Consider the following 72,089-nt stretch of genomic DNA (forward strand, 5'->3'; position numbering starts at 1 on the left):
AAATGGTTACATATTAAGCAATAAAATTACAAATTTACATCTGACTTAGTGTTTTAGTTTATATATATATATCTCTCTCTCTCCAATGAAAATTAAAACTAATGCCATTTATCATTTAACACAAGTGATTGGACAAGCGTCATTACTTCTGAAATCAACTTTGATAAGAAAAAAAACTAGATACAATCACTAACATTGATACAGCATGTTAACCAATACTAATTATTTGTGTGTAAAATGATGTATCATTCTAAGCATATTTTAAATATACTGTACTTATTTTGCATGGAAACAGTAACACTCGTTATACATCACAGTACTGTATAACAAGTATGCCCAGTCACTTTCCTCATATACGTAATTGAAATTATTTGTCTTTGAAAATTTAGATGCATAACAATTGTTCGTTATTACTCATAAAAAAACAAATGTAAGACAGTTGAGAAATATACTGAAAATACACCCTGGAGTAAAATGAACTGACATTCTTGTGCTCTATCATATGTACTACCACTATTAACCCAAGAATTAATATAAAATGTCATAAAAAGGTTTGAATAACTCCCACTGGCAATAGTCTTGAAATTTCCATACTACTGAGAATAATTCACATGAAACAGATTGTGTCTGAATAGCACTTAAATTCCTCCAATAGTTGTCCTACACTTACTTTAGCAAATGCAATACACATTCCAAATAATGCCTTTATTTTAAAGTAAATACTTGCACATTATTATCTTTACTGAAAAAAATGAAACTTTTCAATTTAATTTGAAGTTATTTTTTAAGTTGGTGGACTGTGAATTATATTCACAATAGTACTGAAAGAGAGCCTATCCTGTTAAAAAAAACAAAAAAAACCTACTATTCTACCAACCATTATTTCTTCTAATATTTCATACATTCATTTATTGAGGAAAAAAAATCACATATCATTAATGAATAGTATATACAAGGGTGTATTTTTTTTTATTAAAAAAACATTATTAAACAAAATAGATCCCAATACAGCAGGAAAACTTAAAGATGACTTCCTTGAGGTTTCTTGATTTTTAAGATACATATAAATAATATTAATAAAGAACAGGTATCGTAAAATATATACCCTGAAGATAAACCTCAGTGAACACTCAAAACTAGCATTGGCACATAAGTCCAATACACTACTAACAGCAAGGATATCTAACCAATGGCCTATGGTAAAGTGGTCTTAGGAGCTTTTTGTTGTTTGCCGTTGTTCATTTTTAAAACTAATTATGGTTAATTGTATCTTTATTGAATAATAACTTTAGTAATTCTACTGGTAGAAGTTATTGCATAAGTTGTGGTTTATGACCAAAACTGAGGTTTAAGTGTAAGATTTCAGGATACAATGTAAAGTACCTGTATTGAACAAATATTTAATCTTTGTAATCTATAATAAGAAAAAGCTGAATATGATATGCTTAGAAATAAAAATCAAATTACTGAGGTAAGACCATCAAAGATGTTTATGACCAATACGTGATAGTTTGTTTTCAAACTTTAGAGCATTGGATTTTTCAAAATTGTAAGAAAACAAACTCAAAGAATTACCTGATACATTTAAATTCTGAGATTTAGTTATGATATCAATTTATTGTTGCACATGCACATTATGAGCATGTGAAGGTTACAATAACTGAAACCAGTTTTGAATCATTTATATCACAAATCTCTTTCAAACTTTCAATCTTCTTCTTCAAAAAAATCTTTTCCTTTCAAGCTATCTTCATTAATTCCACTTTCATCAACAAAATCTTCTGCTTCCATACTGTTAAACTCATTTTTTATACATTCTAACAACACAATGCGGGGAAGCGACATTTGTTCAGGATTTATCCAAGGTTTGTGGTTAGGATTGTTTTTTTGTTTCCAAGAAATGTATCCTACACTAGCTTTTTGCAGCTTCTTTACTAACTGAAAGAAAAAAAGAATGCCTAAATGAAGATGTTTTAAAAATTTTTAATGTGATTGAGTAATGCTTTTTAAGTAAAACTATGGAACACAAACATGTACTGTATAACCTAATTTACATACCAGAAACACAACAGAACAAATTTTAACTTTATCAATAGTATAGTATTTACCTATCTGATGTGTTTACAACATACAAGTTGTCAAATAATTAATAAGAATTAAATTAACCTCAGAAACTACATTTTTGGTTAAACAAAATATTATTAAATGTACAAATCACTAAAACATTTCACATTAAGACACATTAAATGCTATAATTTATGTACCCAATACTTGTGAGTAGCTTCAGAGATTAAAACGTCTACTTACCTTTGGTGCACATATCTGTGTGAACTTGTTTATTACCCAAACAGGTAGAGATCCTACAAGAAAAAAATACCTTTATAATCCAAATAAACACACACATTAATAAATGAAAATATCACGGCTAATGAAATAAAAATAAATAAAATATTAAAGTTCTTGTCCAAAGTTTTTCCACATAAATCAAAACTCCTACATTTCCAAGTAATTCATTTTAAAACTAAATGCATATTTACTTAAATTATTAAACAAATTTGAAACAGTGATAAACATGTTCCAGATGTTTAAGTTTCATAGTCAATGATATTTTCACAGTAAAGAAAACCACACTTTTGCTTAATATGCCAATTAACTGGCCCAAAATAAGTTCAGAAACTTGGGAAGATAAATAGTTTTACATTTTTCCAAATCAATTAAACTTAATCAGGATTAACAACATTTTTATCATTTTACAGCTCTTACTATATTATGTTAGTTTATTATTTTTTATGGTCCATTTTCTCCTCAGTAATCAATATTTGACAACAAAATAACTTGTAAAATAAGTTACTTTACAAATATAGAAATTACATGAAATGTGTACAATGTGGCTTATTACATAACAATGAAAAACTTAAGATATCTTGTATATGTATATGAACAGTTTATTAAACTTGCACATATATATCTAAAGTTAAGCAATTAAGCCCTATATCCTTTATCATGTAAAGGATGACAGTGTGGTGGTAGAGAAAAAAAACTAACTACTTTTTTCAAGTAGTGTATACTCACATATCTAAGTTTGGAGTATCTTAAAACTGAGGGTCTATATAAGAAGATATTTGTTATACTCTATATTGAAGTTGTACACTAATTAACAGCCCTACTATTCAGATGAAATATTACTGCTTGACTTCCTTTGTTGCAAGCTCGTAACAAAACACTGTGAAGCACTACAAGTAACAAAATACTTAATTTATACAAACATACTACATAAGTGAATTACTCAAAGTTTTTTAGAAGATTAATCATAAAATTGTAATGGATTTAATACGATATATTCATTTCAATATCTATGTTACAGTTTAATATGTATTTAGAAATGCATGTAACTTACAGTGTGTAATGTTTGTTGCAAGATTCCTGTCTGTTCTCTAAATTAGAAAATCCTTAAATGCAAGAATTAAAAATACATATTTCACATTGTTGCCAACTGAACTTTTGAGATCCTCACCTAGTTTATAAATTGATGTGCCAAGAGACAGTTTTCTGAACATTGTTAGTTTGCTGCAGTTAGTATATTAAATATCCTGGTAACTATAACTGATAAACACTTATCAATCAGGAAACTTCAGATATCTGACCAGGAACAAAAGTATTTCTAACATTACAAACCATTTAACTTCAGACATTAGTATTTCAATGAGGGCATTAGATATCTTTACTGGAGAAAAGTCAGCTTGTAAGTGGCACAAGACCAGCCAACAAGAGAGCAAGCTAGCTAGTTACCATTAAGAAAACTGTACTGATATCAACCCAAAATTAATTTGCTCATTATGAACCATCAATAAAATTTATATCCAGTGAAAGACAAGACAGAAGACTCAATACTGTTTGCAAATTTGTAAAACTTTTCTATATAAATTTTGTAATGACTATTATTATAAACAGTATTGTTGTCGTATATTGAAATATATTTGTGTTAAGAAATAATACTGTGTGTATCAGTATTGTTGGTCAATATAAAATTTTATACATATCAACATTTGATTAACTTCTAAAATAAAATTAAAATTTCCAGCTATTTGAAACTGTAATATGCAACATAATATATCAGACTTGTTTTGGATAAATTATAATATGTAACAAAACTAATTAACCATGTAACCTTCACAAATTCTGTGCACATGGATCTGGTCTTAGATTATCACACAGAGCAAGTTCCTCTGGATACACCTGATCCAATTTTGAGATTAGTCAACTACTTAGGAAATGTGGACCAAAAGAGCTGTTTCTGCATCATCTAAAAGATTTATTTCTGTACTGGAAATATCAAGAGCTACTGTGAAATTCATCATCATTTTTATTCTGTCTACTGTGTATATTTCTTGTTTTAAACCCTCTGTGATGGGTATATGTACATGTTTACACATGAGAAGAGAGCCCCATTATGTGGCTGCAGGGAAGCATACTTCAACATTTGTAGCTAAAATCAGAAATGCTCTATAATTCAGGAGTGAGGTTTTGTTTGCTTTCGAAGTGTGACTGTTTCATTGTTAAAAACCATGGCTGTAAACATTCCTTCTAGTACAGATAACAGCAATGTTAGCTATTTTCTCGCTGATAGTGATGGTGAACTGGATTTATCATCAGGTGATAGTAACAGTTCTTATGGTTTGAAAGAATCAGTGCCAGATGCAAGGGAAACACTGACAGGGTGGAAACTAATTTCCAATCCATTTACTGATACTAGGCCTCAAGACACTGCTCAACAGAACAAACAGTAGGAAAAAGTACACCCCTATATAAATTATGTCCAGTGAGAAATACAGTGAAGAAATTTGTATGAATGTATAAATGACCATGCTAAAAAATATGCCAATACAAATTCTAACTGCAATAGCAGAATTTATGGAATCGAGTGGCAAGAAGTTACTACAGAGGAGCTTATGTGTTTGAGGCACCATTTTTATATACTGGATTATGTAATTTCAACCAGTTTCATCAGCACTGACGGAGCTCTTCTCTCTTTCCAGCAACTTATTTTTACTAACATTTTGAGTTAAAACAGATTGTTTACTATCATGAAATCCTTGCACTTCTCAAATGTTGCAGATGTTGAAAGAGGGAATGCTGAACCTCAAATAGAACCATTCTATGACCTCTTGTGTGAAAAATGTAAGTGCGTAGTCAATACATGGAAAAATATAGCAATTGATAAAGCTTTGGTACTTTGGAATGGTAGGTTAGCTTTCAGGCAATATGTAGAAACCATGAGGTCACGTTTTGAATTGATATCCGTGCTTAAAAAACGTCTACATAATTTACAAGTGTATTTGCAAGGCATGATAATAGTCTAATTGTGTGATGAGAGTACAAAAAATAGTGCTAGTAATTACAACAAAGCACAAGGCTTCACTGGTTGAAAACAATAAAACATTATGGAGAAACATTCTGATTCTTTTATAAACATTATCATATAGATAAATATAATAATTACATAGGCTCTGTTGACCGAGCAACTAATATCTGTAACCTTAAGACCCATGTTAAAATGCCTGCTATGGTTAAAAAAACCTAGATGTACATCTAGTTTCTCAGATGACACTGAATGCTTTTCTTGCCTATAAAAATGAAAATTTGAAACCACAAGTTAACATATTCTGATTACCTCAGCACTACTGTCAAAGAACTGTTGACAGATCACATAAATGGTGGCTTTTAAAAAATAATGATGCAATAACTACAGCAAAACAAAAGAGGAATGAAGCAAAAATGTGAAATGGACAAACCAGTCCATGCTCTAGTGTTTATTCCACCTTCTGAAAAAGTACAAAGACCCTAAAAGAACTATCAAATATGTGTTGGAAAAAAAGTATCAAGGATCTACTCTACTGACTGTCCAGAAAAGCCACTCATACATTCCACTAAACACTTCAACATCTTGCATTCCAAGAAAATAAGCACAGCAGCCTCTCCATCACCCGTAAGTGCTTAACTAGAGCAAATTCATGTACACGTTAAGGTTAAATGTAATATAAAATAATTATCAGTTATATTATTGAGTATCACATTCCTAGATGTATTTGTCTTGGCCTATTCCTATATATAACATACAAATAGTTATATTACAGCTTATAGAAAAATAATCATAAAGTAAGAATCTGTATTATACAGCAGAGTGCAAAACTACAAATGGAGTTGGTTATTATCACCACTACTTATAATTTTTGGTTATATCAAGTTTATTTTCAAATCCTTATTAAATAAATTTCATTTTAGTTTATTTCATGTGTTATTTATCTAGGATTTTTCACCAATTTATTTTATTCATCTTTTATCAACAGAAGATCCTTTTAAGTATGCAAATAAATTAGCCTTTTTAGTTGATGACCAAGCTCCTGTAAATAAATAAATATAATAACGTTGATACACAGACATTCAATTAATTTCGAAATTAAAAATTTCTGGCTGTTATTTATCTAGGATTTTTCACCAATTTATTTTATTCATCTTTTATCAACAGAAGATCCTTTTAAGTATGCAAATAAATTAGCCTTTTTAGTTGATGACCAAGCTCCTGTAAATAAATAAATATAATAACGTTGATACACAGACATTCAATTAATTTCGAAATTAAAAATTTCTGGCTGTTTGAAGTCGTATGTAATGTACATAAACTGAAGACTCATCCATGATAAATTATAATACATAATGTCGTTAAACAGTAAAATAATTTTTAACTGGAAAACATTTAACTCTAGTAAAGATGGTTAAAACAGTCCATTTGTTAACATGATTAAAATATAATGTAAATTAAGTATTTATTCTTTTCAAATTAAAGTAACACCTTAATACAGTTTTAAGTATCAATATAAATTTAAACTCTTTATGCCTTTTCGTTCTTGCTTACTAGCAACATTTTTTGTAACAAATGACAAAAACAAAAGGCAATGATATAAAAGAGAACCTCTAATCTTTTGTTCTGAATTGATAGGAAACAAAACATCAATTCTACAAAGAATAAGATGGATATTAATATGCTCCCAGTGACTGTTACTGGATTTTATAGTATAATATAGTTTTATTTCAGTTAAAAAAACTCACCGCTGGGATCACACTGGGTAACATAGTTTAATTCACAGCCTTTACCATTAACAGGTCTTATCACAAATCCTGTCAAAAATGAAATTCCTCGTATAAATCCCTTCTTTATTGGCAACAGCTGTTAAGGAAAGGAAAAAAAATTTAAATGATACCTTTGTATCAAATAAATTATTTTGTGTAAAACTCTACACATTACATGTTATCAGTTAGTTAGCTAAAAAAATTCTATGCTACAAAGTGTTCATATAAAGTTTACCTTCTGCTATTACTTTAAATTTTTCTAACAACGTCCATACTATATTTTAATAAATCTTTGAAAAAAACAACACTAAAAACACTTTAGTAAAGAGTTGCATATTCATCCTACCTTATGAAAGACAGAATGATTAAATAACAGATACTCTTTTCCTGTATCTAACCAGGATCTTTGCAACACAAAATCTCTATTCTTCAATGGAGCTGGAAAACGGACTGGAAAAAGAAAATATATGTACATTATATTGTACTAAATTTCACATTCCTAATACTTTACTTTATAAACCATAATGATCACAAAATGAAAGCAAAATATCTACTTCAAAATGTTTAATGGTAGATGAAGATTCAGCATTTCAAACAAATAAGAATTTAATTCATAATTCTAAACACATATAATAAGGTTGTATTTTAAAAACTTTAAAATACCAAAGGTTTACAAAGGTAGTAAGTTCATACGAGAAATGTATATTAAATAGCAGTATCTTTTATTCAACATACCAATACACACACACACTCCATTAATGTTTCCTTCTACATTAAAAATGTTTGAGGAGATACATGTACATTAAGATAATAATTTTAATACTTATTTAATAGTTAGAAATGCATTTTAAATTTATAAATAACCAATCTTAGTTCTTATATAAATTATGAAATTAATCTCAAGCAAGTTAACACTTCCTTTAAATGCTTGTGCTTGGATTTCAGATATAAAAATGTTTACAGAAATCACTAAAGAAAAACCCAAAACTATAGATTTCATACTTTAAGAGTAGCATCAAAGTTTCTATAATGGTAATAAATAGACTACATTAAAACTGTATATTTGATTTTCAATTAACCAATAATTTTAAAATATCTAAAACAGTTTCTTCTGAGACAAAAATAAAAAAAACAGAAATATAGAATTATTTTAACAAACAAAGTGTTTGTTAAGAACAATCATTCTAATTGCAACTACCTGAAAATGACAATAAATCTGTCTTAGTCTACTTGTATGAATGTTTGCTCAACTGAAATACATTTTATGTTGTCTGTATTACTCATAGCATACATGTAGACATATTTCATAACACTGACAACAGAACTCAATTTCAATAAAATCTGTAATATTATGGTATAGTACAATATGCATGAAACACCTGTGATTTTATCACAAATGCCACAATTTTTGGTTATTGACTGGTCAGCTGTGTCTTTAAAAAGAAAAGGTTAATAACATGAGCACTGAAGTGTAGCAAGTCTAAATTTACCTGTAAAATAAATAGGGAAATTACTGTGCTACATGTAAGCTAGTTATTTTACAATGATACAAAAAGATACTTGCAGAAACAATGTGAAAACTTTTCAGAAATTTTTAAATGAATACAAAATACCCATAAATAGTAGTGAAAGAAAACACTGGAAATTAGGCAATAAATTACACAAAGATAATTTTATCCAATCATGACCTACACAATTTTTTTATACTACTAACAAAAAAAAACATTTGGAAAGACATTATATTGACAGAATTACACAAAATTCTTATGTACATGATGCTGACTAAAATTATCTACAAAAGGTGTAGGCTTAAAAAAATTTAATTTTTTCAAATTTGATTATTATAAAACTGTTCAAATGAAAATAAACACAAAAAGATTCTTGTGATATTAAAAACTTTAAAACATATTTTAAATTACTAATATTTATATACAAATTTGAGAAAAAAAGTGACTGCATTTTAGTACATGTATACCAATTCAGTATATTTGGAATAATTTTATTACTGCCATAAGGCTTTGAAACAAGTTTTCTCTTGCACTAAATAACTTAAGAATGCTTTATTACCCCTACTAAAAGTTATTTAAATACTTAGTCATGATGATACAAAACAGTATTACAGCCATTTTTGACTTACATACTTATTTGAAACAAAGGAATAATTAATAAGTAGCTTGTACTTTAAAAGCATGCAAGAACACCTGAACACTGTTTTGACAGAAAATGAACTAGTTTATTCTGTAAAATGGATGTAATACCTTCAATAAAACTTGAGGGCAGAGGAAACTTGTACACTTCGCAGATTAAAATTCAAAATTTGCAAACTCATCTCGGGCAATTGACAGAGGAAAATAAAGTTCAATAAGACAAGTGCATAAATTTCAACCTTATTAAAATAAAATTGGTAATTTTAAAAATTGATAAGCTTCCTAGGCCAGATACTATTTCCCTGAATGTTTTAAAGCAGGTCAATTAATTGAAAATTAATTAATGCTACTCCTCTCTTTTAGGGAGGTGACAGATGTCCTAGTAACTATAGACCTATTAGTCTTACACAAGTTATGGGAAAAAAGATTTGGAAAGTTTAATAAAAGATACCTTGCAAAGTAATTTGACAAAGTTCAGCATTTTATCAGGTAGTAAACATTTCACTAAGGGAAAAATCTTGCCTTAAAATCTTTTGACATGCTTTGAAAATATTACTGCATATGAAGACAAGGGTAAGAGTATATTTAAGCCATCTGGATTTTCAGAAACAGTTGATAAAGTGCAACATACAAGTTTCTTTACAAACCTTTTATCTGTAAGTGTGGAGGATAAGTTAACTAATTGGATAAAAGAATAGCTTGATGGAAGAAAGCAAAGGACTGTTATAAATTCAGTCACACTGGATTAATGTCACAAGTGGTGTACCTCAAGACTCAGTCTTAAAACCATTGCTATTTTTCTTTTACAACAATGATATAAATCAGGGGTAGCCAAACTTCCTTAATGTAAGAGTCATATGTGATAAGCTGATGATGTCTGAGAGCCACAAGACAAGAACACATATTACACACGTTTTTATTGTTACATACAAATTTTGTTACATAAAGTTTATATAAATATTAATAAATACATGTACATAATATTTATTCATGTATGTAGTTTTTAAACTGTTAATCTGTATTAGTTTCAATAATCACAAAATACACATATATAATCAAATGTTTTCAAAATCCTGGCTGATTACTGTTTTAACTATACTGAGCATATTTAATACAGTTATGAGCTAAGGAAACATCTAAGAAAAATATGCAAATTTGAATTTCATTGACATTAAATAAGAGTGCCAAAAACAAAAGGGGTAAAAACACATTTTTAATGATATTGTCTTAGTAACTATCTGGTCAAAACATGGAGGAAATATGTAAATCAATAAAATTAGAGATATTTTAATCAGATACTACCTTACAAAATTTTAGTCTTATACTATTTTTCTGACACAGACAGACATTGATCCAACTATCAGGCTATTTACTGATAGTAGAGATCTTGTGAATTTCCATCTTGGTTGTGAGACATTGAACTTCCAGCTGATATGTTGTCAAGGCTGTATGATTTACCTCTGTCAGATGTTGATTTGTAAGGATTGCACGATACTTCAACTTCACAAACTTCATTACAGAGTACAGTGATTCACAGCAGTATGTTGTGTTGAAAATTTAGATGAGTTGCATGCTCGTTTTCTTCAATTCAGGATATTTTATTTCTGGAACTTATTTCCAGAACTCAATTCTAGAATGGGATTTATGGATCATCTTTAGACCCAGGTCCTCCTGTTGTTCTATTAGTTCCATTTCCACAGCAGATGATTTAACAACCAAAGGTTCGAGAATTGGACAACCATCATTGATCACATCAACCATGAATGGATTTACAAGAAAATCAGAGCAGGGCTTCAGAAAGTCCTCAAACCTGTCTAAGAAATTATCAAGCAGTCCTTGTAATTTATCTTTGTATTCTTCTAGTTTGTAGTCTTATTTTAATATCAGGGAATGTATTTACTCTCCTTTTGAGATTGGGAAAGTAACTGAAGTTTCTCAACAATGTCCCTTTGAAAAAGACATATTTAAGACATTGCTGGTTGACAGCCACTTCACAATACAGTACAGAGACATCACTGGGTTTATCTTCAAGCTCCAGTTCTTCAATGAAATTTTTGAACTGTTGGTAGGTCTTCACATTCAAGAGTATGAAATTGACAATTTCAAGAACAAATTTCATAGAATCTTCATACTTGAAGTATATGGCTGCCAGGTGTTCATGATGAATAATGCAATGAAGAGGGAGAAAGTCTACAAAGTGGGGATCACTTTTTGTAAGTGCAATTAATCCTGCATTTTTCCCCACTATTGCCAGTGCTCCATCTGTTGCAACACTGACAAGTTTATCCAGTGGATTATCAGCATTTGTTAAGGTTCTGTCAAGTGCACATTAATGTCAACACCCCAAGCTATTTCTTTTAGTGCCACTAAGTCCAACATCTCTTCTTTCACAGTTACCTCAGAAGAAACAAACAAGTACTGCCAATTGTGGGTTGTCTTGTATGTCTGTAGATCCGTTAAGGGCTTAGCTGAATGCAAGGGAATTCTTTAAAGCATTTTGCCTGCAACATTAGCACTGATCTGGTAGATACGTCTCTCTGTAGTGTGGCATGAAGCTGGTGTTTGTGCTATTAGTCGCTGAAGTTATGTGTTATTTGGATCTAACATTGCGACAACTTCAGCTATGTTCTTAACAAATTCACCATCAGAATACGGGCATTTAGCACGAGCAATATTCCATAACATAACAAAACTAGCTTCAGTCATTGTATCAACTTCCTTACCGAACGTTGTCAACAGTGTCTGTTGGCTATTTAGTGATGATTTTAACACAGTTAACTTGTTTTTCCATAATTCTAATGTAGATGGATAATCAGACAAAGTTTGTGTGATTTGTTTCATAGTGGTGTTTCAAGTTACTGGCTTTGTAATGACTGAGTAACACATTGCAGATAAGACACAAAGGTTTACCTCCTTTAATGGTGAATGCAAAATATTCCATTCTGGCTTAAAATTTCTGTTTTCATCTTCCTACTTTCGCTTCTCACAATTTGACAATGCCATCTTCCTTCACAAAATTTTCATAGACACTTCTAAAAAATTAAAGTGAAAAGAAACAATAAGCTCCAACAAGCGTAACACAACCAAACTCTACAGCACCCAGTATCACATTAACAGTCCGCTAACTTTATTGCCCGCAACACAGCCACAATCACGCATCGCAAGCCATGCCCACTAAAACTAACATTGTCAGCACCGACTTGTACTATTACCGATTCTCCAGTACAATTCATCTGTAATCTTTGTTGATCCAAAATTTCTTTAATCCCTGACTCAAATCTTGCATTAAAATTAGGATTTAAATTTTTAAATATTTACTCACCATGAACATTAAACTTACGTTTTAATCTAGTGGACTCTCAGTTTATACTTGGTAAATAATCATAAAGCTTGAAAAATTTTATTTACCTTTTATATTAATTGTGATGCAAAAAGGAGCTCAGCCAACATACTTCCACAAGTCACACATTACATGTCAAAGAGTTGCATGTGGCTCATGAGCTGCAGTTTTGTCACCCATGATATAAATGAAGGAATGGTCAATAAGTTACATTAATTTGCTGATAATAAAGGTCTTGGATGATACTAGCTGTGAAGAAGATGCTGCTGATTTAAAAGGAATTAGATCATTTAGTGAGTTGGTAAAATAAATGGCAAATGGGTTTTAATTATGATAAATGTAATATATTGCATGTAGGTTATCATAATTTGAATAATAATTATATAATTCTGGTGGAAAGAACTCAAGGTGTCATGAAAGAAAAAGATCTTGGTGTAATGGTTTATCAGTTGCTTAAGCCATCCAAGCACTGCACACTGTTGTTAACTATACAGCAAATAAGATTTTAGGTCGTATCTAAAGAAATATTGAATACACGTCTAAAGGGTTATACTTTCAATGTACAGGTCATCAGTTTGGCCACATATGGAATATTGTGTCCAGTCTTGAACTCCTTACCTTAGGAAAAACATAAATGTATCAAAAGGGTTAAGAGGAGGGTTACCACAATGGTACCTCGGATGGAGAGGTTGTCACATGAGGAAAGATTAACATCTTTAAAACTGTTTTCTCTTGAGAAAAAAAAAATGAGTTAGAAGGGATCTTAGTGAAATGCTTAAGATCATGAAAGAAATTTATAATGTTGATGCAACAATATTTTTCATACTTAATGACAAGAATTATAGAACTAAGGAATACAAACAGATTTAGGCAATGTAGAAGCAATCTTTAAATAAGACATTATTTCTCAAATAGCAGTTAGTTAGCTTACAGAATGAGTTACCTACAGATGTTCCAGAAGCAGAAAATTTGTGAGAGTTTACAAGACAGTTTGGTAGATACATGGGCTGGTAACAACTAATATTAATTGGATCAAATAACTTTAAAATCATAGTTTTCTTCAATGTAATTATAATTTGTATTCTTTGAGAAGTAATTTAAATAACATCCCCACTTAATGTTAATTCAGTTAAAAGACAAACAAAAGCAAATACATTGCACTATTTTTTTAATACATTTTTATATTTCATGTACACAAATTCAACCCAGTAATTTACATTACAAATTGATATATTAAGAGAGTTCTATATATATATATATATATATATATATATATATATATATATATAGTTGATATATTAACTACAGTTCTAAAAATAAATTAACATTAAATATGTAAATGTTCATATTTCTTCTTTATATGAATCCTTTAATTTATATTTGTTGTTTTTCTATCCAACTTTATGCCATTCCAACATGTAAAACACAATACTTTAAGAAAAATGGGATATTTTACATGTATTTAGAAAGGCTTTATTTAGGCTGTTACTGGAGCACTCATCAGGCAAGATGTTATTGACAGATTTGTAAGTTCATTAGCACTAAAACTTCTTCACACAGTGAGCCTCAAACCATATTTAAACAGAGTAATTTTTTTAAATTCAAAGTTACTACAATATGCAAATTGGAAATATATTTGAAGTAATTAGAAGCAAGATTAAATTAGTAAATGGGTAGCCCTAAAATCAACTGCTCTAAAGTAGTATGTTAATTTTTCCTGTTTTAGATAAATACACTGTCTGTAGAAGTACTGACTGACAAATGGCCACTGAAATTGGTGCAGCAAATCAAATGCACCCACAAGAGATGGTGTTGGTTCAACTCCCTTCTGAACAACCTTTGTTATTTTTATTAAAAAAAAAAGGCAATTTTTATAACCATCGTAGCTATGAATAAAAACTATTTAGTATTCAAATATAATACTAAATATGCAATGCTTCACACTGTAAATAGCTGATTCATCATTTACAAAATAAATTGGCAAAAGTTTATTTTTATTGAGAAATAAGCTTATCCCCCTTAAAATTTCTATTAAATATGTCAATGACTTGCAATGCATGAATTGCCGTAACTGTTTTTAAAACTTTTATTACTACTGCATGGAGATGTGAACATAACCTACACAAAGTGTAAAAATAGTTGGGCTAACACGTGTTGAAATTAGGGAATTAAAGTATATGTGTATGTTCAATCTTTCACATTTTTTTCCATTTCTCAAACACGTACCACATAAGTTAAAAGTTACACCTAAATTTTGTAACTTACCATTCACTAACAAGGAAAATTAAGACATTTCATGCTTAATAATCTTAATGCAATCAGGTGTGGAAAAAGTTTGGTTTCACACTAATGAATTCCAAATCTTAGCAATCCTAGCTAAAAGGTTATCAAAAATGCAGACACAACCACCTCAACTCATTTAAGGACTATTATTTTCCTAATTCATATTTACCAGTGTTACTTTCACACAGGTTAAAAGAATAAAGCCATTTTTGTATTCAAACATACATTCACATTTTATAACTGATGTAAAATTTCAAATTACAAAAAGAGTTAGACATCATCAATTGCTTCTAGATGGACAAAGTAATCTGCTGCAATTGAAAGTAATAAATATTCTGTTAAAGGTATGTACGAGTTCACAAGAGCATGTGTTAAAAACTGAAGTTTTACCTGCATAGTAACCAATGTCGTTGTTTGGATTAAGACAGCCAATATCATAACTGTCCAACATGTATATGTCCCACGTTTTACGATATGCTGGATCCATAACAACATCATATAGAAGAGAAGGAAGAATGTCTTTAAATACAGCTTTAATCTGTAAGGATTTAAGTATTATTTAAAAACATTTATATGGTTAAAATTGACAGCTTTTCTTAATGAATTTTACTAGAATCATTCTACAATTATCTACTTTTAGTAACACATTATTCACCATAAATTAGAAACACATTTGTATGTAACTAAACCACATATTTCAGTGAAATAAAAATAGTTGTCATTCGAAATGGGCCTAACAGAACACAATAACACTTATACATAATAAATTTTAAATGGTCATATTCATAAAATTGAATATCATACTGGGTGGGGCAGGCAAATTATTACCAAATTGAGATCACTTTTTTTCATAGCATATTATCTTAATAATCCTAGATTTACATTTTAATATCACCTGTTTTTTACCTTTCCTTAAGCATTATAGTAATTAATGCATATGACTCCAATGACTAAACTATATGCTATCATTATGCAAAGCCAGTTTGATATTCTTATTCTGTAGCAATAATTATCAGATGTTGAATCAGATGCAAGTAATGACAAGTTCATGTATGTACTAAAAAAATACTGTGTCAGGTTATCAAGTATAATTTGAGTAAATAAGCATAATCACTTCACAGTTCAAGTAATGACATCATAAACTGTTTTAATACTTTGTTCATGGTGCTTGCCCTTTATACAGATGCAGTGTTGGAGAAGACCTGTTTACCAAAATTCTGAATTTAATATGTATATCTTCATGAAATATTGATAGCTTCAGGAAGCATTTAAAGTTTGTTCTACACAAAATACCTGAATTCATAAGAATTCTTTACATTTTTTATTTCATATTTTATTATCTTACCTTATAAGTATAATTTGTAAAATTTAGTCACATTTATAACATTTAAAAATGTACATAAAAAACCAAAAGTTCTTGCAAATGACTAAATACTTTGCAAGTACTAATAATTATCAATCAACTCTGCAGAAGAGTTCACACATGAAATTTCTACAACAAACTTTCTAAATTGAAACAGTGTTATGTAGATGGTTTTACACCCTGAAACAACATGTATGAAGAGTTTGGAAAAGGAGTTATTTTATTTTCAGATAGCAATAACTTGTTAAAATTTATTGCTTATAGAAAGTATGTAAGGAAAATTGAGATTTATATTATTTTGTGAATAACATTAACATATTATATGTACATAACTGATGTAAACAAATAAAAAAGTACTTTTCTTTCACTCTAGCTTAAGAGTTTAGAAATGAATTCAACAATGACTGACACAAATACAGACATTTTTTAGAATTAAGAAGAGAATTTGGCATGGTGCATACAAATCAGCTACAATTATTTCTCTAATGCATTCTAATTGAAAGTCTATTTGAATTAGTATAATTTGCACAAAAGAACAAGGACATCGGCCTTATGGGAAGTAAATATTTTGAAAGAACAAAAAACAATACTGGGTACTTGCTAAATAAAACTGATTATAATTTTGATTAATCTATTATTTTATGAGACATTAATCATCTAGCTTTATTTGGCATAGACAACTTATGATAATACATACTTAGATTTGTTCTAGTACATATAGTCATATGGAATTGATTGCATCCTTTGACAGAATAACATTTCATAACAGAAATACCAAGATTTTAACTGTAGAAATAGTACATGAATTACTACTATCTTCTTTTCCATCTCTTTAATGTAATCACTAAGTATTTTTCAGCCTACATGAACATTTTATTATAATATTCAGCTAAAGTTTAGTTTAATATCACATTAAAATACATATTCACATCAAACTAAGATGCCACTTTAGATTTACTATGAACTTTTAACATGGATGTAGTCAAGGGGTAGAAGAAAGGAAGCATTATTGTACAATACTGTAATTTGACCCCCTTGGGTCAATTTGGACTCCAAGCACATTTTCATACAATTTGGTGTTTTTTGTTACATATTTGAGAAATCTGTTTCTTCATTCAGTATTTTATTAGTTTTAATTATGAGATGTTAAATAAAGAAGAAGTAGCTCTATATTATTGAAATATATGTGTCAATGATGACAAATTTTTGTCTAAATTTAAGAAAATGGACACAAGTTTCATATTTTGTAATAGTAAATCACATATTATATACTTAGGGTACCCTGTCTTTCTTACACTTTATCTGCACAATGCTATGAGAAGCCAGCATGCCATATTTTCAACATCTAAATAACAGCTTCAACATTATGATCATTAAATATATGCAGGGTCCATACGGACCCCAGGTGTACTGAAAGGTGGGTATTTTAACGTGTACTGACAAAGATTAATAAGAATAATTTTACTGATTAAAATTAACTGATTACAGACCTATGCTTAACAGATAGAACAGTTTAAACTTACAATAATACTGTAATCTATTAGTCCACTAATCAATTATACCTTAAATGTTAAAAGCTATTTTAACATTTAAAACATTATTTTATAATCTCAATTACACTCTCAATTTCAGACCAAATCTTCATAAAAAATTTTAAAACTTTTATAACGTTATGTGTATTATTAAAAACTAAAAATAAGGAAAACTTGAACTTCAGATAAAACTGATTAAAAACTAAGCCTAATCTAGGATTAACCAATAAACAAAAATTTAACTTTCAGTTTCCCAAAATAAAAGAATTGGCATACTTTTATCATTTTAAAGCTTGTCTGTTGTGTTGACTTTGTCCAGACTGTAGTTGAATTTTTACGATACACCATTTTCCAACCCTCATTTTCATCAATAAGTGTGATTAACTTCTCAAAATCGCGGTCATCCGCTACACGAACTTCTCCAACATCCATTGCTATTATCTAAAGGCCGTCATTTACACAGACAGAACTCACTCGTGCCAAACACATTATTACTCCCTGGTGGCTTTATCACACAAATCAACTAATTATGCAAAATGAAATTATTTGTGCGAAGAAGATTGGGTAAATATTTCACTTTGCAATAAATAACCCAAAAGAGCATTGATATTTTGCAGAAACTTTATATACTTCTTTGGATTCAGTTATATACAAATTAACATATCCGTCAACTGACGGTGAATGTTTAAACTTAATTAAAGCAATATGAGTTTAAGAACAACAATATACGAGGTTTGTTAAAAAAAATACGCGGACTGACGTCATAAAACAAAATGTACTTTATTTAGAAGTTACAGGTCTGGGACCCCTTCAAAGCACTCTCCTCCACAACGCACACACTTATCCCAACGGTGTTTCCACTTGTTGAAACAGTTCTGGTACGCTTCTTTTGTAATGTCCTCCAGCTCCTTCGTCGCATTTGCCTTAATCTCGGGAATCGTCTCAAATCTTCTTCCTTTCAAGGGTCTTTTGAGTTTGGGGAACAAGAAAAAATCGCAAGGAGCAAAGTCAGGTGAGTAGGGGGTGGGGAAGAACAGTGATCGAGTGTTTGGCCAAAAACTCACGAGTTCTGAGGCACAAATTTCGCAGCAACGCGGTGCATGTTCAATTTTTTAGTCAAAATCTCGTAACAAGATCCAACTGATATCCCACACTCTTCAGCAAGCTCCCTGACAGTCAGACGTCGATTTGCCCGCAACAGAGTGTTGATTTTGTCGACGTGTGGGTCGTCAGTTGACGTGGAAGAACGTCCAGGACGCTCATCATCTTCAATGGACTGTCGACCATCCTTAAAACGTTCATGCCACTTGATACATGCCATACGCTTCATAGCAACATCACCGTAAGCCGTGTTATGCATAGCAAAAGTTTCAGTCGCAGATTTTCCAAGTTTAACACAAAATTTCACAGCAAGTCGTTGCTCCTTCAGGTCATTCATTCTGAAATCCGCCAAACGAAAAAATCGCACTTCACTTAAAACCGCGTAGCTAATACACAAATGAAGGTATCTGCAATCGGAAAATGGCGTCGTAATCAGCTGATCTGTGCAAACCTAGCGACACCAAGCGGATTCCCCTGGAACCAACTGGAGCCGCGCAATTCAAACAGTTCGCGTATTTTTTGAACAGCCCTCGTAGGATTCTGCGCTTAGAGAGGGTAAAGGAAGGATATACCTCTGAAAAACTCTTGATTTCTACGTATACAACCCATATTTCGCTTCATATTTTGGTAGTGTTTGTACTATTCACTTCGAGTTTTACGCCAGTAGACACAAAGACAGAAGACCTTATTACCATTTGAATTAGCCCAAGACAGGAAGTTCAACTTCGCTAAACAACGAGGCGACATGCCGGCCGGGGAGTCGGAGACCAGGGAAAGCGATGTAGCGTCTGAGACTGAGGGAGCAAGCCCGTCTGTTTCAGGGACAAAAAGTAAGTCTAGTGACTGTGGCCAAATAGATAATGAGGATGTAAAATTAAAATCTTTAATGTTCGTAGCGGAAAAGGAACTAAAAGCAAGGTTAACGCCTATTAAAGAAAATACTGTTAGGACTAGATAAAAAAGAAAACTAGTAAAAGATATTATGCCTTCAGCATCTGAAGATAGTGTAGCTAAGACTACGGTTATAGACTATAATATGCCAACAACTAGCAGTTCTAGCAACCCAAACCCCACCCTGGATATTCCACAACAAACAAGTTCAGACAAAGACGAAGTTCTTTCTGACGACGAAGGCTTCACGCTTGTGCAGACTCGAAGTCAGAAAAAACAAATTAAATAAAGAACAACCACCACAAACACACATACACAACTCGCACCAAAATCACCTAAGCACGCAATTATAATCCAAGGAGTTCCTGGTAGTTTCAACCAACCACAATTAGCCAAAGAAATATACAGGTGCAAACCTAACACAAAGATTACTAATATTAAGCGTCTGCCCAGAGGCGGTGTTCTGGTTCAAGGACAGAAACCCGCTGACTTTAACAGTCTACTAAAAGCTTGGCCTTCAGACGCGTTCAAAACAGGAAACATTACAATACACCTACCAGGAACTAAACCAACACCGAAATCTTTTGTGATACGAGGTGTACATAATTCAATAGACATAGAAGACATTAAGGAAGAGTTAAGTACACCAAACATAAAACATATTTCAGTAGACCGTATAATTTCAAATATTACTAAAAGACCCACAAACCTAATCAAAGTAGTCACAGACAACAGCCAGAATATTACACAATTCATTAATAATGGTATCACTATGTGGTATCAAAAGTACACAGTAGAACAAACAAAAACACCAGCAGTGGTTGTCACATAGTGCTACCAATGCCAAAGGTTTGGACATGTAGCAGCAGCATGCCAAGCAAATGCGCGTTGTGTGGGCTGTGGGGAGAATCACCACATTACACAGTGTACAAAACAGAACCCCAAACCCAAATGCTGCAATTGTGGGGAAGAACACACGGCAAATTATAAAGGTTGTCAGAAATATAAATCCATTAAAACACACTTATACGAAATTAAAAATCCCAACATGAACAAGCCGCCACCACCACGAACAATTAAGGAACCCACACCTACCACTCCAGCACCACAAAGTACAACTACACAAACAAACACTTACGCTGCAGTGGTTAAAACTTCATCATCCCGACAGGAAAAACCATTACCAAGTGAAGAGGAAATACCAAAACCACCTCAAAATACACAAGCAACAACAATTGAAACAACACTGACATCTGCCATAACTTCCACTTTCTCGGAAATAATGGCAGAATATACAAACCCTACAAACACCAACAGTCTCACAGACATAATAGTTAAAATCATTTTGAAAAACATACACAAATTCCTGCCGCAAATTTTAACCTCCATCATAAACTCTACTAAACATGGATAACTTCACAGTTCTACACATCAATATCCAGGGTGCTCTTGCTTCCAAGAAACATGAGATTGAAGATACAACAAGCTCCATAAAACCTGATGTGATTATAATTAGTGAAACTCTCTTATATAACCACCATCGATTTAAAATAAACGGCTACTCCATTATTAGATATGACAGGAAGGATAATAGACATCCAAACAGAGGTCTTTTATTATTGTATAAGACTGAACTTATAGTTCAGGAACTTACTATCCCTTCCAGTAATGAATCTATAATTATTAATGTAAAAACGCAAAATCATACAGACGTTACTGTGGCGGGCATCTACTGCTCGCCTAGTACAGTGTTAGATGTAAATCTACTGAATATATTGTATAATAGCAACTGTAATCTTATTATTATCGGCGACCTAAACAGTAAACATATAGCATTCAACTGTCGCAGTACAAACGCAAATGGCAATTTACTTTTTCAATTTTTTGGATGAATCAAATATGACTTTATTAAACGATGCAACACCGACACATATCTCGTACGCACACGGCACCAGTGAAATACTGGACTTATGCCTGTGTTCGTCAAATATGAGTCGCAAATTCGTAAATTTTCATGTTGGTCACGATATAGATAGTGACCACCTCCCAGTTTGGTGTATCTTCAATCTCACCCCCCACTTAAATAAAATCATAGTGAGAGACCAACTGAACTACAAAAAAAGCTAATTGGCCAGTTTTTCAAACTATATTAAATGAAACCTTACCTCCAGAAGTACTACATATTGCCGCGGACGCATCAGATATAGATGCATACTGTCATATCATCTCTGAGTGTCTAAAACAGGCAGCCAACAGATCTATACCGAAACAAAAACACTTCACAACAACTCATTCATGGCAACCACACAAAGACATAATACACTTAATTAAAAACAGACGTATACTCCGCAGACAGTATATTCAAAATCGCAACCCCACACTTAAAACTCAGATAAACACAATAAGGAATAAAATACGAAACTTAATCAGACAACAGAAACAAGAAAACTGGGACACCTTCTGTTCCGATCTAAATCACAAAACTAATCCTAAACAATTCTGGACACACTTGAAAAGATTTACAAACACAGGAACAACAAACACAGTATATCCACCACTGGAACTGGATGGAGAAACAGCATACACTAACACAGAAAAAGCCGAGATATTTAAAAAAACACCTAGAAAACACGTTCAAAACACATCATGAACCAGACATGAACAGATACTTTTATAATACAGTCACAAAGTATATTGATCAAAACAGAAGCATTTTTACACCTAAATTTCCAGTCAACACTATTACACACCAAGAAAAAACAAAAGACTGGAGCACTCATCAACTGGTAAAACATATCACTGTAACAGAAGTCGTAACTGCTATTAACAACACAAAAAACAAAGCCCCTGGAGAAGATGGTATTCAAGCTATCCTCCTAAAACAAGGCACTCAGAGATTATATGAACACCTAACAGCGTTATTTAATCTCTCACTATCAGTTGGATATATCCCCGTTTCTTGGAAGGAAGCAATAATATTAATGTTCCAGAAAGAAGGAAAGCCAGCGAATAAACCAAACAACTACCGCCCGATTAGCTTAACCAGTTGTATTGGCAAAGTATTAGAGAGGATAATTAGTAATCGTCTGTCAGTTTACTTAGAAGAAAATTCAAAATTACCAGAAATTCAAAACGAATTTCGAAAAAACCGCCAAACTACAGACCACCTGATTCGACTTACAGAATCAATTACCGACAGCTTCAACAAAAGAATGCACTGTAGCTTGCTTTCTCGACATTGAGAAAGCATTTGACACAGTGTGGCATAACGGCTTACGACATAGATTGCTTGAAATGGCATTACCCCAGGAAACTATTCGCTGGCTGTCCAACTTCCTGGATAACAGAATGTGTAAAGTAAATGTAAATGGGGCCCACTCAGGGTCCTTTTCACCCGCAGCAGGAGTCCCGCAGGGAGGGGTTGTTAGTCCTATATTATTTATCATGTACGTGAGTAATATGCCTCTGTCGGACCTAAATTTAGGTTATGCATCACAGTTCGCTGACGATGTAGCAGTCTGGAAAAGTGCTCCCACTTCGTCAATAGCAGCAACGAACCTACAACCAGTCCTAAATAACATCGAAGAATACTGCCAGAAATACAGAATCAAAATTAATATTCCAAAAACCCAAGTCATAGTATTCAGCAGACTGAATAAGCTGAAAAAAGATCCACCAAAACTCTATATGAATGGATCACTTTTACTGACTGCTACTTCTGCTAAATTTCTAGGTCTAACCTATTACCTAAAATTAACGTGGCTACCACATATTAAAAATGTACTGATACGAATCTGGAAAAGAGCAAACTATGCAAGAAGTCTTTCAGGTAAAATCCAAGGAACATCACCAGACAACATACTTAAAATCTACAAAACGTACATTAGACCAACAATAGAATATGCATCACCTGCCTGGATTAACATAGCACCCACACATGTACAGAAACTTCAACGTATACAAAATTCTGTACTAACTTCAGCATATAAAGTACCACGTAGCACCTCAACCACATTCATGCACAAGTATGCAAACATAGATACAATAGCTGAAAGACTCTTGCATAATTCTCTAAAATATTTCAATAAGAATTGGCATAAAAATGACTTAATGTGTGATCTCGACAGATATCACGTACATGATGTAGATGGTCCTAAATACCTCTCCCCTTTTAACATATATTTAAGAAATGTAACACAAGCTGGCCACTATGCACTAGACACTTAGTCCTTGTTTCTTTTTATTTTTATAATTATTATTTTCTTTTTTTAATCATTATTTTTTTTTATTTTTTTTCTCTTTTTGAATTATTATTCAAGTATTGAATAATAATAATTATTATTACTTTCTTTTTTGTGTGTGTGTGTGTGTTACTACAAGTAGTAGTAGCATTCTCTCAATCGAGAAAAAGGAGGAAAGTACAAAAAAATATATATATATATGAAAATACAAAAAAAATATATATGGAAAAAAAATTAAATGAAGAAAAAAAAAACTTCTTGTTCGTCCATGCATGGACTGAGCCCTGAAATGGACCTGAGTATGATGTTATACTTTTACTCTGGCCCAAAGCTTTAAAAAAAAACAACAAAAAAACCCCTAAAGACAGACGCTATAATCGTTCGGGAGGGAGGAAGAGGTCAAATGTACCTGAGCCTCCTGGGTATTTAACAACATCAATACCCAAATACCCACACAGTCAAACAGCCCTCGTATTCCCAATTAACAGTTCTCCGTTGGTACAATGGTATGTCTACGGATTTACGAAGCTACAATCAGCGGCTCGATTCCCTTTAGTGGACTCAATAGATAGCCAGACGTGACTTTGATATAAGAAAACCACACACCCAATTAACAATTTAAACATAAACTTTATTTCAAAATTATAACAAAGCTTCTTCATAAACAAAAGGATAAAAGAAGGATGTGAATGATAAGGAGGCTGTATTTATAGGTGGTTCCTTGGCAAGACATGTAGTTTTGAGGTAAACAGGGGAGAGAAGAATTAGATTATGTTACCCAGGATCACAGGTGGAAGATGTAACTGACACAGTAGGAGATATAATAAAGGGGCTAGCAGAAAAGCAATTTTTGTGGTGCATGTAGGGGCTGATGATATAGGGAAAGGTAGGCCGCAGGGGCTAATTAAAAAGTAAAAAAGAGTTTAAAAAAGCATTAAGAAAGTTTATAATTAATTTTGTCAGGGATACTGTCCAGAATTAACTGTGGGGATGAAGTTATAAGTTCGTAACTAAGACTAAATCCTAGGCTTATATTAATATGTAAGGACGGATAGATAGGCTGGTTGAACTTGTGAGATTTGTTCAGTGGAAGAAAGGAGCTTTTTTAAACGAATGGTTTACATTTAAATAGTGTAGGGGTTGGCGTATTTGCTGAGGCTATTAACTCAGCTTTAGGGGAAGTTTTAAACTATGACTAGTGTTACGTTTATTTTAATATACAAAGAGCAATACAATTTATAATACCGGCTTTTACAAATAATTTTAATTTATATACAAAACTTACAAACAATATTGAGTCTTCTATCTGACCCGGAACTTCCTTGATATTCTGTTGAGGGTTCACGATAAGTGAATAAATTTTGAGTTTATATCGCTACAATTCACATAACGGATCAATTCACATTCGCTGATCATACGTGAGTTGTTCGCTGCTGATGTTATGTAATGTTTTCGTAAAAAATAATAACGTACGATGTTAATCCGCTGAAGTTGAATGGCTCGTAATATTCGAAATCTATAAACGCTCTTTGCCAGGAATTAGAAGTTCTCGATTAATAAGCGTTTATCACAGTATAGCTTCTAAGGTTTGTAATATACCAATAGTATCAAACCAGTAATACACACTTTCTCTTAGCGCGTTGCTTTGATTAATTTTATAAGCGTGAAGCGAATTTCTAGAAATTACAGTTTTCACAACAATACTGACAATCACTAGCATTTACATACACACACACACACAGTATACTGTTGATTCTTACACCCGAGAATCTTCTACAACTTCAGTGAATAGACGAGAATTTCACTATAGAGATTTAATAGTGTAAGCTATGTACATTTCTAAATGTAAATTTAATTTAAACAAATTATTATATTAAAATAAATATATAATATAAATCCGCCATAATAGACAGTGGTAAGGGCAAGAAAAACTTAATGCAAAAAAGAATAAGATGCAGAGACAAAATTTAGCATTGGAAATAAACATGGAAGCGGTTTTAAGGAGAAACTTGATTGTTACTATTGTAATGCTAGAAGTATAAGAAATGAAACTGACGACTTTAGAACAGGGGTAGGAATGGAGGGTTTTAATATGATGGGAATAACTGAAATATGGCTAAGCATAAACGATTCTAATGACAGAAATTTGTTTGAAATACAGTGTTACAGACTGTTTAATTGTGATAAAGTGTCTTTTTATGTAAATTGTGAGTTATGCCCTGTTTAAATTGAACATATCAAAGATTATAGCAAGGGGATTGAATATATTTGGACTTCCATTGGTGGATATAAAGGGAAAAGGCCTTAAGTGGGAAATTGTTACATACCACCGAAGGATAATGCTGAAATTAGTACAAATCTTTGTAATGAGATAAGATTTCAGCTGTTAATAAAGTCATAATTATTAGTAATTTCAATTTCAGCCATGCCAGTTTGGCAAACCATGAGGAAGAAAAAGTTTTGGAAAGAGTTCAGGATGGCATTCTTCAGCAATTAGTCAAGGAACCTATTAGAAACAATGATATTTTATATTTATTGCTAACTTCAAATATATTGAAATGATCGATATGATAAAAAAGATGAAATATCGAAGTGCAGCTGGTCATTGCTCCTTCAGGTTTGATGTTTTGCTGCATATGAAAATAAGGAATAAGGATATTTTGATTACAAATTTCAAATTTGCAAATTTTGAAGGAATATGACAAGAATTATCTGTTGTGAATTGGCCAGCTGAGTTATTTGGAAATACTGATCAGATGTAGAAAAATTGTAAAGATAAAGTTTTAAATATTCGAAGTAAGCATATTCCTTATAGAAAGAAAAGGGTAGCTGCAAATAAAAAAACAGGTTGTTTCACAAAGAGTTTAAGAAATAAAATTAAAGAAAAGCATCATAAATTTAATAAATTTAAATTGACTAGTATGACAGGAAACTTTGAAAATTATAAAATGTCAAGAAAGGTGGTAAAACATGAGAAAAAAAACATCAAAAAGGATGTATAAGAGAAAGTGGAATGAAAATGTAAAAATTAACAATAAGGATTACGTCAAATACATTTACTGTAAGCACAGTGCTATAATTTGGGTAAGATCTTACGATTATGAGACCATAGGGTTATTAAATTTTGCTTTTTCTTCAATTTTTACTGACGAAGATTTAAGCAGTATTATACTTCTTGAACAGTTTATAGATGAAAACGAGATCCAACAAGATCACTTATTAATTCTGAGATGGTTAAGAAAAATTGGAAAGTTTAGAAAAGGATAAAACTCATAGCTAGATAATATTTCTCCAAAAGTTTTGAAGAACGTTAAGGATTGGATATGTGAGCTACTTATTACCATTTTTTGTCAGTCTTTGAATTGTGGGCAAACACCAGAGAATTGGAAGTTAGCTAATGTAACTCATCTTTTCAAGAAAGATGATAAAACTGTCCTAATAAGTACAGACCAAGTAGTTTTACATACGTTGTGGGAAACGTTTTGGAAAGTCTGTTAAAAGATGGTTTGCAAAAACATTTAACAAAGTTTAGAATTTTATAGGATAGTCAACGTTGTTTCACTAAGAAAAATATTGTCTTACAAATCTTTTGACATTCTTTTAAAAGGTTATCGCTTATGTGGATGAAGCAGGAGTGTAAATTTGGTGTATCTGAATTTTTTAACAAAGCGCCAGCTTAAAAGCTTGTAAAGAAACTTATCTCTGTAGGTGTGGGGAACAAATTGTCTAACTGGATAGAAGAGTGGCTGGACTGAAGAAAGCAGAGGATGTTATAAATGGTGTTCAATCAAACTATATTAATGTCACAAGTGGGGTATCTCAGAGCTCAGTCTTAGGACCTTTGCTCTTTTTTCTCTCACATCAAAGTAATAGATAAAGGAATGGTCAATAAATTACTCGAGTTTTAAGATGATATTAAGATCATTTATTGAGTGGTGCATATAAATGAGAGTTAGATTTTAAATGTAATAAATGTAAGACAATGCATATGGGTTATAATAATTTGAATAATAAGTATAGTTTGGATGGGAATAACCTTAACTCAATCCCAACGGATCACGGCTCAAAGGCCATGTCATCGCGTCCTTTGACTTGAATTCAAAAGTTTATTGGACTACTATTTTATAATTTTTATATCAGTAAGTTTGAAATCAAATTGTAGATTATAACTCTAAATATTACTTCAATATTACGTATGAATTAATTTTTTAATTTAAAAGTAAATATTAAAAGAAGACACCTAAATATCAATTTTTGTGAGCCACGTGGTATGTTGAATGCAGCACTGATTAAAATTAGATTTTTATTATGTTAAAATACTTAGTCTATAGTTTCGTACAAATTAGAAGTTTAAAGCATCAATATTTACAAGCTAGAATATGGCCTGGCATGGCCAAGCGTGGTAAGTAGTGCGACTGGTAATCTGAGGGGCGCAGGTTTGAATCCCGGTCGCACTAATCATACTCGCCCTTTCAGCCGTGGAGGCGTTATATTGTTACGGTCAATCCCACTACTCGTTGGTAAAAGAGTAGCCCAAGAATTGGCAGTGGGTGGTGATGACTAGCTGCCTTCCCTCTAGTCTTACACTGCTAAATATAAAATAAGAATCTAATATCTTTTCATTTTGTTAAGATATGGTTTTTTGTACTGAATCAAACACAATGGCAATTTTCCAAAACTTTCCGTTATATACCCTTTCTTCAACATGTGAATAATCAAGCGACAGTTGGAATGTCCTCCTGGTTATTTTCTCAGCCATTTTAATTTTTCGAGCCAAAATTTGAAAGCGGTAGGTTGTGCCTTTTGTCTGTTCGAATTTTCATATTTGCTTATGCCTAAATACAGCTTAGTTACTAAGCTTAATAGATTACAGTGGAATCTTTTTTAGTTATTCAAATATATGTATATAAAATATAAAGAAAATTGTGTCTGCTATTCTCCACCTGCAAAATTTTAAAAGGCTTAGCAACCTATATCCAACAGCAACCGAATTCAAAGGTCGTAGCTAGAACAGATAATTATTTGCTTTACTTCTTTATTTATTGTTTTATATATTAAAAAATACGTTTTATAGCGTATTTGTTAATAGTAATAATTTATATACATATGTAAAGTATAATAATTGAAATGTGACTATATATTACAACATACTATTCCAGTAAAACACAGCCAAGACAGTGTCACTGTAAAGACTGAAGGTCAGTTTTATATTATTGGATACGGTAACACGAGTGCACTTGCCCTGCGTCAATGCAAGTTATGTAGTGTTTGCTAGACACAACTGGAAGGTCAATATAATAAAAAATAATAAATATATAACGTTATGAGACTTAAGCTACTTAGACTAAACATTTGTATTTTTGTGTTGTAATATGTAGTCATTCCATCACGAAAGAAACGTAATTTATATTTATTCACTAATTTTTATGAGAGTTACGAGGTCGGTCATTTGACAGGCTCTGCATAGTTAAGGTATAGAAAGTAACAAAATATAAAGTCTTAGTGATAAAAAACGTTTGAAATGTACTTAGAAGGTTTTAGAAATTACATAAATAATATTAGAGATTTTTGGGGCAAATAAAGTTTTTAATCATAATATGAAATTATGAAGTTAGTCTACCAAAGAAACTCGAAACTTTGACAAACAAATCGTTAATAAAAATATTTCATTAGAAAATCTGAATTTTTGTGTACAAAACAAGTAACATTTACCAAAAGTCTACTAAATCTTCTTGAGACACACATACTGTATCAAAAGCTATAGTGTAAACACTTAACTTGTGCAAATGTGTTAATGAACTTGTGTATATTATACCTAACTCATGTTATTAAAGAAAAAGACCTTGATGTAGTAGTCTATAGTCACTAAAGCCATTCAAGCAGTGTGCTGTTAATAGTTTAAAATGAATAGTTTTTATTTCAAAAATTAACTATTAGGAAAAATTTAAATTTAGATATTGACTTTTAGTACTTCAACGACGTACAAAATGCAGATTAACTTATAATGACGTTATGCTCTTTCTATTTATTTTTAAACAATAGAAATATATATGCAAGACATGATTCACAATCCTAAAGTAACCTGTTATATGTAAAGTTTATTCCATAGTATCTCAACAAAATTTTGTTTTTACGGATAACGATCCCCAAAAGATTACCAGTTTATGTTTCTTCAGTCAAAACTGCTACACCAATGTCGTCCATTTGCAAATGAACGATAAACTTGAGGACTTAAGGACTCGTAATTTGGAACCTTATATCTGTGACAGACTGAGAGTAAAAGCAAACAGCCTCTTGTAAAATTTTGTACTAAAATTAATTATAACGATAAGACGACATACTAAAAAGAAAAATTTCCTTTATCAATCACTCGAAGTTTCGGCTTCAACCCTTTTCAACAGATCATGCCTATACCCAGAGAAATTCATTGTAACTGAACTGATACAGATTGAAAGAAAAGAGGACAAAAGCATGCGAGGAATGAGTTTATCTGATATGTTTTAACATAAAAATGAATGAAAACACATGAATGCAGAAACTAGTATATTATGCAAAGGTAATTGTTGTGTAGATAAATACTCGTGTAAAAGTGAAGTACAAATATTCACAATTACAGAATTAAATTTACTGACATTCATTAATAACATAGGAATAGAAAATAAAGATCTGAACACATACCTATATATTTTCTGTTTGAACTAAATTATGGAGGAAAGATAAACAATGCTGAGCCATACTATAAAATAAATGTGAACATATGAAGGAAATAGAAGTTAATAATAATGCAGATGACTCATCTTTTAATTCCATGACAAAATCAAACAACTCTAAAATTGAGGTCATAACTGATGGCAAGGTAAACGTAGATCATGAAATGATTTCTGTGCTAAAGAAAAGCCCGAACTATAAGCTATATTGACCAGTTTGACAGATAAAATTAATACTGAAACAAGTACATTTCCATTATAGAGAAATATTTATTTCGTCGGATAAAATGAGTAAGAGATCTAAGACTCTTACTCGTCCAAATAGCCTCTAAGGAAAACAAAACAAACTACAAACATGAAACATACAACAAAACCAATATTTGACCAATCATCATTTGACAATTTCATAAAGCATATATTGATTAAAACTCCAGATATATAATTCAGATCTTATAGATTACAAATTGAAATAATTCATATCTTTCTCAGTTATAAAAACCTACTCGACTCCATCTCATGTGCCTTCCAGTGACTCAGCGTAGGTCTACAGATTTTTTACTCTAAAAATCAGATTTTGATACTTAACAACTAATCACAAAACTAGACCTTTCAACATAACACAAAAATAATATTGAACACAGAAAAAACCCAACGAAACGATATTATTAAAGTGTTGTATACATGTGACAGTTTTCTAGTGTCACGTAAAGGCTTATAGGAACGAAATTTTTTTTGAGCATTTAGAAGACAATTATCTTATAAAAACTCTTCAACTAAGATTAAATCGAAACTTAAATATGTATTAGGCGACTTTAAACAGCGTTCCTCTGTCCTTCATAAAGTGTTATAGAATCTTAAACCTACAAATAGCCGTATTCCAGAATTTTATGGACTTGATGTCCTAGAAAATTGTTTGAAATTCATTTTAACTTTGAAGAGAGCTGACTTAGTTACATAAAACTATGACTACAAGCACCATAATTAATGTCGTATTTGCAGTTATTTGTATGCAGTTACTGGAAAATAAAAAATACAATTCGGTGGAATGGTTTGTTTTAGTTGTTTGTAATAAACCATAAAGCTTCACAATGTGCTGTTTGTTCTCTGCCCACCATAGGTATCGAAATTCGGTTTTTAATGTTGTACACTCACCAACATACCGCTGAGCCACAAGAGGTCACAGGTGAGTATAAAGAACAGCATGTTTTATATTATGGCTTAGAATCACTGAGGATATTTTGACATTTGAAATTTTGACCTTGAAACTCTACTAGAATTGTACAAGTCCATTATAGACAGTATCCTGCCATTAACTAAATTCACAACACAAATATGAACTAGTCACAATATACTACCGTTTTGTAATTTACCAATTAACACAAAAATGTCTTTGGAAATATTAATATCTAGAAGAAACTTTTAAAAACCAGTAATGTTAAACTATAACTCATACCACCCGTATCATGTCAGGAAAAGAAACTATACTGAGACAATTAGATTGGACCTACAAAATCTGTAGTGACAAGGAAAGTATAAACTAATTATACTAAGTTCTTCTCCTTTCGGTTATTCAAGAAGCTGCCCAAGTCACAGAGATTGTTACACGTGTTTCTCGTGTGTGAGAGATCATCATAGTATAAATTATGATATGAATAGAGTGATCTGTTTTAGTAGCAAATAACGGATCTATGCTGCAGTGTGTGCCACCCATTGTTGACAAGAGAGTGGTTCTCAGTTACGTGGACGGTGCATGCACCTGGAGAAAGATGACTTGATATATAACATAATGTTTTCTATTGTTTATATATATATATATATTCCTACAAGAATTCTTAGAGATTTAAGAATCAAAAATATTTCTGTTGCTTGGAATTTTTTCTTTGTCTGAAATAAAGGTTTTGAAACACATATTGTGTGTAGCAAAGCTTAACACCTAGAAATGATAGAGCTAAATGCATGTTGATGAAGGAACAATGTTAAAGTTATCTGTCTTTCTCCAGCCAACATATATATATATACACACTACGAAAACTTGTTCAGTGTTTGAAATTGACTTTGTTCTGAGCAGTGAAAATTATGAATTTTACACTTTTTGTGCAGTCTTGTTTCTTTATTTAAAATTTAGTCACAAGCAGAGAAAACAAGGCATTATAAAGTTTGTCTAATTCCCTGTTTTTGTTTTTTTACAGCTCCTACAGATTACCGAAATTAGGTATGTGTGTGTGTGTTTTCTTACAGCTAAGCCACATCGGGCTATCTGCTAAGCTCACCGAGGGGAATCGAACCCCTGATTTTAGCGTTGTAAATCCGTAGATATATCGCTGTACTAGCGGGGAACCGAAATGAGATAAAACTGAGAATATCATACTTCTAAAAGAATCCATTAAAGAACAACGAATAATAGAACCGTGTACTAATCTTTAGACATCAACCACCTATTGTACTCGTTCTGTGTGAATTACTAGTAAAGAAATGAAGTTATAAAGAAAGATGGCTAATCAATGCTAAAGATTAATTTTTATTTTGTATATTTAATTCAGGTCAAGATGATTTCCAACAGTAGCTATGGAGAGTGGATATTTAAAAGCACATGTAGAAGAAATAAGTAAAAGGAAAACAGCATTTACTGCAAAAAATGGGTTGGAATAACTTTTGTGGTACTGTTTGAGTTATGTACTTTATTCATATGAATGACGAATTAAGTGTGTTCTCTCTGAATTAATGTTGAATGTGACCCCCGCTAGTACAGCGGTACGTCTACGGATTTACAGCGCTAAAATCAAGAGTTCGATTCCCTTCCGTGGGGTCAGAGGATAGCCAGATGTGGCTTTGCTATAAGAAAACACTCACACAATATTGAATGTCATGCACATCTGCTTAGATGGCGTAATTGCACATGGAAGCATTTTTTGATAATATATTATGATGGCATAAAAATGTTTTGAATCAGTTGTGAAAATAGGGACATATGCCGAATCTCGTGATGTGTGAATTGTTCCATCGACAGGTGAGTTTCCTGGAACACACAAGCAATGAAGAAAAGTTTCTAAAGACTTAACCAAGATTGAATCGGTTCACAATTGACCATTATCGTAACATTTGTTGAGGTAAAACGATTATTTGTGATGTGCTTTTACTGTTGTCGTTTTTTAAAATGATTTTTTGACATAACTCATTTTTACACAAAAACCAACAACAACATACACACTCAATAAACGGAAGAAATTAATAATTACTTCAATTGTATTAATGTATTTGAATTTTGATTATCCATTCACAGCAGATACAGGTGTCAGTTATTTTGAAGTGGTGCAATATTATCACAATTATAACATGAGAAACATATGATAAGCTACTATAGCAAGGCACTGACGAATGCATGGTGGAGGTGTTGTATAACTACGAATGAATGACTAAGTGCTGTGTGAGCTATTAGTAATATTCGTCATGACCTAAACAGACAAAAGGCATGTCATGTAGTGTTGAAGGGACTAATATGTTGCTGCCACCCAAAAGACAAGATAACAAAATGACTTCATAAAATTCAGAAGAAAAACTTTAACATCATGCATTACCCAAGAAGGAACCTTGGAAATGTTATTGCACTATTCCAAAAACCTTATATCACAAAAAATGTAAACATCATGAAAAAGGAAGCACAAGCTAATAAAAAAAATAATTTAATGCGCAACATAACAAAATCCAAGGTGAGACATCCTACAATGATGATGAACTAATATGACTCAATACTTTACTGAAAGATGAGTTAATATTACTTATTTTATATATTTAGTGAATCAGGAATGTCCAGAACGATCTTCATGACAAAAAGTGATTCAGTACAGACAATAATATGAGTATTAAACTGAAGCAAAGTAGATATAAAAAAAGCTCTGCAGTTTGTGATTGGATAAAAAATCCGTTAAAGTTGCAGATAAACAACTACAGACGCCATTTCAAAGTTATGGAGTCATAAGATTGAGTAGTATTGAAACATCAACTCCTACTGACAATGCTTGAGAATAAATAAAAGAACTAGTTAGATAATTGGTGAGACACAACGAAGGGAATAAATCACAAGACAACTGCTTCAAGTGTAACTTGAAATGACTTATTGGCAAGAACTAAAGACAAAAGCATATAAGGAATAATTAATTCTAAAAGATACTAATGAGAAGGAACTGTAAGAGATGTGATAGTACTGACCATTACAGCTAATATTTTGAGGACTTAAAATATGTTAAGATACTGAGAAGACAATACTCCAAGAATGAGTCTTTCAGCTCATCTAGATTGAAGGCACTAAATTCTGGGCAACAAAAAATATCTGGATTTGTGGTGCAAAGTTTAGCTGAAAAAATCCAGTCTGTCTCAAAGAAAATAAGAAGCTTATAATTTGAAGAAACCAGTTCACAAGTCAAAGGGTTTATTGATGAGAAGCCTTGTAGTATGTTGATCAAGCTACAATAGTTTGACCTGATTTAGTAATAAAAGAGTGGAAAGTTACATCCATGTATAAAAAAAGACGAATGAGTGACGTGAACAGCAACTCGACACAAGCTTTCAGCAAGGGTAAATTAGAAGTTCCAATTACTTTACGAAACTTCTCTATACTTTATGATGGATGAGTAACTGACATTAAGGAAGAATTCATGTTGGGAACTGACTTTATATGGAGATAGGGATATAAGGTTAGACTAGCTTTAAATAGCTTCAGAGTTAATAACCAGGAAACCTCACTACAATATTTCACCATTGGTTGAACTTCCCGTAACAACAAGAAAAGCAGTCATTTTATCACATAGGACTTGTTAAAATAAATTTATATTGTAAATACAAGGATTTGTCAAAAATACATTTATAACTAGTAACTGAACCATAATAGATCTAAACACTCTAGTATGTCGTGGTGGATTAATTGTTGCTAGAGCTTTTGTGGATTTTAAGAATAAAGATTTCGTCATTAGAGCTATGAATATATCAAACAATAAATTTCGAGCCAAGCTTGGACGGAACATTGGAAGATATGAGACTGTACAGGTATTATTTCTACACCAGAAAGCATAAGAAGTAATTAATTTTGAGGAAAGATGTAGGCATTCCAATGTCAAACCCTTAATAAAAACAGCATACTATCTCACTTACAACAGTGTAGGTTCAGGGTAGTAGTGGTCTTGAAGCTAAGCAGTGTCATAGATTACATAACATGCCAAAATACCGTTTTCAGTGAACCCATGACTTAGGTACAAAAATAATAAAATATCCAACAAGATTCACTCAAGATAAACAAACCCCACTATGTCATCTAGTCATATAACTTTCTCTTCCAAAATAGGCTGAGACTTTCAAAAAAGATAGGAACGTTGAAGAAATATGAAGAAGAACGAATTCACAAGGTTTTGTACGGAGCACTTAAAATTATTAAAGTTACAAAGAAAGACGCCTAATCCTAGTAATTGTCTCCACGCTATGAATGCTGTATCTGGAACAAAATAGTTTGGAAAGGTGGCTCTTAAGAGCATATATTGATGGGTATGAGCAGTTTGACAAAACAAGTGGAAAGAAGACAGCCGTCATTGTGGGAAATAAATTGTGCAAATTTGTCGTGTGATCATTTGTATCGTGTAATGCTCTTGCTACATCTCAGTGATCAGTGGAATCTACTGTTTCTTGCTACTTTGGAACATCATACTTAGCTATTTGATGACTTAATCGCATATGGATAAACATTTGATAATCCATGATGACGAGAAAACCCATTTGTAGAGAAACTTATATATTTAAAAACGGCTGATATAGGTAGAGTAAGCACTAACAGAGGAGCGAACAACGGTTTTCGGTCATCGTCAGGTTCACAAAGAAAGAAAGAAAGGGTTACTGACCGGTAGCTGACCACATGTTTTAAGGTGGTTGTGTACTTGAGTGTAACAATGTCGAGAGCGTGCTTAGATGTTTGATTATATTTATTAATATAGGTATAAAGGTGTTCCTTTGTATTGGTTTATTTTGGGCTTGAGTTGTATAAGTAAGGCTTTAATTTCACGTTTGTTTGTTTCTTTATTTAGTATTTGGTTGTTTTCTATGGTTATGTTGTATTTAATTGATTTACATTGTTTGAAAACGTGTGAAGGTGACTTTTTGTGTTCTTTGAATCTGGTTTCCATTTTTCTACTTGTTTCGACTTCTATATTGGAAAAACAAGCTGGAAAAATATTGATTGTGCTCTTACTATAATTATTTTGCAAAATCATTTTCTGATATTGCTAATACTCTAAACAAGTTTCTGAAAAGAATAAGAAATGTGGTTGCATAATCCAGAGAAAGAAACAATTCAAGCCAAAGGTTATCCATAATGATTGTGTTTAAAAGTTTATAGGTGAAAAACGGACCACCTGGGTAATTCTAGAGAAGACTTGCTAGTGATCCTATGGTTCTTGTCAAGAACTAGTTCCAGAGGAATTACAAGGTTAAAGTCACTAAATGATTTGCTCAACAACCTTTAGGAAAGAAGTCTTCCAAGAGGTCCTTCAATCTACATACTATGGTCCTAAAAGTGACAACCACCAAATGGACTTGGTGAATAGAGAGGTTTATGTATTGGTTTATTTTTTGTAATGTCAGAGAATGTAGAGACTGGGTGTACATATTTAATGTTTTTAGTTTATTTAGTTAATTGATCAGTTAGTACAAACTTTTGTTGAAAATGAAAACTCTTTTTGTGAACTTAGAATCACAACCGTGCACAAATGTAGGTAGCCTGTAAAAAGCATTAAGAAAAATACAAACTGATATACTATTGTTATGTGAACTGGTCTTTGCATTATTTTTACCCAGTAATACAAAATACCATTCATGAGGAAAGAACACATTACAGCACTTACATGGTCTCCCCGGAACAAATTAAAGGAATAAATACACACAGTCTCAACTTTCCGAACAAGCACTGACTTAAATATATAATTATCCCAGTCTTTTATCACACCTAATCATATATTTTGCGATAGTTACCTCATTTGTCTATCGACAGGGTTCTGAACTAAAGCTGCGGCTGACAATTATTTTCTTGTGTGACAACAAGAATGGCTTAACTTTTTAATTACAATTAAATGCATAATTCCTGTAAGAGAACCAAGCACTGTGCAATTACATTCACAACTCCACTTGTCATTGAGGAAAAGCTAACGTTGTAGGTTGCTTGTGCAACTCACTGCGTGTGAAAGGAGAGCTATAAAAACCTTTTTTTAAAATCACTTTAACGCTAAAATTGGGGAAACATTAAGGTTTGAAGAAGGATTACAGATTTTAACTTGCCTTTTCTACGGAGCGTAGAAGAACTGAAGATGATTTATTTCAGGTTTTAAAGTTTGTTTGAACGTAGACAAACTAATTATGGGTTTCTATTTGGTTTAATGGAAAGGTACGGATGGGGCTAAAATATTGAATATTAGAGGAAAGAAATATAAACTTTGGACGCTCAGGTCCAGTCTCGTTCTTAGGCATACATTTTCCCCTATCAGTGCCATTTTCATGTCGAACGGTTTTTCAGGTAATGGACATTGTGCTTGTAATTTAAACTGTTAATTTAAGTTCCTTTTGGATAATTTTACCTATATGAAAGAATATTACACTATTAAGTCAGGCTGCTTTCTTCTTTGGGTGACCCCTATGGGCAGAATGGTCATCTGCTACTTCTTCTTTCTTTGTGTGTTTTAATATATTTAAAAAGTATATTATATGAAAGAAATTAATGTTAAGTAAAGCACAACTGATATTAAAAGAGTTAGAATTCCATAAGTGTTATAAGCGCATACATACAAATATATTAAGAAGGTTTTATATTTTGTAATTTAATTTGTTTTTTGTAACGCGTTGTCACGTATATTAAGCATATAATCATGATTCTCGTTTTCAAAATATAGTTTTATCAAATAGGGAAGTGAAACAAACAAATGAAAACAATTCTTTTGAAAATATTTAAGTTAGTGACTTTTAATTTCTTCACCTTTTTGTCGCAAAGCGAGGTAACTTGTAATTAAAAGTTTTAAGTGTGCATATAAAAACATTAGTAATTATATCTGAACAATATTGAAAATTTAATAATAGTAGAAATAAACGAACTTTTAACGCCAAAATGTTATTTTTATTTAATTGGACACTCAACTTTTACCTTTGCAACTTCTCCATGAGTATTTCTTCCATAAAACACAAAGAAAGGTTGTTTATTTCTAGTATTAACACGTTTTTAATACCTTAATATGCATTGTGGAAATTAAACATTGAGAGTTCGTGATGGCGCTGCAATGGTAGGGAGGGTGTATAACGTGATGTAATTGTGTAAGGAGAAGTTTTGAATGAATTGCTTTTGCTTTAAAATTATAACTTATTAATATACTGAAAGTTGTTTTTGTATATCTTACTTCTTAAGTTTGTTGCAATTTGAAAAACAATAAAAAGGTTTGGCTTTTCATTTCAGAGTTATATAGGTTCAGAGCGTAATATTAATACTTATAATGTTAGGTCCCCATTATGTCATTGTTACTGTGACAATGATAGTGTGTTGTATTATAGATTTAATTTTTTTATTTTAAATACTTTTTAATTTCTTGTTTTATAACACGAGCTCCAACCCTGGTAATAGCATTTTTCTGCTTCAATTTATCAAGAGCGGAAAGTATATCATTTCACTGATATTTTAATAATAGTACAAAAGTTCGTACCAACTTAGTTTTGTTAAATAATCAATAAATTGTGAATATGTGTTTAAGTCACATTAATTAGAATTTATGGTTTGGATCTAGGATTTTCTATTAATAATTATTGAAATAAGTCATAACCCTATAAATTGTATTACATTTGAGTACAAGTTGCAGTGTATGTGATATAGCACACTGTTTTTTTAATGTTATGCAATTAAAGGTATGTGGCAGGATATGAAAATATTAATGCAATATAAAAGAGATTCAGTCCAGCAGTCTCAGGTGGCCAGTGTGCAAGACTCATAATTTAAAGTTTGCAGGTTCAAATCTCCATCACACCAAAGATGCCATTTCAGCTATGGGGCCATTATAATGTATGGTCAATCCCACTGTTCACTGGTAAAAGAGTAGCCCAAGAGTTGGCAGTGGTGGTGTTGGTTGACTGCCTTCCATTTAGTTTTCATTGGCATATTTGGACAACTATGGCAGATAGCCCTTGTATAATTTTGCACAAAATTAAAACATGAACAATGTAAAAAAGAATAACAGCATAAAATACTTAACATGGCTTAATGTGCTTAAATTCAAAATACAAACTTGACACATTGAGAGAGAGGCATTTCCCATTGGTATATAAAAAAAAATTGGATATTTTTAGTTACAAGGATATTTTTGTTATGGAAAATCTCCAATATTTTATATGATAGTGGGAAGTTTTTCTCTTGGAGTGTTATTTTATAAATATAAAAGTCATTGATGGAATTGTCTGCTGCAGGATTGTTGTTAGGTTATGCCTTACATTATACAAATTTAATAGAATTATTTTATAATCAATTTAAAGTGACTGGTCAAATCATGAGGTAACTATATATCTAAATATTAAAAAATGTAATTTTATTTTCTTTGCATTAGACTTAGTGTAATGAAACTCATCCAATCTGACAAAACTTTTTTACCAAAACATTTGAGCTTAGTCTTAGAAATGTCATATAGTATTGTGAGCAGGTTAACCATAATATTAAATTACAAAAATATTCATTTAAATAAAATGGTAAACAATCCATTCTCCTCATTTCCTTTAAGCTCTATAACATAAGCCCTTGATAATGTATACTTTCCACTACTATTATTTCTAATTTTTATTTTAGAAAATCTTTAATGAAATAACTTACTGCTTTTCCTTGTATTTTTATTTTTTCATACCTCAAATGTATCCAGCCATTTGCAAATATAATAAATATATATTTGAACATGTTGATCCAGATTTAGTATATTTCTGATAACTTCTTGTTTAATATTTTAGCCTGCTTAAAGTATTTTGTGTGCATATAACACTTGGAAGAACTCCTGAAATTGCTATTTAATCATTTTTATATTTTAAAGTAAAGACGCTCTTTGTACCTGGTTATTGTAGTTAGCATAAATATTGGTGTACAAATAGCATAGCTATAGAATTCTAGACAAGCTTTTCTTACAGAATGCTGTTTTTCATGTATGTGATACCCTTTGTAAGCTGGTATCAAAGGACAATTACCATTGAACTGGTGAACATATTTTAATATAATTTGAGATTTTCTTTTAAAGTATTAATAAGATTTCCTTGACTGAAAAACTTAAGTTGATATTATGAAAATGTTTACTTGCCAAAACTGTATATTGCACATGAATAGGAATACCAACAAAAGCAGTCAACATCAAAGGTTAAAATGTTTTAATATCTAATATGATGCATTTTCTGACCTTATACATAAAAGTTATTCTTAATTTAAAAATTGTCTAACCATTGAAGATAATTTGGTGTCTTTGATGGAACTAGTATCCTAAATATTTTCACTAATATCTACAGTACAACAATAATCTTTAATTGTTGTAAAAATCACAAGTTGTTTAATGTTCTTAGGTGATACAAAATTATATTTATCAGGATTTTGTAACAGTTCAAGTGTAGTTGCATTCTCCTTTGAATAATTTACATTAAGTGATAAAACATGTAATAGTTATTTTTAATATCATGATCTATACTTAATCTAGATAAGTTTGTGTTTCAAATGTAAGTGCATTTTAAATTTATTTTAATTCTAAAAGTGGAAACAGTATTGCCTACATACTTTGTGTTATAGTAGTTATATAGAATACTGGTGAAAATGTTTTATTTACATGTGTAGTGTTTTGTAAATATGGCTCACACATTTCAGAGCATTGCCATTTATGAGAACAAACTAAGGTATGCCATATTTATTTGTTGTACCTTTCTTCAAAAATATTGGTTTACTACTTACTATATGAATATAAGTGTTTATTTTAATTTGCCATTAGTTGTTGAACTTGTAATGTGAAGATGATTTGCATAGCTAACTTAGAATTTATTTTTAAAACTACTATAAATCTTCTAAGTTGACCAAACATCTTGAGATGCTACTTAATATATCATTGACAGTGAGGATACCCTGCACATGAAATAAGCATTAAAAATGTTATAAGTGTGTGTGTGTGTATATGCATAAAAGAAAAATATATTTAATTAGCTATACTGAAGGTCAGGTTCATTTTTAGTTTTACTCTTTTAGTACATAAATTACTGTGATCATAACTTGGTATTATTATTATTATATGGTCACTTATGAAGAAATTCAAGATCTTATTAGACATTCAAATAAGAAAACACGATACATGAAAAAAATATTTATTGTTCTAAGTACTTGAGTGTATCTTTCAATGACAAATTTGAAAAATGAATGTATTTGAAATGCAGAAGTATACAAGTGCACTCATGCTTAGTTAGATCTAAAAAAAAAATTTCAAATATTCTTTTTGCAAGACATATTTACTTCAGCTTCTACATTAATTTGAATTGGTCATAATAATTGAAATTAGAATTTCCAGTTACTGTTTTTTACTCTTTCAACTGTTTAAGTAATCAAAACCTTGCTGTTATGTTTATTGTTAAGTATAATTTGAGAATCTCCTTCAGTTTTATTCCTGTTGCCAGCAAACTTTCTTGCCCTGGCTTTGTTATGCTAAAACTACTAAGGCTGTCAGTCAATGTCACTACTTTTGAACTGTTCAATAGAGGAAAGGCACCCATTGTCAACTTTTTTTTTTTTTTTTTAACTGTTAACCAGCAGGAGGGTGACTGAGTGACAGTACCTGACACAAACGTTTTTTTGCTTCCACATACCATAATTTGAAAAATACTGCATTGATCAGTTAACGGGACTGTGAATTAATCCATTTACATATAACACTGATTGCCAGGTCTACTGTTTATAAAAGTCCAAAATAATAGATAATAATAAGAAAATTAGTTAGTACTTGAATTTTCTAATAAATAGTTGGAATATTGGTATTATAATTAAAACAATTGTGCTACATGTAATAAATGTTATATTCTGAACATACCATGCAGTGTTTTTAGCACAATCTGCCTTTAACTTCTGTCATTTAAATAAAACGCCACAAATTGGACAACAGGAAGTAGTAAATAACAGTAAAAAAAAAAGTCACAATAAGATTAAAGAAAGCTCAATTATAATAGTAAAAAAATGACAGAAAATGAAGTGACAATACTAATTTCAGTCATAACTTTTTAGGTGATTGAATATGTAAGGTAACTCAGGATGGCAAAATTTCCTGACTTTTTCCTGATTTCTGTAGAACATTAACTGAGGAATTTGAACAGTGAAACAAGGAATTTAGCACTAAAATAGAACAGTGAAAAATATTTTCAAGGGTACTTTTTTCTTTTTTTAGTTTTAGGTATAAATACTTAAAATTTTAAGGTTGTTTGAAAACTGTAATTTCAGCTACATTTTTCAGAAAAGTGCACTCTCTTCCAGGCAGTTTTTATTTTTATTTTCTTGTTTTTTTGCTTTTTCCTTTGTATTTCATGACAGTAAATGCAAATAACTGACAATTTTTTATAAATTAATTGTTTTTTGGAATGAGTACTTATGTTGACCTTCAAACAAATAAGTAATTTATAGTAAAGCCAAACAAGTAAGTAATTTATAGTAAAGGACCTCTATCTTCAGCTACTTACTTTCCCTTCTCTTTCTGTTTGGTTTGACTGATCTTCCTTTTTATTTTTTTCTAATAGGGAACAACTTCAATGGTGTTTACCTCTTCTATCATTTCATATCTTTCTATATAGAACATTGGTAGAATATGGTTGAGTTCAGTAGATTCAGGAAGACTCCAGATTTAGCTGTTACATTATAAGAGAATCATGTGAACAAGTTTAGCCAATTATATTTTTTCAGATGTAAATGGCCTCATGGGACTGAGGACAAATTTATATGCTGGAGATGTGCATTACATGCTAAAACACTTTGTTAAAATAATACTGAATACGTTATATACATGCATGAGGCTTTAAGCAACGTAATCAATGATATTATTTAAGGTTAAAAAACCTTCCCATTTTTTAAGGTGACAGTACGTGTGTTTTTCTTATAGCAAAGCCACATCAGGCTATCTGCTGAGCCCACCAAAGGAAATCAGACCCTTGATTTTAGCGTTCTAAATCCGTAGACTTAGGAGGCAGGTGACATTGCAATTAAATGCTAATATTTAGTTGAAAATACTGTTAAACTGTTATTTATACTGGCTCATTATAGATTTTCATTTAGGAAATTGAAAATTAATCCATGGTTTCTATGTTTATTCAATTCAGATTGGTGAATTTTATTATTTTGATCATCATTTGATATTGATATTTTGTGTCAGTTTAAATTTTTATATTAATCACGGTTATTGATTTATTTTATTTTCAAGCTAGAAGAGTAAGCATGCAAGTTGTATGAATGTCACCAAAGTAAATTATCTGGAACTCTAGAGAGCATTTTATTCATAATATTTGTCAGGAACTTGCACATATCTTATGTAAATGTTTAAACATTTTTATATCAGTTTTGAGTTATGTTATTGTATTATTTCCATTCAGTGCTAAATTAATAAGGAATATTGCTTTTGTAGCTATCTTTTGAAAAAAAAAATAGTATGTGTCATTATGCTGTGTAAAGTTCAAAGTTTTTAATTTTAATTGATATGCAATGATGAACAACATAGCACAGAGGTAGGTTGTACATATGTATGTATTTTTTAAGCTCGACTATCAGTTTAAATTAATATGTAATGGTTTTGAAGTAACTTACACTATTAATTCTTAAATTTTAATTATAATAATCACATTATTTGCATTATGGTTTAGTTGCCACAGAATGTTGATAATTTGATAAAGTTATAGTTTTTGTTTGTAGAGTATTAAAATTATTGTAATTATTTTGAAACTAACAGTCTGTCACCAGTGTTGCCTGTAAAGAAGATGCTAAATTTAGTTTTGTGAAGGAGCTGACAACATGGCAGATAGTAAGGAAGCAAGAGGTGGGCGTGGATTGCAGAAATCACATCTTTTAAAGGTTGTACTTTTAGGTGATGGAGGAGTAGGGAAGAGTTGCTTGATGAACAGATTCGTCAATAATCAGTTTGATTCAGAATCCTATCATACCATTGGTGTGGAATTTCTAAATAAAGATATCACAGTGAGAGGAGAAACTTACACTTTACAGATTTGGGATACAGCAGGGCAGGAGAGGTTTCGTAGTCTTCGCACTCCATTTTATAGAGGTTCTGATATTTGCATACTAAGCTATGGAGTTGATGATAGAAAAAGTTTTGAGAATTTGAGTATGTGGAAGAAAGAATTTGTATACTATGCAGATGTAAAAGATTCTACTACATTTCCAATTGTCGTTGTTGGAAATAAAATGGACATTCCACCAAGTGAACAGCAAGTAACTACAGAAGAGGCTCAGTTGTGGTGTAATAATAATGGCAATTACTCTTTTGTGGCAACAAGTGCAAAGGATGCAATAAATGTTGAAAAAGCTTTCCACATGGCTGTTGGAAACTGGTTGAAGATGGAAGAAACAATGGAAAAACCTTGCTTAGGAAATACCCTGGATTTGAGGAAACTTCAGAATAAGAAATCTTGTTGTGTAATACTATGATTTTGCAGTCCTAAGTTCCAAAATTTGTGATAAAGGTTAAATGAGGATTGTGTGAATTGGTCGCATAATATCTTTCTAGAGTGTGTCAGATTTATTTTTTGGGTGGACACAAATATTTATTATTGGTACACCTCTGCCTAAATTGTTGCTCTCATTATATATATTTTTGTATTTTGATCAAGAATGCTATTACTTAAAAGCGACACAATTATGAATTTTATGGGTTTTACTATAGTGGCTTTTGTAGCAGTCTATTATTGTGTTGTGAAAACTACTCAATTTGACCTTCAGAAAAATATTTTTTGTTGAAAAAACATTCACAAGTGATGCTTGTGAGCAGTTCAATGTTAACATCAATTGTAGAGGTGATTATGACTTAACTATCTGTGCTCCTAAAGAATGAGTACAGAATGTTCTAATTTATATAATAGAGAAATTGTTACAAAACACCTTAAATGATTTTAGTATTATACTCCTTATGTAAAATGAAGTGTTCTTTGATGTTAGAGATGATTGGGGTAATCATTCTATAAACTCTTTTACACCTAGTCATACCCTTAGTTTATATTTTGTACAGAAAGTATGGTAAATCAGCTTTAGTTTGCACTAGTACTTCTAATAGTCATGAAAAAAGTCTTTTAAAAAGCATGATTTGGTTACCGAAAAAAATCAACCTTAGTGAGATATAAAATACAATATTATGAAAAACGTAACTCTCAATCAAAACATCAATTTTATCTTATTACATCCTGTTTCATAGGCGATCCCAAATTAGATGATTAGTTCATGTACCATAACAAATTCTTTGGTTTGTTAGTGAGTTAGACACAAAAAAAATTTGATCAACCAAACATGAATTATTATCGATCTGTTTGTATTCATTTGTAGTTCTCCCAGATATAGCTATTTAAAGCCATATTATTTGATTATTATATAGTTACTTATGAAACAATGATTGCTTACAAGAAAACGTCATCAGACAATTGGACTTTTAGTGAAAAGTATGATTTTAAGAACAGTCTGCCTAGAGAACTTTTATGAATAGTGCAGTTCTAGTACACCCATGTGGATCCTCATAAAGGCCCATAACTCATGTTCTGCTTATAGATTTTCCATAAAAAGCTACATACTTTATTTAACCTGCAATTAGAAAAAGTCTGATATTAGATCTTTAAATTTCAATTAAAATTGTAGTTTCTGTTTAAAAAATAATTAAATTACATACTAAAGTATATTGTTTTAAATAATTGTAACTAAGCTTAAAAATTTGGATTAAGTGGGTATCTGGTAGGAATTGTTTTGGTTAGTTGTATGACAAGCTCACAAGAAAATGTGAAGTAAAACTGTAAATTCTGGATTGCCATTTTTAAAATGTAATTATACAATCTATAAGGGTTTTTATTGTACTTTAATAAGAACTTTGTTTTATTATAAATATATTGTATAATAAACTGGAGAAAGGTGAATACTATTAAATGGGGAAAGTTTAGAGGGAATTACATTTCAGTTGAAATTTTCTCCATTTACCAAGTTTACATTTAGATATATGTTGTTCTATAACTGTTGTATAAAGACAGAATTTCACTTGAGGCTTAATATTTCTCTAAAGTACATTGTGATGTGTAAATTAAACCTTTATTGTTCAAAGGTTATAAGGGAAAACTTTGCATGCCATTACCTACAGTGTTCTGTTTAAAAAAAAGTACTAATTGATGGATATTGTTCAGAAATTGGTAGTGGAACAATACTTAATACATGGCTCAAATTTCTTGAAGAGAAGTGAGCACTAAATAAAATTATCTTTTAATGTAGCTTTTTCTTCCAAAGCTTCTGATCAAATACTTCTGAACATTATTAATGAATGTAGTAATATTGACTGTGTACAGTTATCCAAAAAAGTAAGCACTTTGATCTTTTATTTGATGATAATAACATCATGGAAGACTCGGATGTGTCACTTTTGAATGCACTGAGGTACTATACACGTAAAAATAGCTTTAGTCAGTGATCATCTTGCACATTATTAACAAGTTTAACATCAGAAAATTGAAATATAGAAAAACAGCATTTTGTTCTTTATTATAAATTGAGTAAGTAAGAAAGTTGCAGTTTATAGTTTTTCTTATATAAATAAATGTAAACATCAAGATATATTCATTTTAACATAACTGTAACATTAAGTAAATGTTATATTTGTTTATTATGGAACTATAAATTAATTTCAATACTTAATGTATTAAGTTAAATACAATAGATTGTTTTAATTCACAGGATTTTTACCTTTTAAAGTAATAATTATTCATGAATGAGAAAATAAAACTTATTATTTAGCATATATTAACTAAATTTCAATTGGAAGATTACATACTAGGTTGATTTTATCTTGTCAATCTTTGCACCTTATCTCTAATGTGTACCTTCATTATAGGATACAATACTAGATTCCTGAAGGAAGCACCAGTGTCTTCTGTATTTGATCTCATCTTATCCACCTTTAGCAGTCATTTAATATAATTATCTCTTGATGGTTAGTTCCCATTTTCAATGTTTCTTTGTAATTAATATCAATGTATTCTCAGTTTTCACACACTTTTTTTTTGTACAAATGAGTCTATTATGAGAATGTAATTTTTATTTTCACTGTTACATGTGGTGCTTGTGGGTAGTGTTTGGGTTTTGTACAGGATATTGCAAATCCCATTCAGCACAGAATGGTGGTTATTTTATGCTAATCATAATATGTTTGCAGTGAAAAGCAAAAGTTATTTTCACAAGTTTGTTTTTTTTGTTTTTTATGATCTCAAAAAGTATGTTAGCCTGTATTTACCTAATAACTCTTCAATATATACAAAGTTCACAATAGTTTCTTAAATCATTGGAAAGACATGATTTACAAAAGTAATTAATTTGTTAACTTAAAATATTATACTAAATGTATATTTTATACACATCTCTGCTACAGTTCTGTAGAGAAGTCACATTAAGACAGATTCCACAAAAAAATGAAGTTTAAAAGTAAATAAAACCAGCATACTTTCTTTATAACATGGTTTTAGGTAAAGTGTGTTACTGATGAAAATGTTTTAGTATTTCTTAGAAATACAAATGCTGCTTTATTCATTAGTATTACTTTAATTACTTGAAAATTCTTTGTGTGAAATTTAACTGAATAAAAATATTCAAACAAAAATAATGTTTTATATATTTCATTTCAAAAGGTACATTTAATAAATTAACTAAAAAGTATTTTCAAACACACCCACTGTACTGATGTTGAAATTAACACTAAAATACACAATTAAACATAATAGCTATTTATTCAACTTTTTCCAACCATCAATAAATAAAGCATATTTTATAAATATACATACAATTTGAATTTAGTGAACTATGTTAATTGTTTTAATTGACAAGGATTTTACTTTATAAATTGATAATTATTAAGATATGAAAAAACAACACAAGACAAACTAACTACTTAACATGTTAACTTTTATTTGATGTGGTAACAGTATGCCATAAATTCAGTAAGATTTTGAAAAGTGACTTGTTAAATTATAGTCTATTTATTGAGCTTTATAAGTCTATTTCCCAAAGCTAGCTATAGTAGGTGATGTAGTCCAACAAAAATTCTTTTTTTTATTATTATTATTTGTTAAACATTAGATTCGTATTTTTCTAATGGCCTGAATGCAAGTTGAAATTTTACACATTGGGTATCACAGGAGGTTTTGTAGTGACCAGTTTGACAGTGATTCCCTCATTTGTTTCATTCTGTATTGAAAAAATCTTTCTTTTCCTAGTACCTTCTTTAATGCAAATTATACACCCTACTTTTATAATTGAATTGTATTGCACATACAAAGTCGACACTTTTAGAACAAATGACTGAAAATTTTTGGTATTTGTACAGTTTCAATCAAATAAAAGCTGTGTTGTTGTATTTTTATCTTCTTATTGGCTTGCTATTTTCTTTTCACAGTTTTTCTTTATCAGTGAATACTAATTTTTTATTGTTTTACTTCCATTCCTTCTGAATTACGATCATGGATTTGTTTTATATAATTTATATTTGAAACCATTGGTGCTTAGTGAAACTCCATAATTACAGAATTGAGGGAAAACAAGACAACTTTACATTTCACACAAACATTTTTGATCATGGTTTCTCAAGTAATGATCATGGCTGTACTGTCAAAACCATGGTAATAAATATATGACGTCTTTGTGAAATGTACAGTTGTCTTGTTTTTCCTCAATTCTGTAATGAATGTTTTATTTTTGAGTTTGTTGTATACTAAGGTTTTATGTTCATTCATGTTGAATATAAATGTTTTCTATAAGGATATCAGTTTAAAGCAATATTGAGAGAGCTATATCTAATTTTAGTAACTTGAGAATGATGCTGTAACTGAAACTTAGCCACTTGGTTGAGAATAATTTGTTATAAACTCTTAGACATAATTCTGCTTGGTGAAACAACAACAACAAAAAAGCTTGCAATGCATTTCTTTTTTGGTAGTACAGATGGTCGAGTTTCTTTACCTAGGAGGAATTAATTTTCTCATACACACAGTTCTGATTGATTGTATAAAGAACCTACATTTTTATTTTTTGAGAACTTATTAGCAATGTGAAGTGCTATTTTTTTTTTCTCCAGTTAGAGGAAGTATTTGTCTATTTTCTTTGGAAAATCATTTGCATTTCATTAAAATATGTTTCTGTGTATCATAACTGAAACAGTTACTAATTTAAGTTTATAAAATAATTTTGGAAATATCTCTATTCAGGTAATTTTTTACAAATTTTCATGCAGTTTTTGTATATAAATAAACACATCTGGTGATCATGATCAGATATCTTTGTAAAATGTACTAATTTCGTTACACAAATGAAGCCTATATGTTACAGTCTTTGTGTTTATTCATCTGCACTGAGCATAGATGAAAACAAGTAATAAGTTTAGCTGCCATTATTCAGAGAGATCAAATTATACCAAATTTGGAAAGCATGTACGATGACCCCGATTCATTAGAGAGAAAAAGCCTTAAAGCTTTTATTTTTCAATGCCATAATACTTGCAAATATATGCTGAAGAATATACTGAAGTATTGGTGAGAAACATCGTTTGAACAACAAATTAGAAGAAAAACATTCTTAATTATTGTCTGCCATCTCCTATTAGATAAAAGAATATAACTTTAACATGCATTTGAAATGTTAAAAAACATGCAGCAATACCTCAAAAGATTGAAGTCTTAACTTAACATGCGTGTCGTGAGCAGTGAAGGTAAGAAGTTTAGCTCTACCAGAAACTCAAAATCGCTATAACATAGAAGATGGCACTACAGATATATTGATAGTTAGTTTGAGGCACAGTGGTTAGCATGTTGGACTACAATTCGCGGGTTCGTAATTCACGTCTTCTTGCTACAAATTAATGTTCCTTACTTTAGGGTTGTTGACACGTAAGACTGGCCAGACCCCACTCTAGGGATTACCAATGGGTAGTTCTGACCAGCTGCCTTCGCTCTAGTTTTATTAGTTAAAATTTAATAAAGTTCTGTAGATCACGCCTTTCTTGTATAAATTTTCCTTTAGTATTTTTATAAATAATCTGAACGACTCTATATTTGTATGTAACAAACACCTGTTTGATGATGATGATTTTTACACGTATTCAGTGTGTGGATAAAAAAAAAAAGATAGTATAAAATTAAATTATCATCGCTTTGTTGTTTTATCTAACCGTAACAGGTAAAATTAAAGAAACTATTGAAATATAGCAATACTCAATTGTTTTTATAAAATGCTACTAAATGCCAGCACGTCTGCTTCTAATTCTAAGTTTTAATTAATAGTAGGTATTAAAGAGTTTATGATATTCAAGGATTTCGTTTGCTCATCTCATTTCATGATATTAGAACAGTTAGGGCTGCTAGATTTTGGAGATAAAAAACCGGGATATATATACCTGGCTATATAGTATGGGAGAACACTGCAGGTTATGGAGGAGAATTCCTCCCAATCGAAAACGAATTTAGTGCATCTCAAACATAAAACTGTGTGAAGAAAAAAAAAAAAAAAAACAGTTTGGTAATATGAAATAAAAGTTTTTTGGTTTTTTTTCATAATTCACATAACTCTTTGAAACTGGCACCTTTTGTAATTTCATTAATAAAAAGACGCACATAGAACTTGAAGGTAGATAATTTTATTTTTATAAACTATACTGAACCATTTTTCAATGTAACATGTAGATAAAAATGGCAATTTTAATTTACAAAAATCAGTTTTAACTTTCACCTTTGAGGTGGTTTGTTTGGAATATCGCACAAAGCTACACGAGGGCTATCTGCCCAAGCCATCTTTAATTTAGCAGTGTAAGACAAGAGGGAAGGCAGCTAGTTATCACTACCCACCGCCAACTCTTGGGCCACACTTTTTATTAACGAATAGTGAGATTGAACGTCCCATTACAGAGCCCCTAGACTGAAAGGGCGACAATGGTTAATGTGATTGGGATTCGAATCATCGGATTAAGAGTCGAGTGCCTTAACCACCTGGCCATGCCGGGCCTCACCGTTAGGAAACTATGTTTTCCAATCAACTTAAATGTTTATTATCTATGTGGCAAACTTTGTAGCAAAAACACTTTACATTTTGTGTACAAGAAGGTTTAATAATTGTAATATTTTATTGTTATTTTGACCGGTAAGTTATTTTAAGTTATGTGGGGAAAATAATTCAACACGTGAGGAGAAAAAGTTGCCTTCTTTCCCCTTTAGCGTTTCTAATATGTTGTAGGCCTAACTTACAAATAATTTACAAACTGTGCTACATTTACGTAACTAAAATAAGCTTACTTGTAGAAAGTAACTCAATGAGCACGATACCAAATACAGATTCAAATACTTAAAAGATACCTCGAACTTGCAATCTAGCCTCAAATGTACGAGAAAACGCTGACTTCATCGTCATGGAATGAGTAGCAGTAACCTATTGTGTAGCTTTTCTTTTAAAAACTATAATATGTGAATAAGTGACAAAGATTTGGTACATTATTTATTTGTTTTGTAAAATACATAGGAGGATATATTAGTTCTAGTAATTAGTGGAATTAAGTGTAATAGCTAAGATATCGACACTATTATTTTCAACTTTTTAGTGTAATCAACATATCTCGACGCTTTCTGAATTCTTTGGACGATTATTCTGATTAGTACTATAAGTAATCCTGTAATTAACAAAGTCGTGGACTCAGATAACTTTGTGCATAAATAGTTTAGATAAATACGTTTAAAAAGGCACCGAATTATTGTCAGTAAGTATAGTTTTTAAAGCTGTTGTTGTTGTGAATTAAGCGCCAAGCTACACAATGGGTTATCTGTGCTCTGACCACCAGGGATATCGAAACCCGATTTTTAGCGTTGTAAGCCAGCAGACATACCGCTGAGTCACTGGTTTTTTTTAAAGCGGTACACGTATGACTCGAATTATGTGTAGGAACCACCTAATTTACAAATTGGTATCTCTAGGTATTCTATGACTATTGTTTAAAAATATTTTAACCTGTTTAAATATCAGATATTTTTATTTGATTGCTTTATTGAAATACGTTAGGAATTATTAATGATTTTTAATACGTAAGTTTAAGTTAATACTTGTACCTGGATATAATTAATATCTTGCTGTATCAGAGCACTTCTGACAGTGCAGCTACCTAGTGTATATTTATGGCGTTAACTGTTAACATATATTTTGGTTTTAACAGATGTATACCATGACATGTAAAGTTAGCGAATATTAGCCAAGTCTCTCAGGTAATAGTTATGACATAGTTCAATTTTAATATTGGACTGTTACCTAAATTTCTTAAACATTTTAGGTTAACAAATATTTTAAAGGTAATGAAATAGAGCATTTGTGGTATCTTCAAAACGCAGTTTAAGCACAAAGTAAGTTCAACATTGACAGCAATTTAAAACCAAAAATTCAAGTGAATTTGGAAACATATGATGATTTAGTTACTTCACTGTGGTTATGTCTCAAACACTGGTGGATTTTTGTGGCTATTTTCTGGCTGCTGGGATCGAAAGCAAGAAGTGGAAACCAAGAGACAGGAGAATCAAGAATGAAAATGAACAAAAGAGAAGATGAAAAAAAAAGAAAGAGAGAATTATGTAAATATTCAACGTGTATACTCGGGCAAAGACAGTGTGTGGTATCGCATAAGACTATTAGTTACACATTTCAACTAATAGGTTACATATTAAACCATTCATAGACTAATCTCTTACTTGAATAGGCGAGCTTCCTACAAGTCTATATATAAATGTGTATATATTAGGTTGAGACTGAAGAATAAAAGTTTAGCAATGTTTAATTAACCTCTATCTGTGCAAGAAGATTAACACATCTTTTACGACTTTGCGACAACCAGTCAATATGGATATGATTAACTATGTACATAAACTGCAGGAAAAATTAAGAAAAAAGAAAATAAACATGAAAAATATATTTCATATTATAGTTACAAAAGGGTATAATTAATAACTGTTTAGCAAACAGAAAAAGAGAGGACGAAAAGAGACAAGTACAAACAAAAACAAACATAGTGGCATGCACAGGATGCATTTAAAGTTAAATAAACTAATTTCTGGTAAATCAAACGAAAAAGTTCAAATTATGGACATGGGACAAATTTCGGAAAAACCGTTTCAGTAAAGGTATCTTTTACTTGGATCTATGATGTGACATTCTAAGTCTGTTATAGATGCCAGTTCTATATTAGAGAATTATTAAATACTAATTCGTAACATTCTTCTTTTTTCATTTCTTTTTTTATTGAGATGTTGACTTTCAAACTTGAGATACAATTGAATTACTTTCGATACCTATTTTACGAAAACTAAGTAAATACATTATAACTTAAACCATTTAACAATATACTTTTAGGAAAGAAAATGCGAAACCTCTGTAGTAGAGTTTGTTTTAAATTTCGCGTAAAGCTACTCGAGAGCTATTTATGCTAGCCAATCCTAATTTAGTGGAATAGTGGAAAAACCGTCACATTAGAACTACCCCACGGCTGAAAGGGCGAGTGCGACCGGGATTCGAACCCACAGATTACGAGTTGAACGCCTTAACCCATCTGGCCATGCCGGGCCTTTTTTTTTTTTTTTTTTATAAATGAATATTTACGTCTTGTTTGAAACGAAATCACGACACCATAGGCATTCTATTAATGTTAAACTAATGTGTTTGTGTTTTCTTATAGCAAAGCTATAACAGGCAATCTGCTGAGCTCACCGAGGGGAATCGAACCTCTGATTTTAGCGTTATAAATCGGTGGACATACCGCTGTACTAGGGGGGGACTTGTAGTAGAGATGCATATTAATAAATTTTGATTAATTCGTGTATACAGGTAACTTAAAAACAAACAAACACAGTATTAAAAATAAATATGGACCCCAATATTACATTTAGCTGACTGCTTCTCACTGAGTAACACCGGTTTGGGTGAATTTCACCCTTCATTAGTAATTTCGGCCAAGGAAAACCAGAAAGAAAAATACTTCATATAAAAAGTACAATTTTAGAATATTATGTATAAATATATTTTAAAATAACAGACTTTAACATATGTTAAACGTTTTAAGCTGGATGAACTCTATGGTTGAACTTAAATGTTAATTAACAGTCGACAACACTGGTAAATTTTAATTTTATAACAATTAAGTTTCCTGTGGTTTGATAAATCACATATTTATCAATTCTTTCAATATCCGCATCCACGATGTTACCAAAAGACAAAATTATTAAGAATTCCGTTGATTCCATTGCATTACCTAATAAATATTATATCTTTAAACTTTTGACACACACACAGATTCATAGATTTGGATTTGACGGTAAACAAGTCAAAATAACTTCGGCAAACATTAACGGACTATAAGTTTGTTTTTTATTGTATGCGTTGACTGGTGGCAGCTTTTCACGTCTATGCACTCCTCTATAGAATTCAGTCCTAAATAATACTTTCCTGATAATAATGTTCCATTATCTGCAACGGAGTCAACACAACAGGCGATGTCTTGATAACAATTATAGGATATGAGACAATAGTGCACGGATGGGTTAATACTGTTTACAAAGCTTTATCATTGTTGGAAAATGACATTTGTTTACAGTTGATAATTTAATAGCTAGATTATAGTTTTGATGAAGTCATGCCTGGTCTTATCTTTTGAAGTAAAGTCACAGTAATATAACGTCCGAGTACTGTTCATCATCAGGGTACTTCGTAAGTGGATAAGTATTGTAATCGGCTTATAAGTAACATATATTCATGCCTATCATTTATTTCGTAATCTTTTTATGTATGTAATCCAAATTTGATTAATCGAATACTGTAAAAAATAGGCGGAAAATTACAGACAAGCTCCATTGAACAAATGTATTTTTTACACTGAATTCCAGCTTAAAAGAAATAATTTATACAGCTATGCACCACAGCTTAATATTTTTATAAGGAAGCCCCAACTTCTGTTTTTCTAGAGAAATCGATCATTAAATATAGATCTATTCAAATATAATAGTGCTGTCTGTTGTCTGTACATGTAACTACTTCGCTGGAAGTAGATAAAATTTCACCAAAATTGATTTTGGAAGTGCATTATAACTATGCGAGGGTGCGTACGAATTTTCAGTTTTGCAATTTTTAATTGCGTTATTTACCACTACCTCGCCCACTATAGATGGATCTTTAAGAAATCTGGCAAGAAGGTTTTCTTGGTCTATAGAGAGATACATATAAAATATTAAGTTTTGCATTTCACGTTTGGAATATATATATCTGGTCACCCCATAAGTAATGTGGGTTGTAACACTAATATTCAAAATGAGAAAAAAAGAACTCAAATAACAACTTTAATCAATTATGTATGTTTCATCACTTTCAATAACAGTCTGCCAACGTCTCAAAAGATTTTCAATAACACGCTTATAAAAATCAGGTGATTTCGAGACAAAAAGATAGAAAGGCTAGATTTTCGCTCATCCATACAAGTAACTGTTTTCTATTCATATGATGTTACAAGCTTCTGAAAAGATGGTAATTTGAAGGTATGCATGTTTTTGTTATAGTAAAGACACATCTGCCTATTTTCTGTGTCCACCGAGGGCAATCGAACCTCTGATTTTAGTGTTGTAAATCCGTAGACTTACCACTGTGCTAGCGGGTGACAATTTGAAGGATCAAGATTAAAAGAATAAGGGGGATGGGGCCAAGCTTTTCAATTTTTGTGGAAGTGATTCTAGCGGTGTGAGGACGTGCATTGTTATGGTGGAAAACAACTCCTTTCAAATTCATTAAGGCAGGTCTTTTTTTTTTTTTAATGCAGTGTTTAGTCAATCCAGTTGTTAACAGTATCTCTCAGCAGCGATTGTCTGGTTTGGTTGTAACAACTCAAAGTGTATTACACCATCTTTATCCCACCAAAGAAGAAGCTTCCTAGGCTGCAGATTCGCTTTTGGCTGTAGTGTAGCTGAATTCTCCTGCATTAATCCACTGTTTGCGGTGCTTAACATTTTGATAGAGTACCCATTTCTCATCTCCAGTCACTAGTCGGCTCAAAAACGAAACTTGAAGTTCATGAGAGTGAAGAAATGTGCAGATGTCTAGTCGTTCTCTCAGATTATCAGTTGACAACTCATGTGGTACCCGTTTTCCCAACTTTGAAACTCTACCAAGTTGTTGAAAATGTCAATGGACAGTGGAAGGAGATGAACTGAGATTCTGGGCTAATTCTTCAACAGTTACAGCACAGTCTTTCTCAAGTGTTGCTAGAAGCAGGTCATTATCAAACTAAACAGGTCGCTCACTGCAAGCTGCATCTGTCAAACTGCAGCCACTAGTTCTAAATTTATTAAACCATCTTTCACACTTCCTCACATTCAGAATGTCATTACTGTACATCTTTTGAATGCTTCGCGTAGCTTCAGTAGCACTTTTCTCTTTTCTGAACTCGTAAAACATTATATGCCTTATGTGCTCCTCTAACACTTCCATGATAACTGAGTATTCTAAATAAATAAAACAAAAACTAGAAAAGAAACGAAATGGTTTACACTTAATTCTATCAAGTCATCCCATATAATTTAAATGACTTTGATAATAACTATATTTAGCTAATAAATATGCATTTAAACTTATTCTATTCCAAAAAAATACATTACGTATGCGATGACCTGATATATAAACATTTTTTGTGGGTGTCTATAAATTTTTTTTTATACTTAATTAATGCTAAAGTAATAAAAATTCTTCTGGAAAGCTAATCACAAATTATAAGGACAAAATGACAGAATATACTTAGTAATTATCTGATACATGCAAGTTGTTATACAAGAAAATACTTGTTCTTGGTGTTGCTATATAGTAATAAAATTTACTAAGTTTATTAAATTTACTACAACGTACCAAAACTAACAACAAAGATATGTTTATATAACGCAAACAAAACAAACGGAAAATGCATAGTGAATCTGAATGGATGTATACTTTTTGACTGAAACTGTTAACACTGTATACAGACAGTATTTAGGAGCAGTAGTTACGTAAATTATTTTTCGTGTAGTTTCACGCACTAGTAATTGATGAGAATAAAATGCTATCATATATGTATTCAAGTTTATTGGTGTTTAAATAAGATCAATACAGCATGTAAGTATTAAGCAAATAAACTTCAAAGTCAAAGGCACTGAAAGATTCTATATTTTTAGCTTCATTATTTATCATTCTAAAGTTTTGCCTTGTGCATGACTGAGAGTATTGCCTCGAGGAAATACATTTGGATAACCAAGGTCTTTAGGATCTGGTAATATCCGAACCTTGCTCATTGTCATTTCATTAAATAAAACGAATAAATTTCTTACTAATAAATCACGAGTATTCTTTATAATTGAAACATATTTTTCTTTATTTTTGGCATTTTACGTAATGAGGACGGTGGATTACTATTGGGTAATTTTCAACTTGAGTGGCCTTTTATATGCGATATGTAAACTAAACGGTTAGCTCAAAGACTCGTAAAATTTAACATAGTCGTCTTTAATTTAGAAATGCAGACCAGATGTAAGACAGTTTGTCAAAAGTATCCGCCGTCTAATACGCAGTTTACTTTTAACTGGAAACCAGACTGATTTTTACAGGTGTGGTGAACTATAATTCGGGCCTCATTTTGAGTCCACTTGTTTGTATATCTGATACTCAGCTAGCAATATAATATTTTTGGTCTCAGTGCTTTATTAAATGTTACACAGTGGGATCGACCTGACATGGCCAGATGGCTAGGGCGCTCGACTCGTAATATGAGGGTCATGGGTTCGATTCCCCATCACACCAAACATGTTCGCCCTTTCAGCCATGGGGGTGTTATTATGTTACGGTTACTTACACTATTCCTTGATAAAAGAGTAACCCAAGAGTTGGTGGTGGGTGATGATGACTAGCTTCTTTTTCTCTAGTCTTACACTGCAAATTAATGGAAGACTAGGGCAGATAGCCCTCGTGTAACTTTGCGCGAAATTCAAAACAAACAAATAAACTCAGTTGGTAATGACAATTTATAAGAGCGATTTATACATGCTAGTACACCGGCATTTTCATGGCAGTTCATTAGAAAGTTTTACTCATGTTAATGACACTTTATAAGAATGTCCTACACATATTAATAGATTGAAGAACACTTCACATGTCATCTCTGACGCCACCGATATGGTGTCTATCTCCTAAATATCTGATTAATAGTGAATTTCCGACCATTCGACATGCAAATATCGCCATCAGTAGACTTATATCTGGCGGAATAATTAACAAATAGCAAAGCTAGTGTTATAGGGAAATTTCTAAGCGATATAAAACTAAAGGACACAACAGTTGTAAGAAGAGGACCTTCAATAACCTGTATGGAATCAGTAGAACAAGAATGTCGCTATACCTCAAGGCATTCCTTAGTAATGTCGAGATGTTCTTATAATGAAGTTATGCACACTTCCTGGAACTGATAACAAGATAATAAATACTGATTCGCAGGTCATGAAGACCCATAAGCCACAAGATGGCGAGTTCCTAGCTATATCTCAAAATTAATGTCCATTTCCATGGAAAAATATGGTCGAGAGCCTAGAGTTACAGTAATCCTTTCGATAGTGTTTCTTTGATGCAACTTAAAAGGATTTTTTGGATTTGGTCTGCTTAAAGGTGATTTTGAATGCCGACGTCTACATACAGTGAACGGTCTAAAAGTTTGTCATAATGTGTGATTTACACTGTCCTCTCAAAAGTTTGATGCAATGGAAGTTAATAAGTTTGATCACAAATTGTTGTTGTTGTTTTGAATTAAGCACAAAGCTACACAATAAGCTATCTGTGCTCTGCCCACCACGGGTATCGAAACCCGGTTTTTAGCGTTGTAAGTCCGCAGACATACCGCTGAGGCACTGTAGGGGCTGTTCACAAATAATGCGTAACCAAAGTTAACAGACTGATGATAGAAAAAGTAGTTTAAAAATATAGAGTGACATTCTAAGAAACTGTCATTAACCCTTAATACATTGTTCTTTGTCTGATCTATTTGAACTGTGTGGTAATTTTTATCTATATTTTAAATATAGCATTGTTTCAAAGTGAATAATAGGTAAAGAAAGAAACGTTATATAAAAATACTAAGTAATTATTATTGTAAAAATAAAATACGTCTGTTGCATTTGTTCTCATTCTTTGTATTTGTTCTAACAATAGCTGATCTCAAATTTTGCACCTACCATATAAACCACATTATTAAAAATCGTTAATTTAATCGTGTTGACATTATTTTCCCAGGGTGAAAGTACCTATTTTAATTCTCCTAAGTATTACAACTTTTAGACAGGAAGTTAAAATAGGGACTCGTGAATTGAAGAAATAATGTCAACATTATGTCTTAAGCTTATTTATTTACTATTTTGCAGTTGAATATTTCACTTCAAACTACCTATCTTGTTTGTGTTCTTTTGAAGGCTCTTATTCCCTCATATTAAACAAACAATTTTTAATAATATAGTTTCTTTAGGTTGCTTTATGCCCATCATAGAGATAAATATTTATAATAGTCATACTGTCGTATCTTTAATGAAATTCGTAGCTGGTGTATGATGCTCTTTCGGGAAACAATGATAATTTTTGGGATTGGCTTCATGCAGATTGGATGGCTACTGCTCCTAAAATCTCGTATAATGGTTAAAATGTTAACATTGGAAGTGGTACTGCATGTATGATCTCCATGATATACTGGTTTGGAAGAAGAAATGAGCTATACTGAAATGGTACAAGGACTGTATTTTGTAACTGCACGTGTTTTATACATGCATGCACATGCAATGTATATTGACTAGTATTTATATTTATCTAAATATATATATAAATGCAGGCATTATAGTTTTTAGTTGTAAATATATATATAAAAAGAGATAGCCATATGAATTTTTCGAGTTGTATAGATGCATGCAAATATATTCAACGCAAATATAAGATAATGAGTCATAACATAATAGCATATGTACAGAAATAAACATTTTTAATATTTACTGTAGTTATTATATTTCCCCTTCCTCTCTACCCCGGCGATAGTAAAATCGGTAATGGATTTACTACAACTGTCCAGATTTCCTCTTGAAGTGACGTTGTGCGTACTCTACAAAATTAAAACGTGTTAATTAACAATTATAAATTGATTATATTAATATACTTCTGACGAAGTTTGGGTCATGACGTTTCTACGACCCTCTTTCACTGTGACAACCCTAATCTCTGGTTGACTGTCACTGCTGCATATTTTATCTGAAACTAAATGTTATCTTAATAAAATTTATAGCTAAAACATTTCTGCTTTACTTTCGTCTAGAAACACCAATATTTTCACTATCTCCTGCCTGCACGATGTTTGCCACTCTTTATAGTCAGCTTCAAGGCTACTCTACCTGCAGTATTTATAAAATTCTCAATCACGCAGTATTAGTTGTAATTCCACACTTACGATCAGCCATTACTGTGATTGCCGATCCGATGCTCAAAATTGAGCCTGACATTGCCTTTTAAAAACTAGTTTAAATATTTCTATTGTCGGAGACAGCCTAGACGTCTGTATAACGTTTTACACGTTTGTGAAACATGGGCGAAATCGATCATGCAGTGGTAAAAACAACTGTGATCGTATCAACAGCGTCGAGTCAGAAAAGGACAAGAACCTTACACATAGACAAATGATATGCGACATCAATAGTTGCAACAAAACAGTTAATAATACCTGTGGTATATGTGTCATACCTGTCATATAAATATTAAATTATATCTACAAATTGTGCGCATGTAACAGATTATGTTGCTGATTAACAGACTACATTGAAATGACCTGAAGTCAACGGTTATACAGCTGCTATTTTTTGCTTGGTAGACAAATAAACTTAAAAACTACCTTAAACAATGTGTAATGATGCGTTTAGTAATATTACTCAGATTTTATTACAATACTCGCGAACATTTACGCTGTAGTCTGGAGGAACAATATTAATCGATAATAAAAAAGAACAAATGGGATATCTCTATCATGAATAATTACTGTAGTTCAAAATGAAAGTGTTTGTTGTTAAGAGAAGTTATCTATACGCCACATTTCTTAATGTTTTTACTTTATTCTTTGCGATTAAATACATAAAAAGCAAATATTTATTATTTTTGTGAAATTTAGGAACGTTGCATAAAACCAGCTGGTGTTAAGACGGCAGTGACGTATCATTTGCTAAAGACCAGTCGAAATGTGATACATATAAATCACATAATTACAAAACGGAACCTTTAATAAACACAATTCATCGAATTCTAGAGATTTCAGATTTCATAAAATGGTAAATAATTCCTTCATACCTTATGTTGTTATTTCACTTATTTTATAGTTTTCGTGCCAGCTACAAAGAGAGCTATTTGAGCATGGCCGTCCCTAATTTGGAAAAGTTAGAAGAAAGTTTTCTAGTCAACACCACCCACCGACAACACTTAGGTTACTATTTATGACTGAATGGTGGGGTTTGACAGTCACTTTAACAACACACCAACAGTCCCAGCGTGCAGAGCGAGATTTTACAACAACTGGACATGAACCGTAAATACTCTGATTTACACTCCGGGTACACTAAACACTAGACCATGCACAATTCAGATTAATTAATTAGATAATAAACTGTCGCTATGTATTTATATTTTAGAAAATATAGTACTCTATCTAAAATGCACGTTTTGCAAGATCTTCCAAATGATGTGTATATTAGTAACTAAGAGCGAAATTTTGATTTTCTCCGTTGTGTTTATATTGAAATAAGAGAATGATTAATCATTTTTCTCCGCCTCTGAAGATAACTTGAACCATCACACACAAACAAATACACATACATTAACTGTTCACCTCGAATAGATACACAGGGATTAATGCTTACAGTAAACAACAACAACAAATAGTGTAGGTATAAACCTTTGGCTTTAAACCAATAAACAGCTATTAATACTTACCTGCTTCCAGATTTTATTTTGCAAGAACACTAATTACACTAAGTTTCGCATGTGGCATATGTAGAAGAATTTCAAATAAAATTTTAGTAAAAACGTCACATTTTTTTATTTGTATAAAGAAAACAAGCCTTTTCAGCACTGCTCGAGACATACCTCGCATATGCAACGTGAACAAAAACGACAACGTAGCTGTATATTAGTCGAAAATTAAAATTACGATGATATTTACGCATGTCTGCTCCTTATAGTGGAACATAAATTGGGGCTGACACGTTTTCAGTTACAATGTTTTAATACAACGTTCACAAATTCAACTCTATCTGAAAACGACTTCACCCCATTCCTTTCAGCCAAACTAACTTCCACAGTTGCACTGGTAGAATGGAAAAAAGAAATACAGGAGCAAAACGAATGCTAACCACTGAGTCCACCGTAACACTAATCAGATCACATGCGAGATAGGAGCGAGAACATCTAAACCTACTGGGCCTTTTTCTGCCTGTTTCAGAGAAGTGAACAAGATTCCACATTCTGATTAGTGGAAGATGAAACACTGACTGATAGACGAAGTATAACTATGCTTATTAATTGGCTATTGCATGCGTTTACATGGAACTGGTTTACTAACTTTTCACATATAAAGAAAGCATAATGTAACACAGTATAAATTACGTTCGTACTGATGGCCAAGTGTGTTAAAGCGTTCGACTCATAATCCGAGGGGCGTAGGTTCGAATCCCAGTCGCACCAAACATACTCGCCCTTTCAGCAATGGGGGCGTTATATTGTTACAGTCAATTCCCCATTCGTTGGTAAAAGAGTAGCCCAAGAGTCGGCGGCGGGTGGTGATGACTAGCTGCCTTCCCTCTAGTCTTACACTGCTAAATTAAGAACGGCTAGCGCAGATAGCTCTCGAGTAGCTTTGCGCGAAATTCAAAAACAAAAAACATGTTCGTACTTCTAAGTCATCTTCCGATCTGATGAAATAATAAATTAAAACACGGGTTATTATTCGAGTTAGTACTTTTAACAAATGTTTAACACTAGCAAAAGTGCCTGTTAGAGTAAATTACTTCACGGACTTTAAAAATGCATATGTATTATTTAAGTTTTGGTACATTTTGAAATTTGAATGAAAGGATAAATAATTCCTAATATTTTAGTGTAGAATATTCTGGTTGTGAAAGAAAATTTAGCATCAACATTGTTCATGATTTTGTCTCTCGTTATTTCAAAAGTGAATGTTGAGCTTTGCCTGCGTGGTCAGCTTTTCTAACGGGAGACAGACGAACGCTCATACAGACCTCACGGTTTGCAATATATTTATAAGATGGAAGGCCAGTCGTTTCATATCGTTATTGATTTAAATTTACTAAACCATTTTACTTATTGGAAAAATAAGTAAAATATACTGTATCTCACATTGTATAATTTTCCTTAGAAATGAAACATTTAAAATGTAAATAAAAATTTGTTTTCTAGAGGTACAACTGTTTCGTTTGTTTATTCTTGGGCTCGGCATGGTCTGGTGGGTTAAGGCGTTCGACTCGTAATCTAAGGGTCGCGGGTTTGAATCCCGGTCGCATTAACATGCTTGCCCTTTCAGCCATGGGGGCGTTATAATGTGACGGTCAATCTCACTATTCGTTGGTAAAAGAGCAGCTCAAGAGTTGGTGGTGGATGGTGATGACTAGCTGCCTTCCCTCTAGTCTTACACTGCTAAATTAGGGACGGCTACACAGATAGCCCTCGAGTAGCTTTGTGCGAAATTCAAAAACAAACAAACAAACTGTCTATTTCTCAAAGTTCCTACGTGATGAAGCAAAACCAAAACTATATTTATGCATACCCACCAGGTACCTGTCACAATCAGCAAAAACTTTTCAGGAAGCAAAACTTTTTAAAAAAATTGCTGTGCAGTGTAATTAGCTATAAATATTCATCCATAACCTAAATATTTTCACTACGTACAACACATTACCCCTTTTAATAACTAGAAATGAAGCTTTCAGCTGAAACCACTACTAAGAACTTCTTATTACGTTATTAAAAAGTTCTGACACAAAAACAACCAATACTTAAGTGCATTGTTTACTAAAACTGGTACAATATTATATTGTTTTAAATGTCTTTAAAAGTAAGTGGTTTGTTTGTTTTTGAATTTCGCACAAAGCTACTCGAGGGCTATCTGTGCTAGCCGTCCCTAATTTAGCAGTGTAAGACTAGAGGGAAGGCAGCTAGTCATCACCACCCACCGCCAACTCTTCCCTCTAATCTTACACTGCTAAATTAGGGAGGGCTAGCGCAGATAGCCCTCGAGTAGCTTTGCGCGAAATTAAAAAAAATAAAACTTGTTTATTCTTTGACAAAGCAACTTAATCTATCTACGCCGTCTCTAATTTCGAACTGCCAACTAGAGAAAAAGCAACGGATAATGCAATCATTATATTATTATGTCCTCACGACTGAAAGAACATTATGTTCAGAGTCTTTTTTGGATCCCGCGACTTGCAAATTCCGAGTTGAGCGCTTTAGTTACCAGACCTACCAGACCCTAGTTGTAACTATTACATTACGTCGTTTGTGTGTAGATAGACCTAGTTCAAGTAATATAGTTGAAACTAATTCAGGTAGAAGACATAGCGGTAATATGTATGGCTCATGTAATAGAAAGTTTTCATTTTATCAGTATATAAAATAATTCTATTTTTTCTTTTATTCTTTCAGGTAATACCATATTGTTGTAATTGGTTTTGTCTAAATTTCGGGCAGAGCTACTCGAAAATGATCTGGGCTAGTTTAATTTTGTTTCTAATTTAGCAGTAATAAGCTATAGAAAAGGCAGCTAGTAACATCACCACAGTCAACTCTTGGACTACTCTTTTACCAACATATAGTGGGATTGCCTGTGACGTTATAACACCCCTTTAACTGAAAGGGCGACCATGTTCGACGACAGGGATTCAAATCCACACTTGGCAGATTGCGAGTTACCTAACTGCCCTTCCCACTTCCTAGTGACAGAGCGATATGTCTACCGATTCACACCGCTAAAAATCAGGTATCGATATTCGTAGTGGACAAAGCACAGATAACATTGTGTAGCTTAATGCTTAATTCTAAACAAACAAATATTCAAAAATTTCTCTAACCATAAGGCCTGTAGTTTCAAGAGAAAATTAAGATACATCGCAGATGTAATTTTTTTCACATTTCTTTTAATTAGACCATTTTTTTATTTTGAAGTAGAAAAATGTAAAAAACAAAGCAATAACGTATACAGCCTAACTTGAAATTTATCACAAATATTAGGCCTAGTTCGTTTCGATAGCTCCTCAGTGGCACAGCGGTATGTCTACGGACTCACACCACTAAAAATCGGGTTGTGATATTTGTGGTGGGCAGATCACAGAAAACCCATTGTTTAGCTTTGTGCTTAATTCTAAACAAACAAATAGTTTCGATAATTTGCGCCCTTCACTGGTTAGGCTAATTCTGATAGTTTATAACCCTAAACACCTGTTTTCAATGCCCGTTGTAGGTACAGAACAGATAGGCCATTGTATAGGTTTGTGTTTAACAACAAACAAACAAACCGATACTTTACTAGCTTTCGGTGCTTTATATTGAGGTTGCCTTATAGCTATTTCCACCTACCCAGCTACAAAATAAAGTGGAGTTTTTAATATCTCTCTACTCTTCAAACCCTATTTACTTTTGTTTGTTCTATTTAACAATTGCACAAATTAACAAGTTGCATAATTGGTCATCATTGTACCTATCACAAGAATGGAATCCTGAATTTTATGTATACTTTCAAGCTAACTTTTAAGCCACCACGGGCTCAAAGTAAATACATAACGTTAAAACTGTCATCTTAGACAACCTGTATGTTGTTACACAAGAAATGTTAATGTAGAAAATAATGCTCACATTAACTTGAAAATAAAACTAATTCTTGAAATTATCGCTATTATATGTATATTTATTTATAACCGTTATCAATTATCTTCTATAAATCAGTTTATTTATAAAAAAGTAAACGTTAATAATTGGAAAACTATCATCCATTCACCAGAGCGTGAATTTTGTAAGATAGCTGTAACTTTCATTTTGAAGTTTTATTCATATGTTTTCACTTAAAATGATAATTGTTTAGTCGCAATGAGTACTTTCACTCTTAACAAACAATGTGTATAAAAATACGTTTTATAATACAAGTAAATATTCTATAAGTTTTCAAATATAATTTTACAATTTTTAGCTTTCATTAAGTTTTTGTCAATTTATAGGACTGTAGTGTTGTTACTAAATTGCCATCTGCTGGCAAACATTTGAATAATGTATTTTAACCTTTTTGTTTGTTTGTTTTTGAATTTCGCACAAAGCTACACGAGGGATATCTGCGCTAGCCGCCCCTAATTTAGCATTGTAAGACCAGAGGGAAGGCAGCTAGTCATCTCCACCCACCGCCAACTCTTGGGCTACTCTTTCACCAATGAATAGTTGGATTAATCGTCCCATTATAACGCCCCCACGGCTGAAAGGGCGAGCGTGTTGGGTGCGACGGGGATTTGAACCCGCGCCCCTCAAAGTACGAGGCGAGTGCCCTAACCACCTGGCCATGCCGGGCCGAGGTAAATTTTACTTTAAAAATAACAAAAATAATCTATATTCGATAAAACATAAATGGAAATAAGTTTTCTTTTTGAAGGTAAATTGAACAAAATAAATGTTCAATAGATGTTGTTGTCGGTTTTTGTTTGATTTTCAGCGGAAATATACACTGCAGAGAATCAAATCATGAATTTTAGTGTTATCGGTATGTAAATCTTATCACTGATCCACCAGGATCTGTTTAATGGAATGAAAAATCATCAGAAATAGTTTCATTCGTCTTCTAGGAAATTAGAAACTATGGATTCTCATCGTGTAACAATTGGTGCAGTTACGACTTGCCATAATCTGGTAGTTAGAACGTTCGAATTGCAATCTGAATATGGTGTCGAATCCCGTCACCAAAAATGCTCTCCCACTCAGCCATGTGGGCGTTATAAAGTGAATATCCATCATACTTTTGGATGGTAAAAGTAGCCATGAATTTAATAGTATTGACTAACTGCTTTCCCTCAAGCGCATCGTTTCTAAATTAGGAACAAATAAGGCAGATCGCTCTCAAGTATTTTTGCGAGAATAAATCAAACAAACAAAGCAATAGTACAGCCACTGAACTTAATTTGTACAATTTTTCTTTTCTTTTCAGTACTTGGAGTTGGTTAAATCGTTTTCTGAATATCTGCACACTGATTTAAGTATTATTTCAGGTATTAGTTTCAACTAAATTAGCTTCTGATGTCACATTTTACAGATGTCTTAATGAATTTGAAATACATCATCGTTTGTAAGTAAAACATTATCAACTTTTGCTATTTATATGAATATTTCATTGACATTGACTGGTGTCTTAAGTTTGGTTGCCAGTACTTTAGTTTAAGTTTTAAAACAAAGGAACATGAGCAAATCCTGTTCAGATAGAGAATATATTTACAATATTTATTTAACCTATACGACCGCTCTTTGTACGACTAATAGCATTCATAAGAAGCACAACGTTTCTTTAACTCAAAAAGAAGATTTATAGAATAGCAGAAGACAGTAAACATTTAAGGTGAAATACGGATTACTTCTCGATATATAGTTAACATGCTAAGGGTCTATGAAGCACAAGCTTTAAGAACGCAATAATCGTTCTTCATGATGGCTATTGGTGTCCAGGAAGAAAAAAGGATAGCCATTAGCTCAAGGCTAACCTGGGGACGTTTTTGTGTAAAAACGATATGTGCTATTACTAACTCATCTGTCCAAGGATGTAGCAATAAACTTTCTTCCCATATTTTATATAAATAGTGAAATTTAATGCTGTTTGTTTACAGCATGTAGTTATATTCTACAGTTTAGCCTAAGTTAATCTCCTGTTGTACGTTGTAAAACATTAGTTATAAATAGTATGATTTTGATACAAATTTCAACATTTATTTTGAGGCATTTTTATATTTTTTGAAATTTTCGTCTTATTCATATATGCACAGATCTTGCTTTTACAATTAAGAAATCTTAGACTGAACATTTTAATACACTAAAACATTTGTATTGTAATTATTTCGCTGAAAAATCATTAAGCTTAAAAGCGATAGTTGTATGAAGGTATTTTATGAAAAATATGTTGGAAATGACGTGGCACTGCAATAATGCTTGTATAAAATGGCTACGTAAAATACGCAAAAATAATGTAAAAAGAAAACTGCTTATACGAGAAATGTATAGCAAATAAAATAGACATTTCTGAGAAGGTTTTTCGAAAAAAAGGGTGAAAAAGAGAAGTATTACTGGTTAAAAAGTTAAGTAAAGATCTATGTTTTTGTTATAAGTAAAATTAGAGTTACAACTGCTGTCAGAAGATTTACCGGTGTTTAATATAAATTGTAAATCCGAAGATTTCTGGTTTATGATACTTTGGTACAAACAACGTTTTACACTTTGGGGCCGTAGGTACGCTATATAAGAGACAGTTAAAGCCTTCTATTCCGTCAGATATTAGTAACCCAAGAGTTGGCTGTTGGCACTAGTGAATAACTAATTATCTTCTCTTTAATGTATAAACGCAAAATCAGGGCCGGGTATGTGCGGAAAGTCCTTTGTGTAGATTTGAAAAGTTCAAAACAGAAAATACTATGACCAATCAATTTGTCTGATTCGTTAAAAAACTTTAACGTCTTTTTTAGTATTGGTGGATGATTTGTGCTGTCAAAAAGTTCTCAGAAAATTTTGAGTCTGACCAACAGACTGATATTACCATTTCTTGTGATTGGGATCAAATAAACAGAAATGTATTAGTACATCTTAGTGTCTTGGATATGTTTTTCAGAACGAACGATTCTACAAACGTGCGGGTTTGACAACATCAGTTAAACCTGAGTGACAGCCATTTAGTGTGGTGTATAGTTAGTTAACTAGCGAATGCGCATTATTATTCTGAAGTTATTCGGAAAGAAAAAAATTGGAACAATGAGAGAACTTTTTAAAACCTTTTCTTTTGAATAATATAAATTACGGATTATGTTGGTTGGATAACAGTGTTGAAGAACAGTAGCGTGTTCAGTGGCGGATTATTACACGGACGGTAGTCGCCGTGACTACATTTACTAAACTAACACGGAATAAAATCTAAATATTTAACAAACAAATAAAATTAATTGTTACGTTCCTCAGTTTTTGGTTTTACATCGTGCGTGATTCGGTGGCTACAGCCTATAGCGATTTCATTTCCATTTAAAACTTGTCCAACGTGGGTGTTTGTTGGACATTTGTAAGACCCCCGTTGGAATAATAATACTAAAAACCAGGGTTCGATCCTCCGCAGTGAACAAAGCACAGATAGCCCAATGTTTTGCTTTGCTGTAAAAAATGTAACAAATAAATATATTCGCGCCTTTAGTATAGTTTTTAATTAATTAGTTTTTATAAATTATATTGATGTAGTACTTGTGTGTGGGATCCCATTTGCAACCTTTGTCTAGGACCTGCCAGTGGCAAGACTACAGGCTTATGACGTTAGAATTCGGATTTTAATAAACGTGGCGATCAGAGCACAGAAAAGCCCATTGTGTAACTTTGTGCGTAACCAGAACGAAATGAAACACAGACAAAAAAAATTATTAATTTTCTTTCACGTTTATATTTTTTTTGGTATTTTTTGTGGTGAACTTTCAAGTAATGCCTGCAATACTGAAAATTACTCACAATTTTTCTTACAACAGCTAATATTTTCTGTAGTTGAAAAACTTCGTTTTGGCGTACACTTTACTTATTGAAAGTTCGGTGGTTTTAACTGAGATAATTCATTCACTCGTTTTGTGCCATATTTGCTCTGAGTTACAAACCTAATAACAAGATAGGGCTCTATCCAACGACTTGTCGAATTTTTCTTTATATGAACACATTCAATGCCTATAGTTAGAGATGATAGAATGCTTACGTTTATGAGCAAAAGTTACTTTCCCTTCAATTAGCATGACCAAAGTGTCACAGTTGATATGGCCACAAAAATATTTGCTGTAAGCCACTGAAAAATACTTCTGGTAACAATTATAAATGACATGCAAACAAACATGTTCGCCTTTTCAGCCGTAGGGGCGTTATAATGTTACGGTCAATTCCACTATTCGTTGGTAAAAGAGTAGCCTAAGAGTTAGCGGTAGGTGATGACTAGCCGCCTTCCCTCTAATCTAGGGACGGCTAGCGTAGATATCCCTTGTGTAGCTATGGGAGAAATTCAAAAACAAACAAACTTAACAATATAAATCATCAAACCAATTATCCTGAAAAAAGATTATGTTTTGTGAAATAAAGAGTTTTACCAGTTATGATTTTAAAATTTTCTAAACACTGGCGAAAATAATTTCTAAACAAAGTCTAGGTATTGTACTTAAGCTTGCTTATATATATTTAGAGAAAATTAATACTGATTAAGTTAAGTAAACACAATCAAAAGGAAGGACTGCGTTAAAAACAGCAAATCCAAACATCTTACTGACTATGTTAGTTTGTTATAACCTAAAAACAAGCCTAAACAAAAGTAAATTAAAAAAATAATAAACAAAAAACGCTGCACTAATTTAAAGATCCAAGGGTACAAGCTATAATGTTGGATATAAAATGTACCATAGGTTTTGGAGGTGACTGCAGAAGTAGGACCCCAATTGCGGTGGGGATACATCGTCTATCAGTCTTAACCTCTATTCACCAGTCTCACATAAAGAAATATAATAAAGGAAAAGCAATAAATATAGAAATAGAAATTAGGAGAGCAGGATGTGGGTCCTCAAGCTCACAACTTCCCACATTTATATATATCACCCTTCACTGTTTAGTGGGAAGGGCATTAGAACCCTCGAATCTCAAATTGCGAGTCGAGCCCCCAAACCCCTGGCCATGTTGGGTCGTCTAGTTAGTACGATTTGGCGTGTATTTTTGAATAAAACAGAC

The 72,089-nt window shown here is 31.8% G+C and overlaps 2 protein-coding genes across 7 annotated transcripts; one reads left to right on the forward strand and one right to left on the reverse strand.

Moving 5' to 3' along the window:
• Positions 1-945: 945 nt before the first annotated feature.
• Positions 946-18,289, reverse strand: LOC143253245 (START domain-containing protein 10-like). Its single transcript, XM_076506784.1, has 6 exons — positions 18,070-18,289; positions 15,289-15,436; positions 7,475-7,578; positions 7,108-7,225; positions 2,308-2,360; positions 946-1,938 (listed from the first exon to the last, which is right to left on the reverse strand). Exons 1-6 carry the CDS (start codon positions 18,223-18,225, stop codon positions 1,708-1,710), a joined length of 810 nt encoding a protein of 269 aa, XP_076362899.1. The 5' UTR covers positions 18,226-18,289; the 3' UTR covers positions 946-1,707.
• Positions 18,290-39,019: 20,730 nt separating this feature from the next.
• Positions 39,020-48,627, forward strand: Rab9 (RAS oncogene family member Rab9). 6 transcript variants are annotated; one of them, XM_076506791.1, is made up of 3 exons: positions 39,024-39,067; positions 43,885-43,972; positions 44,725-48,627. In XM_076506791.1, exon 3 carries the CDS (start codon positions 44,787-44,789, stop codon positions 45,435-45,437), a length of 651 nt encoding a protein of 216 aa, XP_076362906.1. In that variant the 5' UTR covers positions 39,024-39,067; positions 43,885-43,972; positions 44,725-44,786; the 3' UTR covers positions 45,438-48,627. The 6 variants fall into 6 exon arrangements, with proteins under 6 accessions (XP_076362905.1, XP_076362900.1, XP_076362906.1 ...); XM_076506788.1 differs by having other exon boundaries at positions 39,029-39,187; XM_076506786.1 differs by having other exon boundaries at positions 39,030-39,187; positions 43,885-43,968.
• Positions 48,628-72,089: the final 23,462 nt, after the last annotated feature.

The sequence above is a fragment of the Tachypleus tridentatus genome, chromosome 6 (genome assembly GCF_004210375.1).
Source record: "Tachypleus tridentatus isolate NWPU-2018 chromosome 6, ASM421037v1, whole genome shotgun sequence".
Lineage (NCBI taxonomy): Eukaryota > Metazoa > Arthropoda > Merostomata > Xiphosura > Limulidae > Tachypleus > Tachypleus tridentatus.

Coding starts and splice junctions, on each gene's coding strand:
- LOC143253245 (XM_076506784.1), bottom strand. CDS start 18,225: ATGGATGTTGGAGAAGTTCGTGTAGCGGATGACCGCGATTTTGAGAAG. Junction 7,226..7,474: donor ATCATTCTGTCTTTCATAAG/GTAGGATGAATA, acceptor TTTCCTTAACAG/CTGTTGCCAATAAAGAAGGG. Junction 2,361..7,107: donor TACCCAGTGTGATCCCAGCG/GTGAGTTTTTTT, acceptor TTTTTCTTGTAG/GATCTCTACCTGTTTGGGTA.
- Rab9 (XM_076506790.1), top strand. CDS start 44,787: ATGGCAGATAGTAAGGAAGCAAGAGGTGGGCGTGGATTGCAGAAATCA.